Genomic DNA, 72,089 nt, shown 5'->3' on the forward strand with positions numbered 1-72,089 from the left:
CACAAGAGATACCCTCAGATGATGAGGAGAAGGACCAGGAGGCACCGTCTGCAGGCTAGAAGTGATCTTTCAGCAGCAGTATGCCAATCTCTATTTTTTATCTTTTCTTTAATTCTGCGGCAGTATGCCAAAACTTGTTTTTCCGGCCTGCGTGCCGAGTATATTTGTATTTACCGGCTAAGGAGCCGGGTTAATTAACAATTTCTCCTTTCTCCCGGACGGGGTCCGGTTAACATTCGATCCACTACAACCGTTTGGTTGGGTGGACTTTTAATGAATGCTGCGACTGAGTCGGTTTTGATCATTTTGCGTTTGCGTTTGAATTTCAATTTTTGCGAATTTCAATTTTGCATTTTTTCCTAACTTATCAAAAGCATGCGGCGATTTTTTGCCTAACTTATCAAAAGCCTGGCTGTCCTTGCCCCTGGACGGCTGTGTGATTGGTTTCAAGTTGAGTTGGTTGATTGACTTGGAAACGTATGATGCTGCAAAGAGCATGATACGTTTGTAAGTCAATCAATCACAGTAGTGATTGCCCGAAACCAAGTGCACAGCCGTACCTCAACAGGCGTTCCAGTCATTAACTAGACAGAGTTTGTCCGTCTTGGTAGAGATTTCATAGCCATTGCACAATTCTTTTGCCCCAATTGGGATAGAAGGTGAAACTTTGGAATAAATAACCTAAGTGAGAACTTCAGCCGGTGACCGACTAATGCCCCAGGGCATCCAGTATTTGGTAACTTGATCGTTCTTCACAGATCATTCTGGTCAGACGGCTATGAGTTGACCGATTCGGTCATTCAATTTTTGCCGTCTGCATGGGTACGTAGAACTGACAAATAGTCTGTTCTCTGCGACGATTGCACCCGGAGGGGTGTCGCCGGACGCCTTTGTCCATTTTGGGACAGGCGATTTTATAAAATGAGCAACCATCCGGCCGTTTTAGCCTTTGGTCTTGTTTGAGACCGGTTGTACAGCCACTAAGCGTTTTTGTGCTTAGTTTTTAATCGGAGCATTGGCCGAACGTTATTGAATTACACTAAGTATCGAACTTAGTTAGTTACACAAAAAGCCCGTCTGGGTCTTACCCCAGGCGAACTGATAATTATTAAGTCAAACTTAGTAAAATAAATAAAGGATCCATTTGACAATTATTAAGTCAAACTTACTAAGTGTCAAACTTAGTTAGTTAAATGAAGAATTCGTCTGAGTATTACCCAGGCGGAAAAACAAGGCAAATTTGCAAACAAAGTCTGAATTCTCATTAATTGACTCATAGTTTACAAAAAAATTACATTCTCAGAAGTAGTACTTTTTCAAATTGTCTACATTCCAAGTTCTAGGCAGGCGCCTGCCGTCGGGAGTTTCCAGGCGGTAGGTGCCGTCCCTTACTTCTTCATAGATCCGGTAGGGGCCTTCCCAATTTGGAGTTAGCTTCCCCAGATCATTGGCCCTACCGGTTGCCTCCATTTTTCGTAACACTAAGTCGTCAACTTTCAAGGGACGCTTGTGTACTTTCTTGTTGTAGGCTCTGGTCATTCTCAGACGGTAAATCTCATGACGCAAGGCGGCATTGCCCCTGCGTTCTGGGAGTGAATCCAATGCCAGACGCATTGCTTCCTAGTTTGCCTTTTCATCATATAGCATGACTTTGAGAGTCGGCTCGTAATGTTCGATGGGCAAGACGACTTCAGCACCGTAAACCATGAGAAATGGGGTTTCACTGGTTGCCCCCTTCGCTGTTGTCTGAATGGCCCATAGGACATGGATTAACTCTTCTGCCCATAAGCCACCGGCTCTTTCTATATTCTTCTTAATGCCGTCTGAGATGAGTTTGTTGAAGGCTTCAACTTGGCCGTTTTCTTGGGGCCGGCCGACAGATGCAAAATAGCTTGAGATCCCCTGATCTCCCAACCAAGTTTTTAGCTGAGGCATCTCAAACTGAGGACCATTATCAAACACCATAGACATAGGTACCCCATACCGGGTGATAATGTTTTTCCAGATGAAGGAAATCACGTCTGAGGTCTTGATGTTTTTAACCGCCTCAGCCTCCACCCACTTGGTGAAATAATCCACAACCACCAAGATGTAGCGCTTTCCGCCTGGAGTAGGCGTGTAAGGACCTAGAATGTCCATGCCCCATTTTGCAAACGGGATAGGGTTGTGGAGGCCGTCAGATTAGTAGCCGGACGGTGAATAAGTCTGCCAAATTTTTGGCACTTGTCACATTTCTTTACCAACTCCTTGGCGTCTACCTCAAGAGTAGGCTAAAAATAGTGTCGTCTGGCTCTGACGGCTAGGGACCTGCTGCCTATGTGGGAGGCGCAGAATCCCGAGTGCAGGTCTTCGAGAACCTCCTTCCCCTTTTCTGGGCTGACACACTTCAACAGGGGCTTAAGAAACCCCGCCTTGAAGAGTTCTCCATTTTTCAACTCGAAGCTTGCGGCTCGCTTTTGCAGCTCGCTTTTTCAGGACGGCTGCCTCCTGTGGCGAATCAGGAAGTGTACCGTCTGAAAGATAGGCCTGGATGCCATCCATCTAGGTAGAGCTTCGGTCCAGAATTCCAATGGGATCTTCATAGATGCTTCTCTTTTCAAGAACTTTCCAAAAGACTGACCGAGGCGTATCATGGCAGGCGGAAGACGCCAGTTTTGACAATGCATCCGCCTGGTTGTTTTCCGACCTAGGCACTTGATTCAGCCGGAATTCCTCAAGTGCCCCGGCCTCTTCTTTGACTGCCTGAAGATATTTGATCATATCCGGATGAGTAGCCTCATAGCTTCCCTCATACTGGCTAACAACCAATTGGGAATCAGAGTAGGCGTCAATTTTCATGGCCCCTGCCGCCTTACACATGCGAATGCCGGCTAGCAGGGCTTCATATTCCGCCTCATTGTTAGAGGCCTGAAACTTGAAGCGTAGTGCATACTCAAATCTTTCCCCTTCAGGAGACTCGTAGATTACGCCTGCACCACAGCCGTTCTTTGTAGAGCTCCCGTCTACATACACTTTCCAAACCTGATCAAGATTATCCGGAGCCACCAGACGGGTCATTTCAACAATGAAGTCGGCAAACGCCTGACCTTTCATTGCCTTTCTTGGTTCGTAAGTGATTTCAAGGCTTTGCATTTCAATAGCCCATTTCAACATTCTCCCGGATGACTCCAAGGTAGACATTAGCCGCTTGAGTGGCTGGTCGGTGTAAATCACCACCGGATGTGCCAAAAAGTAAGGCTTCAGTTTTTTGAATGCCATATAAAAAGCAAGGCCAAATTTTTCAACCATGGGGTACCGGAGTTCAGCATTTTTGAGGACATGGCTAATGAAGTAAACCGGGAGTTGCACGCCGTCTCGCTCAGCAAGGAGAACGACACTAAGAGCATGATCTGAGACGGCTAAATACATGTACAACATCTCCCTAGGCAAAGGACTGACCAACCTAGGTAGAGAATGCAAATGTTCTTTCAACTTCTGAAATGCCGCCTCAGCATCATCTCCCCATTCAAACCTGGTCTTCTTCCTGATTGCTTGGAAGAAATAAAGGCATTTGTCGCCTGACCGACTGAGGAACCTCCCCAAGGCGGCCAGGAAACCGGTGAGTCTCTGAACTTCCTTGACAGAACGGGGTGACTTCATGTCAATCATCGCTTGTATCTTTTTGGGGTTAGCCTCTATCCCCCTTTGATCAATCAGGAATCCGAGAAACTTCCCAGACTCAACACCAAAGACGCATTTCTTTGGATTTAACATGACCTTATGCTGCCTGAGGGTGGTGAATGTTTCTCGGAGATCGGCAAGGTGATCCGTCTGTAGCTTGGATTTGACTATCATATCATCAATGTACGCCTCCACATTACTCCCAATTTGATTAATGAAGACCGTATTAATCATTCGTTGAAAAGTGGCAGGCGCGTTTTTCAAGCGAAACGACATCACAGTATAACAGAACAACCCCTGATCAGTGACGAAGGATGTCTTCTCTTGATCCTTTTTTCCACAGGGGTATCTGATGGAAGCCGGAGTAGGAATCCATAAAGCTCATCAAGGCGTGGCCGGCTGTAGAGTCGACCAGACTGTCGATCTTTGGGAGCGGGTAACTGTCCTTTGGACACGCCTTGTTGAGGTCTGTGTAATCAACACACATGCGCCAGGTCCCATTCGACTTCTTAACAAGGACCACATTGGCCACCCAGTCGGGAAAATTACAAGGCCGAATGAACCTGGCGTCTAGCAGCTTTTTGACTTTGGCAGCTGCCGCCTGACTTCTTTCCTCGCCGTGGTTTCTTTTCTTTTGTCGGATGGGATTCTTTTTGGGGTCCACGGCGAGTTTGTGGACAGCGAGATCCGGGATGACGCCTGACATCTCTTCCACTTCAAAGGCAAAGATGTCTTTGAATTCCTTCAGCAGGAGGTGCAAGCTTGCACCCAAGGTAGCATGAGCAACCATCCCAACCTTTACAGTACGTTCTAGACGGCTGTCATCCAGAACGTGATCAATGTTTTCACCAGCCGGTTGGGGACGGAGCTCATCTGACCGTTCACCGGTCAGTGATTGCTATTTTTTCTCTTTCTTTACCTCCACCAGCAGAGGTGCCTTTCTTTTCTTCCCGGCTGCTCGTGGGACAGGTGTTGGGTCGGCATCCTTAACATTGTCAAGGTCTATTGGTTCCAGGCCGCCTGGGGCAACAGTGTCTCTGACGGCTAAAAGATAACACTCTCGGGCCGTCTTCTAATCCCCATTAAGGGAACCAACAGTGCCGTCATCCCTCTCATACTTGATGAGCATGAGAGACGGGATGATTACTGCCTTGGCTACGTTGAGGGTTATCCGGCAAAGGATAATGTTGTAGGCGGTCAACTCCTCAACGACCAAGAATCTGACGAAAATATGTCGTCCTTGGCCTTTCTCTCCCAGCCGGATGGGTAAGTCAATTCTTCCGGCTGGGTAGAACATCCCACCCCCAAAACTAACCAAGGGGTTGGTGATCGGATGCATGCTACTGACGTTGTATTTCAGCTTTTGCAGGCACCGGAGGCAGATGATGTCTGAGGAGCTGCCGGTGTCAATAAGGATCCATCCAACCAGCTGGTTGGCCACCTTACACTCAATGACAACCGGGTCATCATGCAGACGGCGGACGCTGCCCCTGTCCTTCTCAGTGATCAAGACGTCTGGGAAGGAGGAGCTCGCAGACGCCTGCTCATCATCATCTTTGTCCATCTTTCGAAGATGGCTCTTGGTGCCCCGGATGGTAGGACCACCACATGAGAACCCGCCTGCTATTGTGTAGACCGGCTCCTTGTCAGTATTCGAGCTACTAGCAGGCTGGGGGGTAGTCTTGGAGGACTGACCCTTGTTTTTCTTTTTTGCCCCGGCTGGGGACTTAGAAATGTAGGACTTCAACAGCCCTTTGTCAGCCAGACGGTCCAACGCCCGCTGAAAACTGAAGCAGTCGTTGGTATCATGGTCGACCTCCTCATGGAATTGACAGAATTTATTTTTGTTCCGTGACTGAACAGAACTCTTCATTGGATTCGGCTTTTCAATGGACAACCGGTCCTTTACCTCCATGAGGATGGAGTTGCAGTCTTTATTAAACTCGTACTTGGGGATGTACGGTTTAAACTCTTTATTTTTCTTCTGGGACGGCTAGTCAGAATCATTAACCGCCCAGATTTCTTTTCTTTTCTTGATCTCTTCTTTATTTTTGGTCGGCTGAGCAGGCCGGCTGTCTTTCTGTTTGTCGGACTTCTTAGAGTCTGACTGGCTACCAGGCGAGCAGAGGTCGGTAGCTTGAATGTAGCTTTCCGCCTCCCTCAAGGCCGCCTGTAGGGTGAAAACCCCTTTTCTGACTAGGTCGAACTAAAAGGTTGACCCGTCTCTCAGATCCTTGAAAAAGTCTGTAAAAGCTACCTCATCAGACAGTCCTTGAATCCGAATTCTGATCAGATTGAACCGCCTGACATATGAGCGCAACCCATCTCTCTCTCCCTGCTTAACAGTGCTCAAGTCAAGGCTTGTTTTCTTAGCAGGGATATTCATTGAGAAGTTGGAAGCAAATAGGAAGGCGAGCTTCCTAAAATTGTCAATGGACCCGGCTGACAAGTTGCCAAACCATTGTTGGGCAATGCCCTTCAATGTAGCCGGGAAGCATCGACACCAAGTGGCATCATCCAACCCCTGTAAATACATGAGGTTGGTGTATGCCATAAGGTGATCTTTCGGGTTGGTAGTACCATCATAGGTACCCACCAACACATTCTTAACCTTGGCCGGCTGTGCTGCCTCGGTTATCTCCCGGGTGAACGCAGAAGGTTGTTCACCCATACGTAGCAGACGGAGCTTCCAGTCCAGTGGCTGGACATTTTGATATGTCGTCTGACCTCCGAAGAGAGCCGGCTGCATGAAGTGAGGGGTATATTGACCGTAAACCTGAGTAGGCACATACGGTACAGCCCCAATCATATGAGGGCCAGAATGGACGGTATTACCGCCTATTTGGCTCTCATGCAGGGAGAGTGCATTCCCTGCAGAAGTTTTGTTGAAGCTGTTTGGAAACTTCAACGTTGAAGCCGACTTAGACAGCTGTTGGTTTCTCTTCCGGTTGATAATTTCCCGGGCATCAAGAGTTGATTTCTTACTTCCCACCGGCTGCTGAGTCCAGCGGGTGTTGTTGTTGTTCCTCTTAGGGAGAAGAATTTTTGACCAATCAATGGTCCCGGCTGCCTTCTCCTTTGGATGAGGAGTGGGCTGCCGTTCTCTGACTGACTTCCCCTTCTCCAGAGGAGTCTTCCTGGCCGACTGACCTTTACTTGGGCCAGCCCGGCTTTGGGTGATCAGCTCTTTAATTTCACCCTTGAAACTTGTCATGAATCTCATGAGTTCGTCTCGGGTGACAGGGGCTGATCCAGCGGCCGTATGGGTTTCCCCTTCCGGCTGCCTAAGGGGTCGGCTTGTACCCGCTTGGGAGGCACCCCGCTCCAGAGTGTCTCTGGGCCGGATGCGCTTGGTTTTGAGAGAGCCGTCATCGGCTGTAAAGGTTTCGACCTGAGGATCTTCATCCTCATGGTCTGTAAAGACTTCTGGGTCATCTCCCAGACGGTTAGGGGGTGGTACAGACTCTTGAACCATCTTCGAGGTACTCTCCCCACAGACGGCGCCAAATGTTTTGGGTGTTTTTGTCCCTCGGGAGAGTTACAATACGAAGACTGATCCGACGGGAGCTGTACCTGCAAGACAAACGGAGACACCGGTTGGTTGGTGCTCCGCCTTCGACGAACAAGTTAGTAACTTTAAGGGAGAGAAAAAGGTGCGGAAATTTAGGTGGGTATCTGCTCGGATTCCAAGCTCAGATGTCTCTATCACAGGGATTGTATGTAGTAAATGGTAAAACGTGCCCTCAAAAAGAGGGACTTCTCCCTATTTATAGGGTCTTTGGGATTCGTGCTCCTGATTAGGTCACTGAACCCTAATCATTGGTGGGATGCGCCGCATTGCGGCTTTCTCGGGATTTGGGCCTGAAGGCCGCCTTTTTTCCCTTAATTTCTGGAGTGACACGTGTCAGGCAGATATTGGTCCACTTTGGGCCAACCTGAAGCTGACACGTGTCGTCCTCTGGTTGGACCACGTGGCGGGGTAAAATTACCCTAAACAGTGGGTCTAAGGTTATTAGTGATGGGGTAGGTTTTTAAAGTGGTGTGGGTAAATTTGGGGAAATGGAGAAGAGCGGTTGTGGTGGGTTTTTGGTTAGTCGGCTTAGATCTGGAGAAGGGGTGGATTAAGGTGGTGGAGGTGGTTGCGTTTTCGACTTTTCGTGATTGGTGGAGGTGGCTGCGTTTCGTGGCTGGGTAGTTTCCGGTGAAAGGTGGAATTCACTGGGTTTTAGGGGGGTTGTGGCAGTTGTGACAGTGGTTGGGTTAGTGATGATGGTGCTGTGGTTTGGTGGGTGGTCAGTAATAGTTACGTGCAAGTCGCATGCCCCAAGTCAATGCCAAAGTTAATGGTCAATGTCGGAATGTTGAGCCAAGGTGTTTTTGACAACAAAAATTTGTATTTGGGTGGTTTATGGCAACATTTTTTTAAGTGGGTGGTTTTTGACAAAAACCAGTATTTAACTGGTGGTTTTAGACAAAATTTCCTAAAGAAAAAAATAGGTGGTAAAATTAATTTTTGGTGATTTAAGGGGTGGTTATTTACAATTTTTCCTTAAAATAATATATTTACAATACACTTATTGTAAAAATGTCAATATATGTACCAGTACATTTTTTTTTTAGGAAGATGAATGTGTGTACATAATTAGTGAGTTTTTGTAATATAAGGAAGTGTGACAGTTAAAGTATGCTGGACTTATAAAAAAAATGTGTGACCATTTATTGGGACAGGGGAATAGTTTTCTACTCGATATACTAGTGTATATACAAGTATAAAAACAATGACTAGAATTATGTTTGGCTACGTGGTTTTAGCATGATATCAGAGCAATCATCACAATACTTATCTTTAATCTGTTTTTTTTTTTTTTTTTTTTAAATTGAATTAAATTTACCAATATCAAGAAATACAATTATTTGCTAATCAAACATATTTACAATAAAAATTCTACACAAATCACATAGATCAATTATTCCAAAACTAAAGCACCTGGTATAGGTCACACAAACTGAATTGTGTCGAAAAATATTCGGTTAAAGTTTTAGAGGGCATAATAGCCTTTAAGGATTCGAATTGAGTTCGAAATTAGCAAAAACAATAACATAAGTGTCTCGTTTTTGTGTAACAATACAAAATTGTATCGATTTATGGGCAATTATGTTTTACTGTAAAAACGAGGCACTTACGTTAATTTTTACCAATTCTGAGCTCAATTTGGCCCTTAAGAGCTAATATGACCCCTAAAACCTTTACCTAATATTTTTTTTGACACACAAATCGATGAAAAAATTGAATTAGGTTGCAATTTACAATTTATAACAACTTTTAAGTTGCAATTTACAAATTTTCCCACATTTAAACAGAATTCTAATATATAATTCAATATCAGGGAACTCAAAAGCTTATATTAATTTGCTATATTATTTACATCATATATTGAGCGGAAACCTCCATGCTCAAATATTCTAATGGCATCATGTCCTTACATTCTAACATGCATCACATGAGAAAAAAAGCCAATAGTTAAAGTCTTAATTATAATATGTACTTTTGTAATCTAATTAGTCATCCATTGCATGTTATAAGGCCAAAATTCGATCATAATTGAGGAAATAATCTAAAAAAATTTGCATCAAGAACGATTTCCCTAATAGCAGCCGCGTATCCAACCACAACCGAGACGAAGAAAATACTCATTACGGCTAAGTTTGTCCAAAAGATGAAGGAACGCATTGAAGGCCTAAATGTGATGTTATAGAATATAACAGGCAAAGCAAAGTCGAGTGGAAGAAACCCGAAAGCTCCTATAATTCCCATTATATCTCCAAAAAATGGTAATACTGCTGCTAAAAAGGTTGCTGAGGCGACCAATATGGACCTTGATACAACCCTAGGGATCACATTCCGTTGAGAGAACGGGTGGCTTTTTGGATCACTCAATAGGTTCTCTAGCACTTCATTTGTGGGTTGCATGTATACCTACAACAACATATTTGTATCTTATTTATAATTTTAAGGTTAATTTTTAAATTACCACTAAAAAATGTAACCATTTTCGAACTAACCACACGTTTAATTTTTTATTTTAAATTATCACCCCTTAAATTAAATAAATGCTCAAATTACCACCCATTTCAAAAATCTGGTAGATTTTTCGCCTGTAGGCCCCACCTAACACTTATTTAAACCCTTTTGATTTATTTTTTTTCCCCGATTTTTCTCTTTAAAAACGCTCTCTATACGTTAATTCACATTTCTATCACCAAATTCAACCAAATTTCAAAGAGAAAAAATGTGAATTGAAGTTAGGAGAACTTTTTTAAAGAGAAAAATCGGGGAAAAAATCAGTCATAAGGGTCAAATAAGTGTTAGGTGGGGCCCACAAACGAAAAATCCACCGGATTTTGAAAATGGGTGATAATCTAAGCATTTATTTAATTTAAGGGGTGGTAATTTAAAATAAAAAATTTAATGGATGGTTAGTTCAAAATTGGTTACATTTGTGGGTAGTATTTTAAAAAATTTCCTAATTTTAATACTATTATTTTGGAAAAATTGCTCCCATTAATCTGAAGTTTGCCTCGTCCGCCGAAATTAATCCGAACTTTGGATTATTATCTATCACTCCCAACTTTAGGGGGTATTAATTTCTATTGCACCCAATTTACCTGAAACCGGTTAATCAGGTTAACATTTGTGAATTAAATTTTTTTGCACACGTGTCAATATGTAATTGGTTGGAAAAAAAAGAAAATAAAAAAAATAAAAAAAAATGAAAACAAAAAAAAAATTAATTTCCTAAAACTAATCCAGCACTTGCCCCACCTCCACCACCACACCACCACCACCAGCGCACACTCTCCCCTCACGCAACCCAGCAGCAAGCCACCACACGCACTCCCTTCGCCACCAGCCACCACAACCGAAAACCCATCACAGCCCCCTCACCAAATCGACCACCACAATGGCCGAAAATGGCCAACCACCACCGCACGATTGTTTCCCCACCATAAAACAACCCCCTTCCCCAAAATCGACCACCAAAATTGGCCACAAATGGCCGAAATCAGTCGATAATGGGCCTGAATGGTTGATTTCAACCCTTTATCGGCCGATTTCGACCGTTGGTGGCTGATTTCGTTGTCGTTTTTGTAGTGTTTCGAATGTTAGGGTTAATTAAGGGTTAGGATTTGGGGGATTTTGAGTGGTTTGCAAGGTGATCGAAGAATAAAGGGGAGGTGGTTTGCAAGGTTGTTGCTGGTGGTCGTGGTTACAACGGGAAGTTGGTGGAGTTGCAGGGAAAGGGAAGTAGGGAGGTTGGTGGAGTACGTGTGTGAAGTGCGCAAGGGGAAGGGGAAGCGGGGAGGTGGGCTGGGAGGCGGCGATACGGAGGTGGGGGAAGGGGAGGTAGTGCTGCCGCCGGCTGATTGCGGGTGGCCGTGAGGGAAGGGATGTGGGGAGGAAGCAGAGAGGGAAAGGGGAGAAGGGAGGAGAGAGAAGGTGTTTTTTTTTTTTTTAATTTTATTTTTTTTAACTTTATTTATTTATTTTAATTTTTATTTTAATTTTTATTTTTTAAGCGAATCATATGCTGACACGTGTCTAGGTAACCTGCTACATCAGGTTGGGTGACCTGTTGGGTGCAAATACCCCCTAAAGTTGGGAGTGATAGATAATAATCAAAAGTTCGGATTAATTTGGGCGGACGAGGCAAAGTTCAGATTAATGGGAGCAATTTTTCCTATTCAATTTGGTCATTCTAATTTACAACAGTTGTATTAGATATTTTGTATATATAAACTAATGGATTGGATTGGAGTTGAGAGGAGTTCTTACCACTCCAAAAGCGGCTAGTTGAAACGTTACAAAAGTAATTTTCATGATAACGAACCAAGGTAACAAAGGGTTACCATTCACGACAAAGTTGCTCAAAATTTGGCCGTGAGATTTGTTCCCAAATGCCCAATAACCGGACACGGCTACACTGAGTATGGTTGCTAATACTATGGTGTAACAAAGAATTAGTCCTTTGAACATCTTCTCCTTCACCAGTGGTGTTATTGTTGCCTAAAATGATTTAAAACAACAATCAATTAGTGAGTTTAAAAGACATATATATATATATATATATATATATATATATATATATATATATATATATATATCATCAATCAATATATACTAAAAGACACACCAGCAATGACACGTGTCATCTCCTGGTGTGTCCTTAGTTTTTTTTTTTAAAAAAAAAAACTATTTAAGAAAAAAAATCTTTTTAAATATATAAAGTATTATACTAATTTCCTACAAAGTGTAAGAAAAGATTTTGATGAATCTTTCCAAAATAAAACAGATTGAGAATCATAAACTTAAGCAAAAAAATTAAGTATAAATTCTTAAATCTTAACATAATTTGTTATGGACTATTTTTGGTAGGAAAGACATATTAGGTACTATGTACGTTTATTAAAACAATATTATATATTTTTCTTGATTTTGTTTTAAATTATGTAATAGAAGGAAGCTACAAGCTTAAATAACGAAATGCGAATATCAAATCATCAAATGATGCTTTATTTATTTATTTTTATTTCCTTGAATGATTTATGATTAGAATTTCAATCCATTAGTACTGTACAGATACTTCAATAATACGTGCCAAGAACAACACATATTGATTATTCTTAGTGTCATTTTTCCTTTCATTTTTTTTTTTTGTAGATTTTCAATATTCAATTGATATGAATATAACATATGGAAGTTAAAAAAAAATATAATACAGTGTTACTTTTAAAAATAGTTATTGAAAATTACCGTGCATGGCACGGGACCTAACCTACTATATATATATATAATCCACTATTTTCCTCTTTTATTGTAAAATATATACATCCAAAAATATTTCATTTGAGTATGTATGACAAAAATATAATCGCTAAAATGGAAAGTAAATATTATAGGCTATAAATATTTTTCATAAGGAAAGATAAAGAGTGGAGGGAAAATTTTTAACTAGTGAATGACATGTATCATCACTGATTTCGCTTTTAGTATTAAGTTATTGATTGATTGATTGATTGATTGATTATGTGTGATGAAATCTATATCTATACTTCTATATTAAAAAAAAACGTTCCTAAAACAGAATATGTTCCACGTGTCACATTTTTCAAGTTGACATGTTAGCAATATCCGCCACATGTCATTATTCTAAAAAATGTTTATAAGAAGACTTAAACTCAAGACCAACAAGTCTTCATTTAAGAGTCTTACCATCTTAACTATTTATTAGTCTGGCCACACCGTATGGCCACTTAACGTAACTCCTATAACTTTGATTAAATAACTCCTGTAATACCAACTGAGTAACCCCTATAACAACTCTATAACAATTACAAAGTACCCCTTTAATACTGACCAAGTAACCCCCATTACACTAGTGCTTAAAATGGCTGGTGATACGGTGTGGCCAGCCACATACAAGACTTTGTGTTTATCCTATTAACATTTAATCTATCCAGTTTTAGCTTTTTTAATTGCAGAGTAAAAGCTACACAAATCAATCTCCAATAAAACTATATAATGAATACTCATCAGGCATTACATCCTTTATTTCATATTGATTGTTGATAGTTTAAAGTTATAAGCAACATATAAAGATTAAGTCATAACATTGCTAAAAATAAGAAATATCATGTATTCATGTGTAGTGTATTTGTTATTATAAAAACGAACATTAATAATTGATTGATATATGTCATTGTCATGTACTGGGTATCATATATTCATAACACATACTCCATAATTCTTACGAAAGAAATAGAGTGAGTTTGCGTGCAAACAAGAGTTGAATAAATTTATAAATTAATAGGAATATGTAAAACCTGAATTTCAGGAATCATTCCATTTCCAAAGGTTGTTGCGATGATTGCAATAGCACTAAAAACACCATATATGCGATCCTTAGTGTTTCCAACTACCGAGTAATCTGTTTTTTTTATTCTTCGGATGTATTATTATTTATTCCGACATGAAATAACAAACATATAGCATTTAAATTCTGGAAACAAAACTTAGCTTTAAGAATTTCAATTATGGCTATAAAAATTCTGGAAACAAAACTTAGCTTTAAGAATTTCAATTATGGCTATAAATATGGATGATTGATTAAATTCCAATTTCTAAATATTGGTCACTTAATTTTACGGAAAATAAAAAAAAAAATTAAAAATTAAAAAAGATGATATGTGACTTTAGAAATTCATAAATTTTATATGTGTTTTGTCACATCGTGTAGCTTGGGTTACTTATTTAGAGGTTATTCGGTCAAGCAAGGGTTACTCAGTCAAGTAGGAATTACTCGGCCAAGGTTTTCTTATTCAGGGATTACTCGGTCGGTGCTAACCAATTAAGTACCCCGAAATAAGTTATCCTTGACCAATTATTGAGTAACCTCAAAATAAATAACTTTTGAATAAGTGAACCCCGACGAAAACGCACTAACCGACTGAGTAAGCGCAAAATAAGTAACCCTTGATCGAAACCCGGCTACATGTGTAGTCCGTCACACAGTTTAAACGTCGTTAAATATTTAATACTACTATTACTAATTACTCATTTTTTAATTGTCTTCACCAAAAAATAATAATAATAAATAAAATAAAAAAAAACTCGTGTATGACTTAGGGCCTGTTTTCATTGACTGAACTCAGCTGAAATGAACTGAACTGAATTGAACTGAGCTGAGCTGAGCTGAGCTGAACTGAACTGAATATTTTATAAGAGAAGGAAATTAGGAATTTAACTGAACTGAACTGAACTGAGAGGAGCTAAGCTGAGCTGAACTGAACTGAACTGAGTTAAACTGAACTGAATTAAACTTCAACGTAAGATAACAGACCCTTAAAGGGTCCAGGACTCTAAGTCCATTCCATGGACATTGGTGTCAATAAAGCCCAACATTAAGACCAAACAACCCAAATAAACATTAGAAAATAAACCGTAATCGATAGTCAACGAGGCCCAGTTATAAAATCGAACAGCCCACAGAAAGAAAGAAGTCTGCCCATGGGATTAAAAGCAACATTTTCAAATAACAGTCATTTTACACATAACAGTCATCCAATCAAGACTTCTGTAAAGCATAATGAAGTAAAAGAATTTGGGACATCCGATGAAACAAGTAATCAAACTTGCATATTACATTTTTTTTTTTTTTTTTTTTTTGACAAGACAGCATATTACATTTACTTTAGCTTTTCTTAGTTCTTAGAGCATCTTTATTGGTGAACCCAAATAGATGGTTCATGGGTCACTATCACCATTTCTCTCTCATCCACATCAACCCAACAAACCATTTACAATATTCACTCTTAACAATGAACACTAAACAATGGTTCATCATCAATACTCCCTACCCCACCTTATTTTATTTTTGTAAATATAATTTTTTTTGTTTCATAATTATAATTTATTAACCCGATGTCAATGTAATTAATTGACGTATTTAATATTTTAATCGTGATTACTAATTAAGAAATTATCGCATTTTTTATCAGCTTTTTAAAAAACTAATTCTTGTGATTAATATTTTTTAAACAACAACGCAGCTAATTTTAATTAACAGAAAAAAAAGAGGTACAAATCGTGATTACAGTTCTACAACTATAATCTAGTACATTTTATTTAAATAAAAAAAAAACAACTACACATCGTTTTGTAAGATGTCCTTAGGGATAACCATTTGTTGTAAACCTAGTTGCCTAAGTTTTCGTTGTTACCAAATTTATTCCATATATGTTCGACCAAGTCGTTTTTTAGCTGCAAATGAGTCTGTTGATCCTCAATCTCTGTTCTACGAGACAAGTATAAGCCGATATCCACAATACGATCAGTACGGTACTCGGTAGTGTCCTCATTAGCGTTGCCTCCAGCATTCATAAACTCATTGGTATTACCGTTATTTTGATACGTCTCTCGTTCATCTTCAACGATCATATTATGTATTATGATGCAGGCGAGCATGATATTGTGGAGTATGTCGGTATCCCACGCCAAAGACGGCTTTTTAATAATGGCAAAACGAGCTTGAAGGATCATATTTTGACCCAAATTTTTTTTCTTCTTTCTATTTGTTTTGGGGTTGGTATTAGCATCCATAATTATAATTTATATTTGGAAAAAATAAAAATTTAATAATAATAATAATAACGACAATAATAATAAAAATAATAATAATAACGATAATAATAATAAAGGAAATAATAATAATAACGATAATAATAATAAAAATGATAATAATAATTATAATAATAATAATAATAATAATAATAATAATAATAATAATAATAATAATAATAATAATAATAATAATATTGGTAATTATAGAGGGGACTTTTGAAGAGAAAAATATAGTAGAAAGAAATGGATTTTCAAAGTTGAAGAAAGTATAGCAATATGGGTGTCTATTTATAGAGGGGAAAAAAATAGAGCCGTTGGTAATTTTTTTTTTTTTTTTGATTTGTGTTTTGTAAAATATATCCGTTGCAAAATTATAACGGATTTATTTAAAAACAGTGACACGTGTCAAGCAGCGGCTGGGCCAAGTGGCGCGCTCCCAGCCGCTGCTTTCTATTTTTTTTCCTGAAATAAAAATAAAAATGGGTGGGGCCCACAATCCATAAATTCGTCCAAATGCTTGCAGCAGCAATCGATCCCACAACCATTCACTATGAACAATTATAGAGATCACCATTAAGCCACCCATTCACTTGTTCACTCATTGTGAACTATTTTTTTGTTCACCCTTAAGGCTGCCCTTACAGTAGAACATAGCATTGTAGTTGTAACAGCCTAGATTAGTGTGCGATGGCAATAATCATCAGGATGCTTTAATATCTCGGAGCAATTACTTTTTTTTTTTTTTTAATCATGGAGATAACTTTTCCTTCTTGAATCTAATCCAATAGTCCTTTGTTTCTCCAAAACTTCCTACTTGTAGTTGTGTTCTAATTTAAATGGATCAAATATCTCTGTCTTTTAGGGTCTGTTCATATTTACTGAACTTATTGGAACTAAACTGAACTGAACTGAAACAAATATTTTATGAGAGAAGGAAATTAGGAGCTGAACGGAACTGATTGGAGCTGAATTGAATTGAACTGAACTGAACTGAAATTAAGATGAAGTGAACATGCCCTTAATTTATATTGTTTTGATAGTCTTAAATTATTCATAGACTAGCAAGACCACTAATTCAAACATCATTAAATCTTTATTGGCATACACCTAAGGTACTCTTATCCTTCACAGGGTACGGTATTGTTGACGTGTTTGTATTTCTTATTCTTCTCTAACAAGTACAAATCAAATATTTTTAACACTGATCGACACACGAATTAGTCATAAATTTCTAAATTAATTAATACTAAAGTAAAACTGTATTTAGTACTTATGTACCACAAAGTATACTAACATAAGCCTTAAGAATTGCATATAGTGTTACCGTAAGTCATTTACCTACGTAAATGGAAGCAGCAGTAGTACAAGCACTATATGCAAGGCACAAAATGAGTGAAGTTAAGTTGATATGCCTTAGTGAGTGAAATGACGGCATTTGAGCTAAAATTAGCATTAGTCCGCCAAATACTATAACAAAATCTCTGAGCTTCATCTCTCCATCTGGATTTGTTAATAAGTAGATAGCCTACATTATCAAATATGTTAAGTAAGATTATTAATAGGTCTTTATTCATGTAAGAATTATATTATCCCTAATATAAATTTGAAGTAGAAATGTAACGGCTTAATGTACCTTTTATAAGTTGTTTTGAAGCTAAACTGGGCTAATCCTCTTATAACTACCAATTACTTTAGGGTCGAACGTCACTTGGGCCATATTAGTGGGCTTTTCTCTCCTCCTTTTATTCATCATTAGTATAAAGTGATCTATAGTTTTAACCAACAAGAGTTGACTCAAGTAGTAAGCAGCTTAATGTTGCTTAAGCCTTAGGGGAGAGTTCGAGCCTCACCAAATGCAGAAAACTCTTGTTAGGAGACTCACCCACCATAAGTCAGATTTGCAACCCGGGTCGGATCCAGATGTAGTATGAGCTAAGCTCCGGTGAACCGGATGGGGCAAACTCACAAAAAAAGAGAAAGATCCATAGTTTTAAATTTAGGTCATGTCTAATTCACTTGATATTCACTGAATTTAAATAATTTTACTGAAACAAATTATTATTTTCATTAGAATAGATTATTTGTGTTCAACCTAATATTTTTGCTAATTAAAACTTATTTTACTTATGTTCTTTCAGGTTAAGTATTCCAAAGTTACAACTAATACAAAACGGAGGTAGTAGGTTGTTTAATTTCTCATAATCTTATAATTCTTTACCTCTTCTGAAAGAAAAACTAACAAACCTTGATACATTGCCCACCTAGAAGACAAGCAGCAACAACTGAACCATAGCACACTGCGAGTTGAATTGGACCCACAAAATACTTTCCCCAACTTGGACCTACAAGATCGAGTTCAAATTATAAACTTGCACATGTCTTGCGTTAGAATTAAATATTCTTTTATATTGAAATTTAAATTAGGATTATAACAACTAAAATTAAACGAAGATAATAGTTTTATATAATGTTCCAGTGTTATAACTAGAATTTTGCTACATTATTGTTACTAGGATGTATTTATAAGTATTATTTGATTTGTGATTAGTTTTTGGAATAGAGTTGTAAACATACCTAGAATATCATGAGCCATAGCCCGAAAATGAAGCTGACGACGGCCTAATTGAGCATGGTGTTCGAGGACCAACGACAAGAGCGTGTAGGAGTAAAAGGTGACCAATGCTCCTACTGAAAGGCACAAGAGACCACCACCCCAGCCAAGAAAGGAAAATGCATATGGAATACTCAACAATGGAGGTGAAACTATTGATGTTGTTAGATGGTAGCTACAATGTAACCATGATCCTGTCACAATTATAATTTAAACACCTTTACTATCATCATATGGTAAAACTCACAATGAAAATAATCATTTAAATAATATATAAGGTTATATGTATGTTCGGCACATTTTTATTTGCTAGAAATTAACAATTTTGAAAGTAATGCATTAAAATTACCTCCGTATAATTGTTAACAACACGTTTTCTTATCACGTGTCAATTTACAAATTAAACAATTAATTATTACCTTCATTTCATATTCTTTATAAGTTTAGTGTATTATTTGTGAGATAAAAAATATTCCAAAAATTGCAAATAATATGAAATGAATGTGGTAATAATTAGTTGATCTTAGTAAATGAATTTTTTTTTAATTCATTTGTTCTTTAGGTTTAGTTGAAATTAACATTTTTTTTTGCGCTTGTGGAGATTAGACATATTTTTTGGGTTTAAATGATGGAAAATGTTATACATAGCCCTTATGGCTACATATAACTATTAAAATTTACACTTGAAAATCGTAAAAAGTTAAGAAATCATCAAAATATAAACACTAATATCACTGATTTACGCGTGTTTTTGTCATAAAATCCTAATTTTATACAATTTCCAAGAGTATATTTAATGCTTATATATAGCCATTAGGACTACATATAACATTATCCTTAAATGATATGTTCCTTGTATATTTTTGGATTCATACTCTTTCCATTTAGCTCTTATGTTCTTTTAGCTAGGGTCAATATTTTTTTTTTTGTTTAAAATCTTATTTTTGTGCCTTTTTATTCATTTTTTTTAATTAATCATTTATGTTTATTGGATGCACATTGAACACTTTTGCACTTAGGGCTTGTTTGGTTCACCTTATTTTTGATAATCTGATTTGATCTGATTTGGTCTAATCTAGTCTGGTCTATTCTGATGTGATTTGATATGGTCTGATCGGATCTGATTTGAATGACAGATTTTGACCAAAATTTGACCTTAAATATACGATAATCTATAAAGAAAAAATGTATCAAGTGGGGTCTTGTTAGATTCGTAATAATGTGTATTTTATTAATGTGTGATTTTCATAATTTTTTTCATTACGAAAACAAAGATATTTAGCGATAAAAATGCACATAAAACAATGATCTGAACTTATTTTTTTTTGAAATAAGTAAAAATAAGGTGAATTAAACAAGGCCTTAGGTGCACAAATCAATAATTGCTAAAAAAAAACAAGTTGAGAGAGGGAACGACTTTAGAGAAATTTAGTACTCCGTATTCGCTCGATCTTAATTGTATTTATGTTATTTAATTCGATTTTTATTATTACGCACTACTCCCTCCGTCCCCGAAAAAATGATCCGTTTGACCTAATTTTAGTCCAAAAAAGAATGACCCATTAGCATTAAAATACCCACCAATTTACAACAATATTTGTGCAAAATTAGCTTTCTCATATAAAATTTTGTTTTTCCTTATACTTTTATTAGTATCTTTCTTTACGTTTTTGTAAACCGCATGTAAATTTATATTTCCAATATACTTTTACTTCTTTTAATTAACTTTATTAAAAACCGCGAAATCAACCCAAAATGGTCGTTCTTTCGGGGACGAAGGGAGTACTATTTAATCTCGGCTGCACGATTTTAAAAGTATATGGTTAAATCTCACGTAATAATGTATATAAATGATAAATGTATGTATAATAGTATACTTACCCTTAGATTCAAGAACAATATTAGAATAAAGGACATCAAATTCTTTTTTAGGAGGAAGAGGAACTTCACGCCATTGTTTATGTTAAGATAATTATGTATATAATTAGTTTAGTCAAGTATATATCTTGTTTCCTTATACTTAGGATAGGATTATTGTTTCCTAGTATTTTGCCTTCATTATAGCCGTGAATTATGGTTGATGATATTGATGTAAATTGTGTATATTAATGAATGAGCAAAGGAGGAAACTTCACAGAAAACATTCTCGAAACAATAATAGGTATTAAGGGTATCGACAAGAAAGTGTTCCCCTCTCTGTTCTCACTATCTCTCGAAACCGTTTGCCAGCAATGGTTCTTTTCTCTCGATAATGAAAAAACCTCCACCTGGGAGTCCATAGCAAATGCTTTTGTTGATAGATACAAATGCAATATTCAAGTTGAGACCGACCATAGGGAACTTGAAATCCTCAAGTAGAAGGAGAATGAAGGCTTCACCTCCTTCTTTAACAAATGGAGAGAAACCTCAGCTAAGATGATTGAGGTGCCCCGTGAAAAGAGTCTGTAAGGTTATTCATCAAAAACCTTCAAGAAAAGTATTCCAAGCATCTCAAATATCAAAATAATCTTCATACCTTCAAGGCTGTCTACGACATTGGAATTAATATTGAAGACGACCTGGCTAAGTTGAAAGCTGCCAACAATAACTCCAACAGTGGCTGGAAAGGCAAGAAGAACGACAATCCTTCTTCTTCCAAAAACACTCACTCAAACAATGTTAGCACTTTTAACCTAGGTGAAGTCCTTGCTATGAATAATCAAGGACAAAAGAAACCATTGAGGAGGAACTTTACTCCTATTAGCATGAGTTATGACACCGCATTTGACCGATTAAATGCAAAAGGTCTTATAACTCCTATTAGACCATTTGGGGACCCACCAATCGAGAAGAGGATGGCTAACTGGAACCCCAATGCACATTGCAAGTATCACCAAGGTAGGGGCCATCTCACCGAGAACTGTTGGAAGTTTAAAGAAGCTATCCAAGACTTAATCGACAATAACAAGCTACCATTACCCCCTCCCGGTAAGAAGCCAAGTATTGATAATGCGCCTCTTGCTCACTCCTTGGCCATCTCTGATGAGGAAAACGAGGTTGATCCTTCATCTCTCATCAAACCTGTTAAAGAAATCCATGCCATCGAAGAAGAGGAGGAGATCTTTTTTGACGCCATGGATAACCTTCCAGAATTAACAAGTAAAGAAGACTTACAATTGCTTACACTGACTATGATGGAAGGTTCACACTTGCTACGAGAAGCCCTCAAAGTTATAAAAGAACTTCAGCAGAAATATGACGAGGTTCCACCCTTGAAAAGTAAACCCAAGAAAGAGTTTACACCCATGGGAACGACTTATGAGCCGAAACGTTTTCCTTTACAAGTCACCGAAAAACCCAAGAAGAGTAATAGACTCTACACTCCAATTGGGATCCCATACATACAAATGTTCAAAATGCTCTCCGAGAATGGCGAGATCAAACCTCTCGAACCGAGACCGTTTAAATCATTAAAAAGGACAGATAGATATTACTGTCAGTATCATCAATCCAGGGGGCATACTATCAAAAACTGTTTTAAATTCAAAGATTTAATTCTGAAAATGATTGATGATAAGAAGCTAGTCAAAGTTCCACAAGAAGAGGATGTAAATATTAATGGAGTGTGGGACAGCGACGAAGAAGACGTCTATTTAAAAGATATGGTAGGATCTCCACCTTCGGTTTCATATGCCATGGATGACTTTTGGGTTGAAGAAGATTCATCAATAGACGTCCTCACGAGATCCGGGAGAATGCAACCTCCTGTTTCAACATAACCCATGCCGACCACACAGCAAGTTCTCATACCTATCATAGAAGATAATGACATCGTCAAACAGTTCAAGAAAACAAAAGTCGAAATGAACGTATGGAAGCTTCTGACAACGTCTCGAGAACACATGTTGGTTGTAATGAATGCCTTGGACAAAATAGGGATAGATTCTGACACCACTCCTGAGGGGTTGGCTAATTTCCTCACGAGTGATCTCCCTAGTCCTATCAATTTGATCACTTTTTCCGACAAGGATTTGTCCCCAGAAGGTGACAAACACTATAAGCTAAGGCATTAAACCTCACAGTGGTTTGTAAGAGAATGAATGTCCCTATGACTCTTGTAGACAATGGATCAGCCATTAATGTCTGTCCACTTAGAACTGCGAGGATGTTAGGCATAAGGGATGAAGACTTAACCCCGTCAACGCAAGGAATAAGAGCCTATGACAACACTTGTCGTCAAGCTCTTAGTAAAATTACCATGAATGTAACGGCGGGAGCGATAGAACACGCTACTACTTCCCAAGTTGTAGATATTAAAGCCTCATTCAATCTATTGTTGGGACGCCCTTAGCTGCATGACCTAAAGGCCGTCCCCTCATCTCTCCACCAACAAGTGAAAGCTATAGTTGGAGGAAAACCTATTACCATTGATGCTTCGCCTATGAGAATCAAGTCTATAGAAAATTCAATAATTAACGTGGAGCACGATGAAGATGATGAAGATTTGTGGGGCTTTAACGAAGAGGTCTCCTTAATCAAGGAGGATGAAAGGACCCCTCTCTGCCACGACCCCCATTCCAACATGATCGTGAATGCTATTCTAAAGAAGCAAGGACATTTTCCTGGGATGAATCTAGGAAAGAAAAAAGGAATAGCAAAGCCGCTGGAATTATCTGGCCTCCCTAAATTGGACACTTTCGGACTTGGTTTCGACCGACTCAGAAAGATCTTAAGCGAGTCCAGGAAAAGTCGAAGGTACGTAGGGACGCTCGCATTCAAAAGAAAGCAATCCCAATGGATTAGTACCCTCTTACCCTTAATGGTCAATTCATAAGAGAAGGAGAGGACTATCGATGCTACGAATTTCCCGAACCATTTGTCGCAAATGGCATAAGGCAACCGGGATTTGAAATTTTCTTAGATTGCTATTTCACAGATGAAATCCCAACTCTTGTCCATAAGGAGAAAGCACCCCCATGCTTTGATTTTAATGTCATGGAATTATTATTAGGGCGGGAAAAGGATGAGCCGACATACAAAGGGGATAATTCCTCGCTCATTCAGACAGTCCTACAAAGTGAAAACTTCGATCCTTCGAAGCTAATCACTCCAGCGGAAGGATCACTACAATGGTGGCGCAAGACCGTCAAAGTGACTACTCCAAGTGGAAGAAAGATCTCCATCACGACATGGCAAGGACCGATGTTCGAAGAGTCGTCAGAGTCAGAGTTAGAGTCTCTCCTTATAAAGTCATCTAGGTCTTTAGTTGTAGCATCTCTTCCTTATATCTCTTCCCCTAGAATAGTTAGTGATCAAGTCCCTGAAGACATATCACTTTTTGATGTAATGATCTCAGAGTATAATAATATGACTTCTTCTCCTAACTCCTTGTGTTCTTCTTTAACCCAAGATGACGAGCATTGCTTAACTAAAAATGAAAAAGACAAAGAACTTATTGAAGAAATGGAAACACTTGAAAAGAAAACACCGATAATTGAAGAAAATGAGACGGTTGATATCTCAAATGATTCAACCAATGAAAGAGAAGTTAAAATCGGACATAATGAACAAGAAAGAACCGATTTAATCAACTTGCTTAAAGAATTCATCGATGTATTTGCTTGGTCATACGAAGATATGCCAGACATTAATAGAGAATAGCCCAACACACTATACCACTAATTCCGGGAATGAAACCTGTAAAACAAAAGTTACGTCGAATGAAACCCGACGTAGCTCTTAAAATAAAAGAAGAAGTTCAAAAATAAATAACTGCAGGTTTCATCAAGGTATCCAAATACCCCGAATGGGTCGCCAACTTTGTCCCAGTTCCGAAAAAAGATGGAAGGGTAAGAATGTGTGTCGACTATAAAGATCTAAATAAGGCAAGTCCAAAGGACGACTTCCCTTTACCACACATCGATATTCTGGTGGATAACACAGCAAATCACGTACTTCTCTCGTTCATGGATGGATACGCGGGCTATAATCAGATTCTCATGGCAGAAGAAGACATGGAGAAAACAACCTTCATAACACCATGGGGTACTTACTACTACACGGTAATGCCATTCGGTTTGAAAACGCCGGTGCCACTTACCAACGTGCATCGACTGCCTTAATCCATGACATGATGCATAAAGAAGTCGAAGTGTATGTGGACGACATGATTGTAAAGTCAAAAGATCGCCCAGGTCATCAAGTAGCCTTAAGAAAATTTTTTGAAAGTCTAAGAAAATACAATATGAGGTTGAACCCATCTAAGTGTGCTTTTGGAGTCACCTCAGGCAAGCTTTTGGGTTATGTCATAAGATTTAGAGGAATAGAGATAGACCCAATCAAGATCAAAGCAATCATGTCAATGCCACCGCCGAAAACCGAGAAGCAGATTCGAGGATTTATTGGCCGGTCGCAATATATAAGTAGGTTCATATCAAAATTGACGACGATATGTGAACCGATCTTTAAAAATCTTAAGAAAAATGTACCAGTAATATGGGATGACGAGTGTCAAAAAGCCTTTGAAAAGATCAAATCCTATCTCGCAAATCCTCCCGTATTAGCACCAGTACTTCCGGGAATACCTCTTAGATTGTACTTAACAGTTACCAAAGAGACAATGGGAGCTATGCTAGCACAAGAAGTAGAAGGCAAAGAAAATGCGATCTACTATCTAAGCAAGAAAATGCTCGAATATGAAGCACGTTATACACCACTTGTGAAATTGTGCCTCGCCTTGGTGTGGGCCACAACCAAGTTAAGACATTACATGCTAGTGCATACCGTCTTCGTAGTCTCCCGATTAGATCCACTCAAGTATCTATTTGAGAAATCTACACTCAATGGGCGCATATCGAGATGGATAGTCAATTTAGCCCAGTTAGATGTAAGGTTCATGCCGCAAAAAGCTATCAAAGGATCTGTGGTGTCAGATTTTCTAGTAGACTTTCCAATAGAAGACTCGACGCCTTGAAAAAGCTTTGACATTGGGAGTAAAAAAGTTACAGATATTCGGAGACTCTTCATTGATTATCAATCAAATCTCCAAAAGGTGGAAAGTAAGGAGTGAAAGTCTGGCCCCTTACCAAACCTATGTGGAAACCCTTACTAATAAGTTAGAGAAGGTAGAATATACATATCTTCCTAGAGAAGAAAATTAATTTGCTGATGCCTTGGCAAGACTAGCCTCGGCAAGACTAGCCTCAATGGTTAGGATTCTTACGGAAATCGAGCAAATGCCTCTAACTATAGAGAAAAGGCACAAACCAGCATATATTCAAGCTATAGAAGATGATGAAGTAATCCAAGACGAAGAAGAAGAAGAAGAGGAACTAACCGTGGTATACGGATATACTCAATTATGTCACCAAAGGAGAATACCCTCCCCATGATGACAAAAGAGCAAAACGAGCATTAAGACTCTTGGCTTCCCAATACGTACTTATAGAGAATGAGTGACATAAAAGGGTACCTAAGGGTCGAGCTCTCTTATGTGAGGAAAAAAGGATGCCCAAAGAGCAATGAGGATAGTCCTCGAAGGAATTTGTGGAACTCACATAAATGGCAAAATGTTAGTCCAAAAGATAATGCGAGAAGGATACTATTGGACTACAATGAAAAAGGATTTCCATCAATACGTAAAAAGATGCCCTAAGTGGCAAATCTATGCCAATTTACAACACGTTCCTCCATCCTTGCTCTACACCTACACGCCGCCATGGCCGTTCTCTACATGGGGAATTGACATCATCGACAAATCACTCCCCCAGGAACAGGAGGCCACGAATATATCCTAGTGGCAATTGATTACTTCACAAAGTGGGTCGAAGCACAATCATACGCTAAACTCACCGCAAAATATGTAGCACTCTTTATCGAAAGAAATATTATTTGTCGATACGGAGTCCCACATGAAATGATAAGTGACAATGGAACTCACTTTCAAGCCGAATGTGAAGAATTGCTACAAAAATATGGCACACAACATCATCATTCTTCCCCTTATAGAATCGAAGCAGCTAATAAGAACCTAAAGACTATCATCGAGAAAATGACGGAAAATTACAAGGATTGGCCTGACGAACTTCACTTTGCATTGTGAGGTTATTGCACGTCAATTCGCACATCAACATGAAAGAAATACGCCATTTTCCTTGGTTTATGGAATGGATGCCGTACAACCTATCGAACTAGAGATTCCATCTCTACCCATCGCATTAGAAAGCAAACTCGATGAAGTTGAATGGACTACTAGGGCAAGATATGAAGAGCTAATTCTACTTGATGAAAAACGACTAGAAGCTTTACATCACTGTAGACACCCATTTGTGTCTCCCCAAAACCAAACCCAGTGATGAGTACCTTTCGCGTCGAATCATAATCGAATGAAGTGAAAGTGTGGAAAGTCTAGTGTTGCGGATAGTTTTAATTTCTTTTCTCTTCTCTCTGTTTTTGAAAACTTATTTTAAGAAAAACAGCCAATCCAGTTTGGTTGGTCCATGATATGGGTCCAATAGTAGTGTAGTCGGATGGGGCTTGACAAGAGCTTTCCAACGATATATTATAAGCCCAATCTTGTTAGTATCATGCCTAGGATCTTGCTATTATTATTATGCTTTAACATGTTAATTATGATTAATTTTATTATTTTGATTATGATTATAATTGTTATTATTATTATGATAATTATTATTTTGATGATTATTATGATTTATTATGTTGCTTGATTATATTTATTGTTATTGCTTGATCACACATTTATGCATGTTTAAAGGGAATTTGTACTTGTAATCATGCTTATATAAAATAATTAATAATCTTGTTTAGGGTTAATTTGATTATAATTCAAGTGATCACCAATAATAGCTTTATTTGTGCATTAAGATCAACCAACATAGATAAACAGGTTTAGAGTTAATCCTATTAATTGCATGTCAATCAAAAAGCGCACATGAATACGATCTGAATAAAGTAGATGCCTATTATTAGAGCAGGTTCAATCTCTTTTAGGTTGGATTTGTACCTTCATCCCCGAACTACCAGTCATGGTTCCAGACCTATTGGAGTTTACGATCTCTTGGATCGTTAAGGGGTGTAACCTTCACCTCGTGAATGGTTTACAAGTTCCTAAAACTTGTTGGCGACTCTTTTGCTCTATCTTCTTCCCTTTTGGACGCCACCGTACTTTAATGTATGATCACAGTGGAGTTCAAGATAGGGGGTTAACGCTCGAAATTATTCCCTACAGTTTTTTGGCGACTCCACTGGGGAGGATTTCTATTTTAATTCCTGAATTTGTTTCGGCAATGATTTAGAATGAGTGGATGAGACTCGAAACATTCTAAGTATTTCATGTGCGTATTTTTGATTAACATTATTGTCATATGCATAAAAAAAGATCTCATTGGAAAGACCATCCGTAATGAGTTAAAACTTAGGATTTTACATGTAGGTAATTTGAGAAATATCTTTCACAACTAGGACCGAAATAACACTGCACGAAATTGGAAAATTTTATCGAGCACAGAAAGCTGCTGAGGCATGTAGGAATTAGCGTCAGCGACCAGAGCATTGGCGCCAGACATTTAACTGTAGCGCCTGGCGACAAGCCTGTCCTCTGGCGCTACAGCTAAAACCTGGCGCCAAGCACTGTTTTCTGGCGCCAAATTCTTCCAATACCGAGCCAGAAATATGCGTTCTAATTTCGACCAGTTTTTAGCATTGTTTGCTCGATCCTACTTCCTGATTGAGTTTTTCTCATTTTTCTGAAACCCATATGTGTTCTACATATGGACGTAACCCTCTGGGAATTCATGCTCCATCTACCTGATTGAACCATCTGAGCAACAAAGGGTACATCCGAGAATGTTGAATTCACCAAACCATGGAAGCAAGTTTTTCTAAACTCGCGGTGTCCTATCCACTCGCGCCAACCCTTCACGGTTAGGCTTCCGCGCGGTGCATCCGGACAATTAACCATGGCTCCTCTATTGACTAAACCATATCCCGAACTTTAGAGAACTAGAGCCATGGTTAGGTTGCAAACTCATTGCATCATATTGTGCCTACTTGACTAATTGTGCATTATTTTTTGTGCATATATATGTTTTCCTTAACCGTTTGTTTGACTTGTGTTGAGATTAAATAAATTAATGACCAAAATAACTTTGCCTAATTAATTAATTAATTAATTAATTAGAGTCAATAAAGTCTAATTTTTTAATCAGAATTGACCTAGTACGACTTTAGGCATACCCCTGTTGATTAATAACACCGAAAACAGTCTCAGGTTGAAGCTCCAGCATTGGCGCCAAATTCTGAACTGTAGCGCTACTCTATGGAGTGTGGCGCCTGGCGACAACTCTGTCGTCTGGCGCTACACTACAAAGAGAGGCGCCAGTCCTGTCGTTTTGCCAACAGTTCGGATTATTGGTCGAGTCATCACCTAGTGTCTAATTGACCAGTTTGCTAATTAAGTCGGTTAAATTTTGTTGTCAATAACACTTTGTTAAGTCATTAATTGAGTCTAGTCACATAGTCTAGCCACATAGTCATGACATGAGTCTTAATATGTCACCTACACTCACTAGTCTTAGCACACACTTCGAGTATATGTCACCATGACCATGTTTTAGGTTCATGCATGAGTCGGTTTTTTCCGTCATCTGAGTTGGGGGTACATTCTATTCCTAATTTTCCATATCCTTCCATCTACGTCATTTTTCTTCACATTTTATTCCAATCTTTCTTCACTTCCTCCATCCATTGCATGTTGAATAAAGTTTGAGTCGAATAAGTAACAATGAATATCCCCAAATTCCTTTTCCACGGTACTTAGTCGAGGAGAGAAGGGCGATTAATCAAGGACAACCTCTTTATTCAAGTTTTACTTTTTGATAAACCAATTCGTCAAAAGAGGAAGGATAAAAAGTTAATAGCAAGTCAAGAAGAGGTCAATGAACTTAGGAATCGATTGAATGATGTGACTGAGGTATTAAAGGCTTTAACCCTCAAAATTGACGACCCTTTGAAGCAACAACAAATGAACCTCATGCATGAAAGTTTGAGCAAGCTATCTAGTGACTATAAATTTCAGGACATTAGTTCACAAGAGGTCTCGCTAGACAAGGAACTTCTTCCGCATAAGTTCAACACCACTGACATCCCTAAATTCAAGGCGACAGATAACCCTTACTTTCATCTAAGAGCTTTTGAAACAATAATGAGCATTAAGGGTATCGATAAGAAGGTTTTCCCCTCTCTGTTCCCACTATCTCTCGAGACCGTTTTCCAGCAATGGTTGTTTTCTCTCGAGAAAGAAAAAACCTCTTCTTGGGAATCCATAGCAAACGCTTCATAGATAGATATAAGTGCAACATCCAAGACGAAACAGACCATAGACAACTTGAGATGTTAAAACAAAAAGAAAACGAAGGGTTCAAGTCTTTCTTCAATAAATGGAGGGAAACTTCCGCTAATATGGTCAAGGCTCCTACCGAAAAAGAATCTGTGAGGATGTTTATCAAGAACCTCAAAGGGAAGTATTCAAAGCACTTAAAGTACCAACACAACTTGAATACTTTCAAGGTTATTTATAATATAGGCATTGACATTGAAGATGACCTTCTGAAAGATAATAGTGCGAGAGGAAAGAAGAACAACCATCCCTCTTCTTCCTCTCCCATTAACGAGGTGCATGCCACGAACGCCTCTAAATCACGAATCCAAAGATCAAAAAGAGTGTTCACCCCACTTGGTATGAGTTATGAAACAGCTTTCGAGACGCTACATCACAAAGGACTAGTCATGCCCATAGGGCCTATCAAAGATCTAGTTCTAGAAGCCAGGCCACCTAAGTGGGATCCTAATAAGCACTGCAAATATCAGCAAGGAAAGGGTCACGACACTGAGGAGTGTTGGAAACTCAAAGAATCTATTCAAGATCTGATCGGTAAAATAAAACTTCCGAGATTCTAGCCATCCAAGATGATCAAACATCCTTCGATCCATCACTTCTTATCACACCTGTAGGTGAGCCCATGATCGAGACAACTTATATAACCTCTCTCGATGAAGTGGCCATGATTGGGGAGGATGAAAGTCCTTTCATAGATAATACCAGGGAGGACTCGTCAAGTCTAAAAGAGGACGTTCGACAACTGCAAGATGTCATTGCCATGCTCTTGAATATGGTAGAAGGATTAGAAAATTGGGTGATGGTCATCGAACAAAATTCTCGCCAAGGGTTTAATGAAGAACTCAATGCTCCTAAGCCACAGGCAAAACGGACCATTGAAGAATACACACCAATAGGAATGACTTACAATGAATCTTTTGACTGTCTTCACGATCAAGGTCTTATTCACTCCACTGGTCCCAGTCAAGATCCTCCATCTGAAAAACGTTTTCCCAATTGGGATCCAAATTCCTATTGTCGATACCATAGAGGTCGCAGTCACACTACTGAAAAGTGTCTCGCCCTCAAGGATCGTGTTCAAGACTTCATTGATTTAAGTCTCCTTCATGTTCCTCCGCGCGACAAGAAGGCCAAGATCAGTAACAATAACAATAGTGGGTGTAAAGGGAAGAAGAACGACTATCCTTCCTCTTCCAAAAACACCTACTCTAGCAACAGTGTTGGTACTTTCGACCTTAACGAGATCTTAGGATTTAGAAAGCAACAAAAAAGGGATTTTACCCCTATTGGAATTAGCTATGATGATGCTTTCGATCGACTCCATTCCAAGGGAATCATTACTCCTATTAGACCTCTTCAAGATCCCCCGCTTGAGAAGAGGTTGCCTAGTTGGAATCCAAATGTGCACTGCAAGTACCGTCAAGGTAGGGGTCATGCTACTGAGAACTGTTGGAAGCTAAAGGAAGCTATCCAACATTTGATTGATAATAACAAGCTTCCCATACCTTCAGTTAACAAGAAGAGCGAGTGATGATAAAGCAAACAATACAAAACAAGAGGCGAGCTTCAACGACGAGATTTCATGACATCTTTTTTCTTTTTCCTTGTTTACCCTTTCCCCAATAAGTCTAGCATAGGCACCTTTTCTTTTCCCTTAGATTAATTTTGTAGATTCATTCTTTTCCCTTTTTTTTATTAATAAAATGAGCATTTACTTATTACATATGATCATTGCATTGCAAAAAAAAAAAATAAATAAAAAAAAAAATCCATGTCGAATTAAGCACAAGGTATACCGATGATTTAAGGCACCCTTTGTAGCCACATCATATTGCCTTTCACCTTTCTAATTTACAATCCTTTCTTGTTAAACCCCTTTGAGCCTCGTCTAACGATTGACCTTTCTTTTTTCAACCCACATCTACCTAACCTTGGGATGGGATGGTATGTAACTTATGCAATCTCAAAAGCTTGAGTGATTTCAAAAGATTAAAATAAATAAATAAGCAAAAAATAAATAAAAGTGTACAAAAAGGGCAAGTGTTCCAATGTCTTTGACATGAACATGCCTTTGATATGAACACGTGTCAGATTGCGTCTCTTATCGAGTGCTCGGTACCGTGCCAGAGAGACATGAATGCCAAGTGAGTGATAGAATTCATGATCGGGATTGTCCACACTTATAAAAATAAGATAAAAGCTAAAGCAAAAGAAAGAGCTAAAAAAAAATATAGAACCTCAAGCATAAAAATACAAATATTCAAAGCAAGGTTGCATACCTTGGGGGCTTATCTAGGGTCTTGAGCCTTTATCCTCTTCTTCTATAACCTTAAGCCTAACCACTTTACAACCCTTAAAAAGACCTTTTTGAGGTATACACATACTTGTGCGAGGTTCGGCTAGAGCTACGTTCGGCCTGATTCCTAACGGATACGTAGGCAATCTCTCATCGAGGTGCGGCCGTAATGAAAATGCATTCATATTTACATTCATAATTGATCATATCAAGGGATCTCCTATGCTCATCCCTATTCATGTAGAGCTAGACTTGGTGGCTTGATCCCTACATCATTAGATTTCCTAGCCTAAGAGTCACCACCATTCGACTCTTTTAAAAAAATAATATCTTTCCACACACTTAGCCTTTGCGGCCTAACTTTAGTATCACTTTCCCACACCGCACAGATACATGACCAAATATAATTTCCTTTAGGAACCCTTTGTCATGAAATCTTAACATAACGCTGAAGTATGCCTTGTCATATCAAAATCGCTTATCAATCATCATTGCATCACAAAGTATGAAGTGCTTAGCCTCCGTGCCTAAGTTGCCCAAATACTTTCATCATTGAGTCAACCATTGAGATAGCCTAGGATGGATTAATCCTTGCACCTTGAGAGATAATATCAAACAACATTTGATTAAGCTTATTCAACATGCACCTTTAAAAACTTCACTTCTATTCTTTTTTGCGTCTTTCTTTTTCGGGAGAAAGTCGGTACCCTCCACAAAAATGACGGAAATTTTTTGCGTTTTTGCATTTTTGAGTTGCACAATCATAATACAATGCACACACGGGTCACGAGTCACACGTGTTATTTCACTTCAAGTCGAGTCAACCTCGAGTCAATCACAGCGATTCAAGTTTATACTTGAGTCGTGTCAAGTCAATGAGTCAAGCAACATTAAACCTTAGGTCAACCCAAAGATAATCAAAGACCTTAGGTCAACCCTAAGATAATTAAAGAGAATAGCAAAGTTCTGTAGTCAAAAATAAATACAGGTGCAGCAGAATAGGGAAGACCCTACTCCAGCACCAGATGACAACATCTAGCGTATGGAAATAGATTTCAGCGCTTGGCGCTAGCGTCTGGCGACTGGCGACAGAGTCAATTCTTGGCGCCAAAGATATTTCAGCAGCGACAAAGTTCGAAGCCTCTCAGAAAGGTGATTTCGACCTCATACAGTGATTTCGGGTTCCTTGGTACGCCAGTTAGCCCCTATAAGCAATTTGACATGATTAAGTAGTCAGTTTGATTACAATCACAATAAGTGATCAACCTGATGAAATATCGTCTCACTTAGCTTAAAGCACCTAAGAATTGGCTCATCACGGAGACACCGACATACAGGCATAGCGGAAGCAAAGTTCAAGCGAGCTTTAGAGATCGACAAGCGTTGGTCTTCGAAAATTTTTCTTCGGAATATTGTCGCAACAAACATTCAAGCATTGAAGCTCTTTTGTTTAGAGACGCGTGGACATTTCTTTCAAAGATCTTTCTTCAGAGACGCGTGGACGTATCATCAAAGCTCTTTTGTTCAGAGACGCGTGGACATATCTTTCAAGCTCCATTGTTCAGAGATGCGTGAACATTTCTATCAAAGCTCTCTTGTTCAGAGACGCGTGAACATTTCCTTCAAGCTCTTTTGCTCTAGAGACGCGTGGGCATTTCATCAAAGCTCTTTTGTTCAGAGACGCGTGGACATTTCTTTCAAAGCTCTATTGTTCAGAGACGTGTGGACATTCCTTTCAAGCTCTTTTGTTCAAAGACGCGTGGACATTTCTTTCAAGCTCTTTTGCTCAAGAGACACGCGGGCATCCTATTATCAAGCTCTTTTGTTCAGAGACGCGTGGACCCATCATTCAGAAGTTCATATTAAAAAAGAATATAATGAAGTAGCTCTATTATTCAGAGACGCGTGGACATATTCAAAAAAAAAAGAAGAAGCTCTATTGTTCAGAGGCGCGTGAACATATCAAAAGAATATAAAAAAGAAGTTCTTTGTTCAGAGACGAGTGAACATCGAAACAGCAAGATGGTGTTCCCTAGATTGTGGAGAATTGTCAAAAAGCAACTGAAGGTGATTTCAAGTGAAGTTGTCTTCGATCATGTTCCCTTAGACGTGGAAGATGGTCACAAAGCGGAAGAGGATTGTTTCAAGTGAAGTAATCTTCGATAGTATTCCCTTGGACGTGGAATATCATCAAAGTGGAAGAAGATTGTTTTAAGTAATCTTCGATCATGTTCCCTTAGATGTGGAATATTATCAAAGCGGAAGAGGGGCGTTTCAAGCGAAGCAATCTTCTAAATTGGAAACAGTTACAAGCGTAGCGGTTTTCAAGCGGGATGGCATTCTCTTAGCAGGAGGTCATCAAAACAACGACAAGCGGCAACAAATTGGTTACTTTCAGAGATGTGTGCTCGACAGTGCAAGATACGCGTTTCTTAACTCTTTTATCTGTTTTAACTAACACTAGTTTGCAGGTATCGGCGTTACAAGAATGATTTATGATTGTAGAACGTTCTGAATCATTCTCCGTCCCTATCGATACTTTGACTTTCGTTTTCGAAACTTGCGTTTCTCCAAACTCAGTCAAAGTGGGGGCTTCTGTAGACACCCATTTGTGTCTCCCCAAAACCAAACCTAGTGATGAGTACCTTTCGCGTCGAATCATAATCGAATGAAGTGAAAGTGTGGAAAGTCTAGTGTTGCGGATAGTTGTAATTTATTTTCTCTTCTCTCTGTTTTTGAAAACTTATTTTAAGAAAAACAGCCAATCCAGTTTGGTTGGTCCATGATATGGGTCCAATAGTAGTGTAGTTGGATGAGGCTTGACAAGAGCTTTCCAACGATATATTATAAGCCCAATTCCGATGAATATTGAGGAAGTTATGGCTAAATTACTAAACTGGGCCCGGTTTGAGCCTTATATGCGGCCCAATGATCTAGGGGAGGGTCTAATATAGATTTATCATTTCTAATGCAATTAGGAATGGTTTTAGTCTTCTAGATTCTTCTAGAAGGTTCTTTTCATTTCTAATTCAATAAGCATTGATAAACTAACTTTTGTTGACTTTTCAGAGTTTTAATTAAAATCAAATAGCATTTTTGAAGGAAATACGATTTTATCCTCCTGTACGGCAATTTTTATCTGATTTTAAGAAAACGCATAAATTTCCAGGTCAGCGCCAAACGCTAGATGTAGCGCCTGGCGCTAGGGTTAGCGTCTAGCGCCAATAGCCAGCGTTGGCGCCAACCTTGTTTCATGTGCGCCAGACTCTGTTTTGATAATTTTATCTTTTTAGCTGATTTTCTCTATAAATAATGTATTAAAAACTCCGTTTTCATTCACCAATATTCACCTACAACCAGTTTTCATTCTCATTCTCTTCTAATCATTCACCATCTCTCTCTCTCTTTTTCTAAACTAGCTTTTTACAAACAAAATTCCCCATTCATTAGATCTAGAAACACCTAGCCATATTCGAAGTCTCCTTCTCCCTAGACATGAAAGGTTTAATTTATGAGGGTTTGGTCCCAAATCTCTATTTCAATTATTTAATTTAATTGTTTTAATTATTATTTTCCATGATGTTACTAGCTAACGTGTGTATTTTGTTATTAGATAGAGGTACGAGGCATCAAAGTAAGTGCTTTAATGGTTTTTATTAATGTTATGATGTAGAAATCATGTTTAGATCGTTATTATGATTCCTAGTATCATGTCTAGGGTAACTTTAATACTAAATGTGATTATTACGATGCCTTCTATGTTCTTCCTAATATTTATGATTGTTAGTATCATGTTAGGGTTAAAGATTTGATTTTTATTGCTAGTGACATGCTAGGGTTTGTTATTAATCTTGTTAGTATCATGCCTAGGATCTTGCTATTATTATGCTGTAACATGATTTATGATTATTTTTATGATTATAATTTTATAATTATGATTATTTTGATGATGATTATTTATAATTATTGTTATTATGATGATTATTATTATGATTATACTTTATGATTTATGATTATTTTTATGATTATAATTGTTATAATTTTACTATTTTAATTATTATTATGTTTCTTGATTATTTATTTGTTATTGCTTGATCACGCCTTTTATGCATGCTTAAAGGGAATTTGTATTTGTAATTACGCTTAATAAGATGATTAATAATCTTGTTAGGGTTAATTTGATTATAATTTCAAGTTATCGCCAATAATAGTTTTATTTGTGCATTAAATTCAACCAACATAGATAAACAGGTTTAGGGTTAAACCTATTGATTGCATGTTAGCCAAAAAGCGCACATGAATAAGATTAGAATAAATTAGAGGCCTATTATTAGGGCAGGTTCAATCTCTTTTAGGTTGGATTTGTACCTTCATCCCCGAACCCTTATTTGGTTCAAGACCTTATGGAGTTGACAATTTCTTGGATCGTTAAGGGGTGTAACCTTCACCTCGTGAACGGTTTACAAGTTCCTAAAACTTGTTGGTGACTCTTTTGCTCTATCTTCTTCCCTTTTGGACGCAACCGTACTTTAATGTATGATCATAGTGGAGTTCAAGATAGGGGGTTACGCTCAAAGTTATTCCCTACAGTTTTTTGGCGACTCCACTGGGGAGGATTTCTATTTTAATTCCTGAATTTGTTTCGGCAATGATTTAGAATGAGTGGATGAGACTCGAAACATTCTAAGTATTTCATGTGCGTATTTTTTATTAACATTATTGTCATATGCATAAAAAAGATCTCATTGGAAAGACCATCCGTAATGAGTTAAAAACATAGGATTTTACACGTAGGAAATTTGAGAAATATCTTTCACAACTAGGACCGAAATAACACCGCACGAAACTGGAAAATTTTATCGAGCACAGAAAGTTGCTGAGGCATGTAGGAATTAGCGCCAGGGGCCAGAGCATTGGCGCCAGATTTTTAACTGTAGCGCTAGACGCCAGCATTAGCGCCAGGCGCTACAGCTAAAACCTGGCGCCAGTCTCTGTTTACTGGCGCCAAATTCTTCCAATACTGAGCCAGAAATATGAGTTATAATTTCGACCAGTTTTTCATATTGTTTGCTCGATCCTACTTCCTGATTGAATTTTTTCTCACATTTCTAAAACCCATATGTGTTCTACATATGGACATAGCCCTCTAGGAATTCATGCTCCATCTACCTGATTGAACGCTCTGAGCAACAAAGGGTACATCCGAGATTGTTGAATTCACCAAACCATGGAAGCGAGTTTTTTTCTAAAACTCGCGGTGTCCCATCCACTAGCGCCAACCCTTCACGTTTAGGCTTCCCAACGGTGCATCCGACCAATTAACCATGGACCTTCTTTGACTAAACCATATCCCGAACTTTAGAGAACTAGAGCTATGGTTAGGTTGCAAACTCATTGCATCATATCGTGCCTACTTGACTAATTGTGCATTATTTGTTGTGCATATACTCTATGTTTTCTTAACCGTTTGTTTGACTTGTGTTGAGATTAAATAAATTAATTACTTGAAGAAATTTTCCTAATTAATTAATTAATCAATTAATTTGAGTCAATAAAGTCTAATATTTTAATCAAAATTGACTTAGTACGACTTTAGGCATACCCCTGTTGATTAATAACACCGAAAACAGTCCCAGATTGAAGCTCCAGCATTAGCGCCAAAGTCTGGACTGTAGAGCCACTCAATGGAGTGTGGCGCCTGGCGACAACCTTGTCGTCTGGCGCTATGCTACACAGTGCGACGCCAGTCCTGTCGTTTCGCCGACAGTTTGGATTATTGGTCGAGTCATCACCTAGTGTCTAATTAACCAGTTTTCTAATTAATTCGGTTAATTTTCGCTATCAATAGTACTTGGTTAAGTCATTAATTGAGTCTAGTCACATAGTCTAGCCACATGGTCATGACACGAGTCTTAACATATCACCTACACTTACTAGTCTTGCACGCACTTTGAGCACATATCACCATGACCATGTCTTAGGTTCATGCATGAGTCGGTCTTTTCCGTCATTTGAGTTGGGGGTACATCCTATTCCTAATTCTTCATATCCCTCCATCTACATCATTTTCTTCACATTCTATTCCAATCTTTCTTGCACGTTGAATAAAGTTTGAGTCAAATAATTAACAATGAACATCCCCAAATTCCTTTTCCAAAGTACTTGGTCGAAGAGAAAGGGGCAATTAATCAAGGACAACCTCTTTATTCAAGTCTCACTTTTTAATAACCCAATTCGTCAAAAGAGGAAGGCTAAAAAGATAATGGCAACTCAAGAAGAAGTCAATGAGCTTAGGAACCAACTGGTTACCATGACTGAAACACTAAAGCTCCTCACACTTAAGGTTGATGATCCTGTGAAGCAACAACAAATGAACCTCATGCAAGAATGCTTGAGAAAGCTATCTAGTGACTATAAATTTCAGGGCATGAGTTCACAAGGGGTCTCGCTGGAAAAGGAACTTCTTCCGCATAAATTCAACGCCACTGACATCCCAAAATTCAAGGCAACAGATAACCCTTACTTCCATCTAATAGCTTTCGAAACTATAATGAACATTAAGGGTATCGATAAGAAGGTTTTCCCCTCTCTGTTCTCTCTATCTCTCGAAACCGTTTTCCAACAATGGTACTTCTCCCTTGACAAAGAGAAAACCTCTACCTGGGAATCGATAGTAAACGCTTTCACTGATAGGTACAAGTGCAATATTCAAGTCGAAACCGATCATAGACAACTTGAGATGCTAAGACAAAAAGAGAATGAAGGCTTTACTTCTTTCTTTAATAAATGGAGAGAAACTTCCGCTAATATGATTGAGGTTCCCACTGAAAAAGAATCTGTGAGGATGTTTATCAAGAATCTCCAAGAGAAGTATTCGAAGCATCTAAAGTATCAACACAATCTGAATACTTTCAAGGCCGTCTATGACATCGGAATTGAAATCGAAGATGACCTCGCAAAGCAAAAAGCCACTAACAATAGTAACCACGGTGGCTGGAAGGGAAAGAAGAACGACAATCCTTCTTCTTCCAAAAACGCCCACTCTAGTAACAATGTTAGTACCTTTGATCTCAGTGAAGTTTTAGCCATGGATAACCAAGGATCTAAGAAGCAACTAAGGAAAGACTTCACCCCCATTGGGATGAGCTACGATACTGCCTTCGATCGACTCCATGCCAAAGGACTCATTACTCCCATTGGACCTATTCAAGATCCCGCACCTGAAAAGAGATTGCCTAGTTGGAATCCAGACGAACACTGCAAGTACCATCAAGGTAGGGGTCATGCTACTAAGAGCTGTTGGAATCTAAAGGATGCTATCCAACATTTGATTGATAATAACGAGCTTCCCATGCCTCCCGTTAACAAGAAGAGCGAGTGATGATAAAGGAAACAACACAAGACAAGAGGCGAGCTTCAACGACAAGATTTCGTGACCTCTTTTTTCTATTTCTTTTTTATTTACCCTTTCCCCAATAAGTCTAGCATAGGCACCTTCTTATTCTCCTTAGATTTATTTTGTAGAATCATTATATATTTTCTTTCAATAAAATGAGCATTTATTTTCTTACATATGATCATTTCATTATATTGCATTAAAAAAAATCCATGTCGAATTAAGCACAAGGTATACCAATGATTTGAGGCACCCCTTGTAGCCACATCATATTACCTTTCACCCTTCAATTATACATCTTTTTTTTCATAAGCCACTTTGAGCCTCGTCTAACGATAGACCTTTCTTTTTTCAACCTACATCTACCTAACCTTGGGATGGGATGGTATGTAATTTATGTAATTCTAAAAAAAATCTTGAGTGATTTCAAAATATCAAAATAAAAATAAAAAGCAAAACATAAATAAGTGTACAAAAGGGCAAGTGTTCTAATGTCTTGGATATGAAAATGTCTTCGATATGAACACGTCTTAGATTGCGTCTCTTATCGAGTGCTTGGTACCGTGCCTGAGAAACACGAATTCCAAGTGAGTGATAGACCGCATGATCGGAATTGCTTATACTTATGAAAATAAAATAAATAAAGCAAAAAAGAAAGAGCTAAAAAAGAGTAGAAACTCAAGCATAAAAATATACAGATTCAAAAGTGAGGTTGCACACCTTTGGGGCTTATCTAGGGTCTTAAGCCTTTATCCCCTTCTTCTATAAACTTTAGCCTAACCACGTTAAAACCCTTAAAAGACCTTTTTGAGGTATACACACGCTTGTGCGAGGTTCGGCTAGAGCTACGTTCGGCCTGATTCCTAACGGATACGTAGGCAACCTCACATCGAGGTGCGGCCGTAATAAACATGCATTCATATTCACATTCACACACTCACACCATGATCATATCAAGGGATATACTATGCTCATCCCTATTCACTTAGAGCTAGACTTAGGGGCTTGATCCCTATATCATTAGCTTACCTAGCCTAAGAGTCACCATCATTTGACTCTTCTTGAAATAATATTTTCCCACACACTTAGCTCTTGCGGCCTAACTTTAGTGTCACTTTCACACACTGCACAGATACATGACCAAATAGTCCTTCCTTTAGGAACCCTTTATCATGGACCAACGCTGAAGCATGCCTTGTCATATCAACATCACTCATCAATCATAATTGTCATTGCATTACGAAGTATGAAGTACTTAGCCTCCGTGCCTAAGTTACCCAAATACTTTCATCATGGAGTCAGTAGTTGAGATAGCCTAGGATGGGTTAATCCTTGCATTTGACTAAGCTCATTCAACATGCATTTGAAAACTTTGATTCCTTTTCGCGTCTTTCTTTTTCGGGAGAAAGTCGGTACCCTCCACAAAAATGACGGAAATTTTTTACATTTTTGAGTCACACGATCACATTACAATGCACACACAAGTCATGTACACATTGAGTCATGTCGTGTCATATAACCTTGATTTGAGTCTAACACATGTATCAAACACTTCGAGTCGAGTCAATCACAGCGAGTCAAGTTTATGCCTTGAGTCATGTCGAGTCGATGAGTCAAGCAACACTAAGTCTTAGGTCAACCCTAAAGAAAGATTAGCAAAGTTCTATAGTTAAAAATAAATACAGGTGCAGTAGAATAATGAAGATCCTACTCCAGCGCCGGACGAAAACATCTAGCGTCTGGAAATAGATTTCAGCGCTTGGTGCTAGATTGCAGTGTCTGGCGACAGAGTCGATTCCTGGCGCCAGAGATATTTCAACAGCGACAGAACAAAAATTTTGGGTTCCTTGGTACGCCAATTAGCCCCTATAAGCAATTTGACATGATTGAGTAGTCGATTTGATTACAACCGCAAATAAGTGATCGGCCTGATGAAAGATCGTCTCACTTAGCTTAAAGCGCCTAAGAATTGGCTCATCACAGATACACCGATATATTGGTTTTAGCGGAAGCAAAGTTCAAGCGAGCTTTAGAGATCGACAAGCGTTGGTCTTCGGAAATTTTTCTTCGGAATATTATCGCAATAACTGAGGATGACTTCAAGTAAAGTTATCTTCAACGACATTCGCTAAGATTGTGGAAGTTGTCACCAAGATTTGAGAAGATAGCACGAGATGGGCGGTGTTCGACGGCATTCGCTAAGATTGTGGAGGTTGTCACCAAGTTATAAGAAGAGCGGTTCATGATGAGGCGATCTTCGACGACTTTTGCTATGATTGGAAAGGTTGTCACTATGATTCAAGAAAAGGCTTGAGATGTAGCAACATTCATCGACGACGTTCCCTAGATTGCGGAAGATCGTCAAAATAAGCAGCGAGATGGCGTTCCATAGATTGTGGAAAGTTGTCAAAAAGCAAATAAAGGTGATTTCAGGCGAAGTTGTCTTCAATCGTGTTCCCTTAGACGCGGAAGATGGTCACAAAGCAGGAGAGGATTGTTTCAAGCGAAGAAGTCTTCTATTTTGGAAGCAGTTACAAGCGTAGCAGTTTTCAAGAGGGATGGCATTCTCTAGCTTGTAGGAGGTCATCAAAACAATCGGTTACTTTCAGAGACGTGTGCTCGACGGTGCAAGATACGCGTTTCTTAAATCTTTTATCTGTTTAACTAACGCTAGTTTGCAGGTATCAGCGTTACAAGAATAATTTAGGATCGCAGAACGTTCTGAATCATTCTCCGTCCCTATCGATACTTTGACTTTTGTTTTCGAAACTCGCGTTTCTCCAAACTCATTCAAAGTGGGGGCTTCTGTAGACACCCATTAGTGTCTCCCCAAAACCAAACCCAGTAATGAGTACCTTTCATGTCGAATCGTAATCGAATGAAGTGAAAGTGTGGAAAGTCTAGTGTAGCGGATAGTTTTAATTTCTTTTCTCTTCTCTCTGTTTTTTAAAACTTATTTTAAGAAAACAGTCAATCCATTTTGGTTGGTCCATGATATGGGTCCAATAGTAGTGTAGTTGGATGGGGGTTGACAAGAGCTTTCCAACGATATATTATAAGCTCAATTCCGATGAATATTGAGGAAGTTATGGCCAAATTACTAAACTGTGCCCGGTTTGAGCCTTATATGCGGCCCAATGATATAGGGGAGGGCCAAATATAGAATTATCATTCCTAATGCAATTAGGAATGGTTTTAGTCTTCTAGATTCTTCTAGAAGGTTCTTTTCATTTCTAATTCAATAAGCATTGATAAACTAACTTTTGTTGACTTTTCAGAGTTTTAATTAAAATCAAATAGCATTTTTGAAGGAAATACGATTTTATCCTCCTGTACGGCAATTTTTATCTGATTTTAAGAAAACGCATAAATTTCCAGGTCAGCGCCAAACGCTAGATGTAGCGCCTGGCGCTAGGGTTAGCGTCTAGCGCCAATAGCCAGCGTTGGCGCCAACCTTGTTTCATGTGCGCCAGACTCTGTTTTGATAATTTTATCTTTTTAGCTGATTTTCTCTATAAATAATGTATTAAAAACTCCGTTTTCATTCACCAATATTCACCTACAACCAGTTTTCATTCTCATTCTCTTCTAATCATTCACCATCTCTCTCTCTCTTTTTCTAAACTAGCTTTTTACAAACAAAATTCCCCATTCATTAGATCTAGAAACACCTAGCCATATTCGAAGTCTCCTTCTCCCTAGACATGAAAGGTTTAATTTATGAGGGTTTGGTCCCAAATCTCTATTTCAATTATTTAATTTAATTGTTTTAATTATTATTTTCCATGATGTTATTAGCTAACGTGTGTATTTTGTTATTAGATAGAGGTACGAGGCATCAAAGTAAGTGCTTTAATGGTTTTTATTAATGTTATGATGTAGAAATCATGTTTAGATCGTTATTATGATTCCTAGTATCATGTCTAGGGTAACTTTAATACTAAATATGATTATTACGATGCCTTCTATGTTCTTCCTAATATTTATGATTGTTAGTATCATGTTAGGGTTAAAGATTTGATTTTTATTGCTAGTGACATGCTAGGGTTTGTTATTAATCTTGTTAGTATCATGCCTAGGATCTTGCTATTATTATGCTGTAACATGATTTATGATTATTTTTATGATTATAATTTTATAATTATGATTATTTTGATGATGATTATTTATAATTATTGTTATTATGATGATTATTATTATGATTATACTTTATGATTTATGATTATTTTTATGATTATAATTGTTATAATTTTACTATTTTAATTATTATTATGTTTCTTGATTATTTATTTGTTATTGCTTGATCACGCCTTTTATGCATGCTTAAGGGGAATTTGTATTTGTAATTACGCTTAATAAGATGATTAATAATCTTGTTAGGGTTAATTTGATTATAATTTCAAGTTATCGTCAATAATAGTTTTATTTGTGCATTAAATTCAACCAACATAGATAAACAGGTTTAGGGTTAAACCTATTGATTGCATGTTAGCCAAAAAGCGCACATGAATAAGATTAGAATAAATTAGAGGCCTATTATTAGGGCAGGTTCAATCTCTTTTAGGTTGGATTTGTACCTTCATCCCCGAACCCTTATTTGGTTCAAGACCTTATGGAGTTGACAATTTCTTGGATCGTTAAGGGGTGTAACCTTCACCTCGTGAACGGTTTACAAGTTCCTAAAACTTGTTGGCGACTCTTTTGCTCTATCTTCTTCCCTTTTGGACGCCATCGTACTTTAATGTATGATCACAGTGGGGTTCAAGCTAGGGGGTTAACGCTTGAAATTATTCCCTACAACGTGAAAGGTTTAATTTCTGAGGGTTTGGTCCCAAATCTCTCTTTCAATTATTATTTAATTTAATTGTTTTGTTTTATTATTTTCCTTGAAGTTACTAACGCGTGTATTTTGTTATTAGAAAGAGGTACTAGGCGTCGAAGTAAGTACTTTAATGGTTTTTTTATTGATGTTATTATGTAGAAATCATGCTTAGATTGTTATTATGATTCCTAGTATCATGTTTAGGTTGTTATTATAAATTCCTAGTATCATGTCTAGGGTAACTTTAATATAAAGTATGATTAAAAGTATGATGCCTTTTATGTTCTTCCTAATATTTATGATTGTTAGTATTATGTTAGGGCTATAGCTTTGATCTTTGATGCCTAGTGACATGCTAGGGTTTGTTATTAATCTTGTTAGTATAATGCTTAGGATCTTGATATTATTATTATGCTTTAACATGTTAATTATGATTAATTTTATTATTTTAATTATGATTATAATTGTTATTATTATTATGATAATTATTATTTTGATGATTATTATGATTTATTATGTTGCTTGATTATATTTATTGTTATTGCTTGATCACACATTTATGCATGTTTAAAGGGAATTTGTACTTGTAATCATGCTTATATAAGATAATTAATAATCTTGTTTAGGTTTAATTTGATTATAATTCAAGTGATTGCCAATAATAGATTTATTTGTGCATTAAATTCAACCAACATAGATAAACAGGTTTAGGGTTAATCCTATTGATTGCATGTTAATCAAAAAGCGCACATGAATACGATCTGAATAAAGTAGAGGCCTATTATTAGGGCAGGTTCAATCTCTTTTAGGTTGGATTTGTACCTTCATCCCCGAACCCTATTTGGTTCAAGACCTTATGGAGTTGACGATCTCTTGGATCGTTAAGGGGTGTAACCTTCACCTCGTGAACAGTTTACAAGTTCCTAAAAAACTTGGTTGCGACTCTTTTGCTCTATCTTCTTCCCGATTGGACGCCACCGTACTTTAGTGTATGATCACAGTGGGGTTCAAGCTAGGGGATTAACGCTTGAAATATTCCCTACAATCACACTCAATGTTACCAAACTCGCATGGCTAGGCATTTAAAAAGAAGGTCAAGACACGAAACATCAAAGTAGGAGACTTGGTGTTAAAAGCATTAAGGAAAAATGTTTTAGATCCAAGGGTAAAATTCAGACCTAATTGGTCTGGACCCTACATTGTCAAAATAATCCTGTCAAGAGGTGCAGCAAAATTAACTGATATGGATGGTAATGAGTTCTCGAACATGACGAATCTTGACCAACTTAAGAAATACTACCCATAATTACTTGAGTAGGATACTCAAGACAGCTACGTTTGGCCCGATTCCTTAAGAAAGGATACGTAGGCAACAACTTTCGTCGCCTGACGCCAGACTGCCGCAGCTGGCGCCAATCGCAGAATTGTGGCGCCAATTTACTGTAAAATGTCTGGGAATATTTCGGTGTTTTCGGAAAATTTTCGACTTCCGTACTCGAAAAAATTTCTGGAAAATTAATTCTTTGGTTTTCATTGCTTTAATAAAACAAATTTAAAGTAAATAATTTAATTAAAAAGATGGAATTTTATTAATAAAATAAATTACATTATTGATGGAATTTAAATAAAAGCTTAAATAAATTAACTTTAAATTTAAAAAACTAAGTCTAATAATTGGAAATTAAGAAATGCTCTTAATCTTTTTTCTCTTTCTTAGCCCTTTTCCAATTCTTGTCTGCATCTTCTTCCTCATTCATAACCTTAGCTAGTAGACATCCTTTAGAGAACCTACATTCAATCTTGGAGAAAATAGTTTCCCCCGTAGCTAGGACCCCATGCTTCTTTTCTACCCAAGCTTTCTTTTCTGTGGTGTCAGCTTTCCTTTTTCCTTTATCTTTCCTGACATTAGGTGTTTTGAACTCAATTCTTTCACCCAAGCGTTCCTTAACAGTAATCAATTTGTCACCTAGACGACTCTTCACATCAGTTTTACTCTGATTTTTCTTCGCGTCCTTTGAGGGTTTCTTTAGAAGTTCATTGGGCAAAGATGGAGGAACCTTTTGGGTAATTACTTCCCATAAAGTTCTAGCGCTCCAATAAGCATCAAATTTGTCTACTTCCTGGGAGACAGGGAACTCGTAGGGACGACGAAGATCACCAGAAAGAATAGTCTAAAGTAGGCCGTATTGTCTTTTTACCCTGCAGGGATAATAAAAAGTCATACGGGACAAGCTTGGAAGACGGCAGAAAGGCTGCTTGTTGACACCAACCATCTTTTCTATTTTCCACCAAGGGATGACCCACTTGATGGCAAAATTACAAGACTCGAAGACCTTCTTCCATTCATGGCGCCCCATCTTAGAGAAGCGTTTCTTCCTTGTCACGAAGCAATTTGGAGTATAGTTCTCAATATTGTCCGGAGGGCTAATTAATTCCAGTCTTTCCATTAGCCACATCTGTAAAAAGTGCAATGCAAATAAATTATTATTACTATACAAAAATATATTTTTGATTTCTGTAATTAAAAATATTATTTTTCTACCTGTAATAAAATTAGAGAGCCCCGATAAGGTGCTTTTGGATTTTTCTTTAATTCATCAAAGCTAAGCATAGTCTCTCCAACTATTAAGGGCATTGGATTTCTCCCAGATTCAATCTTTTCTAAAACAGTGGATATAATTGATTGACCCTCATTACTTTTACCACTAGTAAGAAAAAATTGATTAAGCATGCAAAAGAGGAAAGCCCTTCTTCTATAAACATGGAAAGATTTAGAATAAGGTCTATCAAAATAATGGCGAGCAAATTCTTTCAAATTAAATATGCTACCATCTACTATTTTTGATAGATCTTTGTCTTTTAAATTGAAGAAGCGTTCAAAATTCTTATAATAATATTGATTTATTCTAGGGATTACTACAAGATCTAGCGCATGGAAGCCTAAAATAGCACCGAATTCTTCTGGCAAATGGCTAATTTCATCATACCCTATTAAAAAACAATGAGTATCTACATCCCAATATTCTTGAGAAGTATGAATAAAATCTGAATCAAGATCTACCCCTTTAACACTATAAATACCCCCCAAGTGAAACACATCTAATTCTTTTCTCTCTTTGGCATTAAGAGACCGACACCATTCATGAGTGTAGTTGGTAAAACTTTTGGAGACTAGAGACATGATGTTATTTTTTCTAAAAGCTAAGTAAAATTTTATTTGCTGAAATTATGAAGAAAATCGGCTGGGCAGGGGGCTATTTATACAGAAAATCGGCGCAGTTTTAATCCAGGAAGGATTCGGAGTCAGCGCTCATTAGCGCCAGACGCCAAATATTGGCGCTTGACGCCAGGGCATGCCGCCAAACGCTAAGTGTAGCGCCTGGAGCTACACCAAAACGCGTGGCGCCAACTGGCACTAATGTATCTCATCGTACGAGCTTTCTAAAAAACCTCGTTTTTTTACCTGATTTGAGTCTGCTAATGACTTTACGGTTTCCTTATTCCTCTTTTATATCTTTTTCTAAAAATTCATTTATTCCTTCCTCTTAATTAATATAACTATTATATTAATTATATTATTTTTCGGATTTTATTTAGACTAACTTCCAAGTTTTTATAAATCCAATATTTTTATGTGACTCTTATTTTTCATTTTTCTTTTTTGGGGGAGAAAGTCGGATACCCTCCATCAATAATAAAAATGACGGAATTTTTGCGCAAAATTATTTTTCACAATTCTTTGCACACACAAACATGTACATAATAATAAAAAAAATGAAAAAAATGATAAATAAAGAATAAACTCATAATAGTATGTATATACAAAACACGTCTAAATAATGAGTCTAAATTTAAAGGCAAAGTTCAATACAAAGTCAAAATAAATAATAAAAAGCACAGGGACAAACTACGGCGTCGGGGGACGTACACCCATCATCTCATAAAACTGCGCCGTACGAGGTGTAACCTCTCCACCAGCTCCAGTGCCAGCTCCGATAATAGTATGTATATACAAAACACGTCAAAATAATGAGTCTAAATTTAAAGGAAAATTTCAATACAAAGTCAAAATAAATAATAAAAAGCACAGGGACAAACTACGGCGCCGGGGGGCGTACACCCATCATCTCATAAAACTGCGCCGTACGAGGTGTAACCTCTCCACCAGCTCCAGTGCCAGCTTCGATCTCCTCGGGAGGAGGAAAACTCAACACAGGACCTGTCCACCCATGATCAACCTGAGGCTGAGGCTGCGGAGGCTGCAGCGATGATGAGCCGACCTCGTACATCCCACCACCTCTAAGAGCCGAGGTAGTCTCTCCCTGGCCTACCGCCTCTGTACGAGCAGCCTCAGAACGGTCGCCCCGACCATCCGAACCAGTGCGGCGACATCTCGAGCTAGACCTCGCCGGATCCCTCCGCACCTCAGGTCTCGTTTGGGTACGAGAAGGAATGGGCTGACCCTGCAAAAGAAACTAAGATCAGAAGCATGCAAAGTAGAAGCGGTAATGCAAAAACATAAGAAAGGAAGCTACCTCCTGAACGGCGTCGTCTCGACGACATGTAGCCACGTTCCTCATCCGGACGAGCTGGCTACGAAAGGCATCTATGCAACGTACCATCGCCGAAACCACCTCAAGTGAGAACTGTCAAAGAAATAAGTCAGTAGACATGCATAACATATATGGACAAAAAGTTGCAAATAAACAAGCTTACCCGAGTCTGGTGACGAGGAATCGACCGCTCCACAAAGCGCTCGCCCTCAGGAGCCAGAGGAATCATCTCCTCAATCGGCCCATATGTCCGCTGATAGTGGATGGACATACGAGGTGGCACGAACTTAGCAGGATCACCCTGACCAAGCAAATCAAAATCAGTAAAGCATTACTTTGGGGCTATTTAATAAAAGTAAAAGCTAAAAATCGTACCGCCACATCCTCAGCAGGTACAGGAACTGGAGCTAACAACGGCAATAGCTCCTCCTCAAAACACCGCCCAGGGATCGTGTAAGATCGCCAAGTGGTACTAGCTCCCTCTAACATGCTCACCAACCTCGCGGCATTAAACATGTGACACGGTGGAGGAGCAGGAACGACAAAGGTATCTGAGGAATGCTGAATAGCAACCCTCTCCCCAAGATACGCGACCGTTTCATAAGTCCTAAGAAATAGTGACGCTCAGCAGAATACTGCGTTGCTAGCCCAGGGACTGCCAAGTAAACCCACGGTCGGTACATCACATCAAACTCCTGCAAAGAACGCCTATCAGACAAGAATCTATCGAAGGCATCGCAAAATGTTCAAATAAGAAACCATACTGAGATGATCCAATCTTGGACGTAGGCAGTGGACATCCCCACACGGCGGCTACCCCAGGAAGCACTAACTAGAAACCTGCGCGGCGACGGCCTCGCCGGCGCAGCTGAGGGGAAGTACTCGTAGAACCAGATCTACAAGAAGCAAAAGTTATCAGCAAGTGCTAACTAAAATGTAGAGCTAAACTTTACAGGAAATAAAGTATACCTCTACGACCCTCCAAAAGCCGGAAAGAGCAATGTTCCCCGTGAAGGACCGATGTCGATACGAGTCTCGCAACGCTCGGATGAAATCAGCATACGCTAAGCTAACCCAGTCGTAAGTCCCAATCCGGTGTAGATCACGGACAGCAGGAAGGTAGTAAAGCAACGCCCTACTACCCTTGTCAAGGGATAACGTCCCTGACATCAAGATAAGTGCAAAGATGTGCACCCACTACTCTCGGGTAGTCGCACCATCATCAAAAGCCGCTGCTAGAGTCAAGCGGCGAATCCCCCTAGCACTGAACTGATTCGACTCCACCTCACCTCGAGCCCGAATAGCAATCGGACCCAACAGCTCCACGACCTCAGGAGAAAAGACATCGATCCCGCTATTGAATGGCAGCGCCATAGAGCTAAACTTTAGTCCCGTAATGAGACTGAAGTCGGTCGGAGTGACCATCATCTCACCCCAAGGGAAGTGGAAAGTGTTGGTGGTGTCCCAAAAGAACTCCACAAGAGCACGGACTACATGGTGACCCCCGCTGGAGGCAATCATGGCCCCTGAGGTCTCAAACAGTGCAGTCAGCCCACAAGACTCCCATAGAAGTCTCGTCTCGTCGTCTTTGGCGATGTACATCTTGTACAGGTCGCCCAAACCATCACAACCGGAACCGTGACAACGTGTCCTCCTAACTGTGACGCCCCGTCTCACCCTCTCAGAGATATGGTAGACGGGAGAGAAGTACAAGGTCCGCTCATCCCACTCAGGGAGTCGGCCGAGCGAAGTAGACGGATCAACGTCGTCCTCTATAGGCTCATGCTCCCGTCGAACGTCTCGGGACCGTGAACAAGAGCCTCGCTGTCTAGCCATGCTACATTGTGCAGAATTATTATAAATTAAGGTTCTATGGTGTCTAAGGTTTGCCTAGCCGCATGATACTATGTTTGCAAAAAAAAACAGAGTACGTAGTACTAAAACAGAGCACAAATTCAAATTGAGCATACATGACATTTTTCAAGCAATCAAACAATTTCTTGCAATACTATAGTAATTATTGTGACAAATTGGACAAGAATTGCTAGCAAAAACATCAAGAACAAGCCACATTGTCTTCCCGACCTTAAGAGGTTCAACAATGGTGATTTGTTAGTTTCTTCACCAAATTGAGTCAAACAAGTCTCAAATTACTCCCAAAGAAATATATAAGCATAATCAAGCAATTTCATGGAATAAAATTTGATAAACAAAGAGAATTTAGCAATTCTAATTTCGAATTTCAAGAAATTCGTGAACAAATGCATGCAAAATTCATTAAACTAGAGTGAGTTCGAAGGAAACTTACATAGATCGGGAAAATGCATGGAATAAGCTTTGATTTGCAACAAATTTGAGTGAATTCGGTTGAGAAACGAGCAAGAACGAATCAAATGAAGTTCTGAGAATTCTCAAAGCTAAAACGCGAGCAACAACAGCAGAAATGAAGAAGAGAAGGGTATTTAAGGAAAAACCGACTCTAGCTCCAAGCATCAGACCTTGGCGTTCGCCGATAAGGCTTAGCGCCCAGAACTAGCTCCAGTGTTTGGCGCTACAGCCAGATAAGCGGCGCTGACGTTATTTCAGCAACGCCAGACGTTCAGCCACTAAGTACGGTTGTTCCAACCTTATGAAATATATTTTAGATTCATTGGTACGCCAGTTAGCCCTTCTAAGCAATTTAACACGATTTTTAGTAATCGGCTTAATTACATAAAGTGATCGACCTGATGAAAGATCATCTCACTTAGCTTAAAGCGCCTAAGCATTGGCTCATCGCAAAAGGCACCGACACACAAGTTCATTCAGAAAGGCAACGACATACTGGTTAATTCAGCGAAAGGCACCGACATACGGGTTCACAAGCGGCAGAAGCGCCGACATACAGGCATAACAGAAACAAAGTTCAAGCGATCTTTTAAAGATCAACAAGCGTGGGTCTTTGGTAATTTCCTTTGGAATATTATCGCAACAAATGAGGGTAGCTTCAAGCAAGGATATCTTCGGCAGCGTTCCCTAGCTTGCGGAGAGTTGTCACAAACAACGAAGGTGATTTCAAGCGAAGTTGTCTTCGATTGTGTTCCCTAAGATGTGAAAGATGGTCACAAAGCGGAAGAGGATCGTTTCAAGCGAAGCAATCTTCGATGGGGTTTTCTAGCTTGCAGAAGTCTATCATAACGGAATTGGAGGCAGTTACAAGCGTAGCAGTCTTCAGGCGGTATTCTCTAGCTTGTAGGAGGTCGTCAAAAATACAGAAATACAGGGATGCAGCAACAAATCGGTTACCTCTAGAGACGTGTGCTCAACGGTTCAAGATACACGTTTCTTAACTCTTTTATCTGTTTAACTAACGCTAGTTTACAGGTATCGGCGTTACAAGAATGATTTAGGATCGCAGAACGCTATGAATCATTCTCCGTCCCTATCGATACTTTGAGTTTTGTTTTCACAACATGCGTTTCTCCAAACTCAGTCAAAGTGGGGGCTTCTGTAGACACCCATTTGTGTCTGCCCAAAACCAAACCTAGTGATGAGTATCTTTCACGTCGAATCGTAATCGAATGAAGTGAAAGTGTGGAAAGTCTAGTGTTGCGGATAGTTTTAATTTCTTTTCTCTTCTCTCTGTTTTTGAAAACCTATTTTAAGAAAACAGCCAATCCAGTTTGGTTGGTCCATGATATGGGTCCAATAGTAGTGTAGTTGGATAGGGCTTGAAAAGAGCTTTCCAATGATATATTATAAGCCTAATTACGATGAATATTGAGGAAGTCATGGCCAAATGACTAAACTGAGCTTGGTTTGAGCCTTATATACGGCCCAATGATCTAGGGGAGGGCCTAATATGGATTTATCATTCCTAATGCAATTAGGAATGGTTTTAGTCTTCTAGATTCTTTTAGAAGGTTCTTTTCATTCCTAATTCAATTAGCGTTGATAAATTGACTTGTTGACTTTTTAAAGAATGTTTTTGAGGAAAATACGATTCTATCCTTCTGTACGTGTAATTTTAATCTGATTTTAGAAAACGCGTCAATAATTTAGTCAGCGCCAAACGCCAGCATTAGCGCCTGACGCTAAGCCTGGCACCTGGCGCTAATGGCAGCGTCTGGCGCTAACCTCGTTTTTACGCGTCAGAACTCTGTTTCGATTTTTTATCTTTTTGGCTGATTTTCTCTATAAATAGCCTTCTAAAAACTCCGTTTTCATTGACCAACTCTCATCAAGAAATTCTTGATTATTCTCTCTCTCTTTTCTAAACTAACCTTTTCTCAAATAAAAAATTCCGCACTCACAAGACTTAGATACACTTAGCCATATTCAAAGTTGTCTTCGCCCTAGACGTGAAAGGTTTTAATTTCTGAGGGTTTGGTCCCAAATCTTTCTTTCAATTATTTAATTTAATTGTTGTTTATTATTTTCCTTGAAGTTACTAACGTGTGTATTTTGATATTAGAAAGAGGTACGAGGCATTCAAGTAAGTGCTTTAATTGTTTTATTGATATTATGATATAGAAATCATGTTTAGGTTCCTATTTTGACTCTAGTATCATTTTAGGATGCTTTTTTTTAATTTGATGTTTAGAATGACAACAATAAATTCCGAGTATCATGTTTACGGTAAAGAATATAATGTCAATTATGATTTCTATGATGCCTTTTATTTTCTTTCCTAATAGTATCATGTTAGGGTTAAAGCTTTAACCTTTATTACTTAGTGACATGCTAGGGTTTGTTATTAATCTTGTTAGTATCATGCCTAGGATCTTGCTATCATTATGCTTTAACGTGATTATTTTAATTATTATGATTGTTATTATGATGATGATGATTATTATTATTATTATTATTATTATTATTATTATTATTATTATTATTATTATTATTATGTTGCTTGATATTATTTATCGGTATTGCTTGATCACGCCTTTTATGCATGTTTAAAGGGAATTTGTACTTGTAATCATGCTTATATAAGATAATTAATAATCTTGTTTAGGTTTAATTTGATTATAATTCAAGTGATTGCCAATAATAGATTTATTTGTGCATTAAATTCAACCAACATAGATAAACAGGTTTAGGGTTAATCCTATTGATTGCATGTTAATCAAAAAGCGCACATGAATACGATCTGAATAAAGCAGAGGCCTATTATTAGGGCAGGTTCAATCTCTTTTAGGTTGGATTTGTACCTTCATCCCCGAACCCTATTTGGTTCAAGACCTTATGGAGTTGACGATCTCTTGGATCGTTAAGGGGTGTAACCTTCACCCTATGAACGGTTTACAAGTTCCTAAAACTTGTTGGCGACTCTTTTGCTCTATCTTCTTTCCCTTTGGACGCCACCGTACTTTAGTGTATGATCACAGTGGGGTTCAAGCTAGGGGTAATGCTTGAAATATTCCCTACACTTGTGTTTCTCATCTCCACCCCAAATAAATCGACTAACTCTTTTATCTATGTCATCAAAGATGGTCCGAGGGATCTTTTCCGTTTGCATGGCATTAGAGCTCATGGTGGTAAGGGTAGTGGTAGCTAGAGTTATTCGTCCAGCCAGGGAGATGTATTTAGAATTCCACCCCGCAAGGTGTCTATCAATTTTTTCACAAAGATAAGAAAAAGTATCTCGAGTCACCCTGCTAGTTAGAGTCGGCATACCTAAATAGGTACCCAAATGCTCTGTTTCAGCAATGCCGAGTGTATGACATATTGGTATAATATCCTCCATTTTCATATTTTGTGAGAAATATACTCGAGACTTTGGATAGCTAACCTTTGAGCCAGATGCACTACAAAATAAGGCTAAGCATTCCTGGATTATCACAGCTTGCTCCACCGTAGCTTCAGCAAAAAGTATGATATCATCCGCGAAACACAAATTTGACAATTTGGCCCATTCCTACTAGCATATATCGGCTTCCACATATTACCAATGATAGACTCCTCAATAAGTTGATTAAGCCTTTCCATGCACAAAACAAAGATGTAAGGTGATAAGGGATCACCTTGGCGTATTCCTCTTCCCGGTTTGAAAGCTGGAGTCGGTTCATCATTCCAAAGAACCCTCATTGAAGAAGTTGTGATGCATTCCTTTATTAAATCTGTTATTAGAGGTGGAAATTTAATTTCATAAAGGGTGTCCTTGATGAAATCCCATCGTAGCATATCATAGGATTTTTCAAAATCAATCTTGATTGCCATAAGACCCTTTCCACTTCTCTTATTTTTCATAGTGTGGATCACTTCTTGAACAATGACAATATTATCCGTAATCTGTCTCCTCGGAACAAAACTAGTTTGAGTGCATGATGTTAAATGGGGCATCATCGGTTAACAATGGATTTTGTAATTATTTTGTATGCCACATTACAAAGGCTAATGGGACAAAACTGAGTTGCTAGTTCAGGATTGTCCACCTTGGGAATTAAGACTATAAAAGTCTCATTTAGATTTTCCGGTAACCCCTTTCCATTTAAAGAATCCATAGCCACCTTGTACACATTCTCCGCTACTAAATCCCAACGTTTCTGAAAAAATAGAGCTTGGAAACCATCTGGCCCTAGGGCTTTTAGAGCACCCATTTCAAATACTATTTTCTCGATCTCACATTTAGCAACGGGTCTCGAGAGAGTATCCCAATCACGGGTAGTAAATTCTGGGAATATGCCTGTGGGCATTGTACCAATCAGGGGGGTCTCCTCGGTAGCAAATAGAGTTGTGAAATATGAAACAATATTGTTCTGAACTTGATCCTTCTCATACAGCCAATTTCCATTTGTCGTTTCTTTTATTGCAGTGACTTTATTTCTCCATTGACGTGCTATCGTGCTGAGGTGAAAGAACGGGGTATTCCTATCCCCATCCCTAATCCATTCAACCCTCGATTTTTGATACCATAGAAGCTCTTCTTGCTCTAACACTTCATCAAGATCCTTCCAAATTTTCGACTCAAGTTTGATTAAATCTCTTGACCTTTGTTCCGCAAGACATTTTTGCACCCCACCAAGTCGAGCCAATAAGTTGCGTTTCTTTTTAAAAATGTTATGGTAAACATTTTTATTCCATTCTTGTAATTCATGCGCTACCTGGCTAAGAAGGGGAACGAGAGGAATAATTTTTCCCATTTATCCTCAATAAAACCACGAAATTGATCATGCGTTAACCATGCAGCCTGGAACTTAAAAGGCTTGTTAACCAAGGAGATAGGTGCAAAGCCGTTTGGTGATATAAGAATAGGGCAATGATCTGATTGCACAGCTGGTAGTACTTTAGCTCCTGCATTTTCAAATCTTAGGCTCCATTCACCATTGCACAATACTCTGTCAAGCCTAGCACTTGTATAAGTTTCAACAGAATTTCCACGAGACCAAGTATGATTCGGCCCGCTAAACTCCACCTCCAATAAATCCATCTCCTCCACCAATTCATTTAATGTTGTTGTTTTCCTACTAGTTTCAGGGCAACTAGAGCTACGTTCATGAGAGAAATGGGTGTCATTGAAATCCCCTGATAACATCCATGGGATGTTATGAGATGAGGCAAAATCATAAAGCTCGCGCCATAATTCTGCTCGTTTAGTCGGATCCGGACTAGCATAAACTGCAGAGAAATACCACGGAGTATCTCCTACACGTTTTATCTCCATTGTAATATGTTGGCCATGCTTAATTATTGGTTCAACAGTAACCAGATCAGGTTTCCAGTAAATCCATATTCCACCACTAAACCCCTCCGCATCCACTCTAGTATGACCTTGATAGCCAATTATGTTAGAAATTTTTTCAGCTTGTTGGCCACCCATATGTGTTTCCACCAAAGCAATCACAATAGGTTTATTTGTTCTGATTATTTCTTTAAAAGAACTAATAAAAGCGCGACTACCCTCCCCTTGAACATTCCATACCACGCATGAAATAGGCAATGAATTCGGAGCCAAATTTGGTATTGTATCTTCCATTAAAACGGGAACTGAAGGTAAAGAAATAACATAAGCTTCTTGAATAAATCGCATTAAACGACTTACATCAATGGGGATTCTGAGAGTGAACACCAATTCCATGGGCTCCGGAATCGGTTCCATCCATGACTCGACCCTCACTTCCTTAGCATTCGTCAGGGAGTTTGCTATGCCCAAATACGGCTGCTCCATCTGTTGACCCACACAGAGGATTTTGTCTGTCGGGATCAATAGTTTGATGACATTCGAAGGTGGGGGAAATATGTGTGAAGTCAATTGATTGCTCATCATTCAAAGCTGCTTCTTTGTCCTCTGAAAACTCGACATGCCCGAGTTTACCACATTTATAGCATAACATTTTAATTCCCTCATATTGTATCCTCCAGATTTTACCTTTTAGCCAGAATATAGCTAGGAGGGGTTTCGATAAATCAATTTCTACACTTAATCTAGTGAATTGTCCCCTAACCACTTTACCAATCTTAGCTCCAATTTTCTTAAGGAACTCCTTATCAAAATATTCGACTGGGAGATTTGGAATTCTTACCCAACCAATCAATACATTAATTGAAGCTCCTCAGGGATAAAATTTGGAGATCATTTTCGTATAGTTAGATATTTATCATCAATTAGCCAATGACCTTGCGTGAGCACATAATTGCAATCATCAACATTATTGAATATTGCAATAAAATACTCACACCTTATGTCCGTGAGAATCAGGTCACCCTTGAGACTCCATTTCCTTTTGAGTCTTTTCATCAGTCCCATATAACCTAGACTCCCATCAAACATCCTGATGATGAGAGTGTGCTTCCATGCTTAGCGCACGGCACGTTTCTCCTCCTTAGTAAGCAAGATAATAGGGCAACTCTCGCTATCCTCCATTCCTTCCGGGGCTTCATCATCATCAGAGACATCATCCTCTTCAATCTCAAGGGGGTTTTCCATGTCACCATGGATAGCAAGTTGAGTATCCCTTATCAGATCCCGAAAGGACTTAGGCGCAGCATTATTGGCCTGAGGGATAGGGTTTTGCCCATTGGCCATGTGTTCTGCCTCCGAGTTCGTTGTGTGACCTAAATGGCCTCTCAAAACATTCCCATCTTCAACATCCATATCTGTGTTATCTTGGTTCCTTCTAGGCTCGGTTTCTCTATTAAAGAATAGATGCGTAACCTTTATTTTTGGTTTCTTATTTGAACGATTCAATTGATCAACCATGTCAGGGGGGTTTGGAAGCAGATGGTTATGGCTCATTCTTAGAGAAAAAAAAAAATTTGTAAAAGTTTTTGATTTATTTTTCCTCTTTCTCTTTCTCTCTATTATGTGAGGAATAAATGCTTAATTTGAAGAATTTGTGGTTCAATTAAAGTTTTGATTTGGTTTGATTTCATGGATTACCTGGTGATGGGCACTAGACATTTGGGTGAAATTGGACAAGAAGAAGAGGGAGGAGAGAGAAATGTTGAAGAATCATTGATAGTAGATGCTTAAGATTTGGGCTGGGTTGACCATATATTGATTGTATGTATCATTGTTTTTTTTGTTACTACTCCATACAATATTATTAATTTATCTAATATTTAATTTAAGAGTTTTTTTTTTCAACTTTCACTCACAATAGTACCCGTGCTACTGCACGGGATATATGTATGTTTTGATAAAAAAATAGTATAAGTGGAAGTTATAGGTTTTTTTTTCCTTGGTAAAGGAAGTTATAGATAAGTGTTTTTTTTTTTTTTGACAAGTGTTAATTTGGAGTTGTAGCATGTAATTATTTGGAAGTTATTTTATTAAACACACATAAAAAAAAAAAAAGGGAGTGCATGAGAATTGAGAGTTGGAGGTTTGGAGTGATATAGTTAAGTGCTACAAAAATTACTCCACAATTATATAATAGATTGCAATAACTTCCACTTCTCCATTTTTTCAAACCATTCAAAAAAAAAATCTACAACTACCACTTAATTCTTTTTCTTTCTTTTTTTTTTTGAAAGAATATAACTTTGAAAAAGTAAACCCCATAATAGTATTGCATGGCCACCGACATAAAAGAGTAAGACCCCTGTTTTTTGAGCTTCTAAGCAAAGCATAGAATATATATCATATTTCAGCATAGCACAACAGGTGTCAGCACACTACTAATACGATTATTAATACTCAATACAACAGAGCTAATTAGGGTTCAACATAATCGACCAGTCCAAAATCGACCATTACAACTCAAGTCTAAAGTACAACATCAAAATCAACTTTTCATATTTTAACTATATTTTTTCTTATATATCCCGTGCATTTTGCACGGGTACACTCTAATTAGTGTAAATATGATAGTGGAAGTTATTGAATTTGTTTAGTAGAAGTTATGAAATAGGAAGTTATGGTGGAAATTAGTAGGTTTTTTTTTAATTTTTTCATATATATTTTTAAAAAAAAAAAAAAAAGAAAGTGAAGTTAACAAAAATTGAGAATTTAGAGTTTAGAGTGTTGTGGTTCAAAGTTGAAAATTGACTCTGTAATTATATACTAGTTGTTCCAGGTATGGATCCAAGGGTTCTGCTGGGCGAGCTGGGTCCTGTCAACAACCTACACACTGCAGCACACGTAAACTGCCCTCGACGGTGGCTCAAGGAACCCCCTTCCAAAGCTTAAGTTAGAGAGTGTTTAGAGAGAGAAAGTGTACTTAGAGAGATATAGAAAGTGTAATAACTTGAGTGTCTAACCTCTTTTCTGTTGTACTCTACTCTCTATTTATAGGCGTACTATCTCCTTCGTGGAGAGTTTAGCCTGGTCAGCCCTGCGGGCTGACTCTGCCGGGCTGATGAGCCCTCCTTTAGTTGCTTATTCGGCGGTGAGTGTGCACCCTAGGGGCTGGGCAATAGTTCAGCGGGAGCTATCCTATACAACTAGCCCCTCAAGAGGTGGTATGAGGTCACTCATGCCGACTCTTTGCCTGTAAGAACGTTCTTCTCAACTGAGCCCAGCTGGAAGGAATAGCTCAGCAGGAGCTATCCCCTACAACTAGCCCCTCAAGAGATGGCGTGAGGTTCTTTCATGCCAGCTGTTCTGAGCGTGTAGCCTTATCGGCCTTGACTCAACGGGTCGTCTGACTAAAATAACCTGCACACTCCTATCCCCTCAAGTCTCTAAGGTGTTGAGGCTCCCTGGAGACTTGGGAGGTCAGGCATTTCTATTGTTGAGTCTGTTGCCCTATTGCTTGTATGGTGACATTGGTTCCAGACTTAAGAAGTGACAAGCTCGCAAAGAGGAATTTCGATCACTCTCGCTGAAGTCTGAGAAATGACGAGCTTGTAGAGAGGATTTTCGATCACTCCCGCTGAATTCTGAGAAATGACGAGCTTGCAGAGAGGATTTTCGATCACTCCCGCTGAAGTCTGAGAAATGACGAGCTTGCAGAGAGGATTTTCGATCACTCCCGCTGAAGTCTGAGAAATGACGAGCTTGCAGAGAGGATTTTCGATCACTCCCGCTAAAGTCTGAGAAATGACAAGCTTGTAGAGAGGATTTTCGATCACTCCCGCTGAAGTGCTCTCTTCTCTCTTTTTTTTTTTTTTTTTTGAGGCGGGAATCGCATATGCATGAGTGGGACACATGTTGGCAATTCGGGCTGTTAGTTTGATTTTACTAAAGTGACATGGCGGTTTGGCTTTGCCTTGTGTCTAACTGCCCATTTACTCCATATTAATTTCACTGTCTCCCTCTTTCACTTATTTCTTTTACGCCTCCAATTTATTCATCTTCCCTCTTCGTTACTTTGGCATTTTGAAATTTTTGCTCTTTGCTCTTCCTTTGTCAAGCGTCTCTGATCCTCCATTGTTATGGTAAGTTCTTGCTTCTTCGTCTTTATTTTTGTCCTGACTTTTGCTTTACTTCCTTTTTCTCCTTAAATTCTTCCTCTTTTGTTAACTTTTTCCTTCTTTGAGCTTCTTAATTGCATATTCGGACTTTTGTCTTGCTTGGGCTTTTATCTCCGCCATTGTTGTTGTACTCTATTGCTTCTGCAACTTTTTTCCTTAAAGGTACTTACTTTGTACCTTTTGTTGTTTGTATTTTCCCAATTTTGCTTCTTTTTACTTTTTCTTCGCAAGATTGTGCCTTTTGATTCTTCCCAATTATCGTTATTCCCATTTCTTCTCTTTTGTTGTTGTATTTGCATTCTTGGCTTTTTTCTACTTATTCCTTCATTGTTTCTAAGCAAATTCTTTGATTTTCTCGTGCCCCATTGCTTTTTCCTTCTTTTGCGGGCCTGTATTCCTTTGTAGATTTCATAATCTCTGACACCTCTGATATTCAGAATATGAGTGAGCCTCAAACAGCCACAGGATCGGATTCCTCCTCTTCTCGATCTTCTTTTTCAGGTGAGCGTCCTGCGCACACTTCTTCTATTTCCCCTACTCCTTTACAAACTGTTATGCCTCCTGACCTTCCCCCCGCTGCGAGCGGGATGGGTACTGTTGCGACTCCAGTTGCTGCGTCTGGGTCAGGCAGTAGTCGTCCCGCTGAGGGTAGTGCGTTTCGCCCTTTCCAGCGTAGACCCCGTCCTGATTTCTTTGATCCTTACTGTGAGCGAGTGCTTACGCTGGATGGGATTCCCTTATCCCATCTTACTCGCCTGAGGTTGCGCGCAATGCGCCATAAAATGTTGGTTGATGCTGTTAAGGACAATCCCCCTGATGTGTCTCTTGTTAGCCCCATTCCCCATGTTCAGCCTTTAAACAGTTTTTCTTGGCTTGATGACATGGCTGACATGCATCGGTTTGATCATTATGTAGTGCGCGGTGGGAATACTAGGACTCCATCACCTTCTCCTTCCCCAGCAGTTCAATCAAGTAGAATGGCTGAGTCTCCTGGTGACCGCTTATACTTCGACTGTCAGCCCACTTATGTTGTTGAGCCCGTAGAGGAGGGCAAGACTGAATTCTTCCTTGATGACAAGTGTTATGGGCCTAAGAACTGTGTGCTAGATTCCAGTTGGCGTAAGGACGCTGAGAGACTAGGCCTGGCTGCTGTTGGGCAGAAGTTTTACGGTTTTGGGGAGGGCTACGAGCTGGTTCTGCCTGCTAATGGTGTGAATCTATCAGCCCCTCCTGCAGGTCATATTGCTGTGTTTGCCTCGCAGCTAGACTTGGGCTTGAGGTTCCCCTTGGACCCTACCTTAGAGAAGCTGCTACGTGCTTTTAACATATGCATATCTCTGGTGCACCCTGCCTCCTTTCATACCCTGATTTGTCTATTGTGGTTTTTGAGGTTTCGAAGGTACCCTAAGTCTCTGCATTTGTTCAAGTCTCTCATGAGCCTGAAAGATCAGCCTCTGGGACTGAGTCAGTGTGGTACTATGTCGCTCCCAAAGAGAGTAGAGTCTAGTCCTACCCAAAACTTGGGCGTTTCAGGGACTGGACTGGCAAGTTCTTCTGGGTGAGGGTGCCTTCTAACTTTGCTGCTCCGCGCAACTTCAGAGAGATTCGCACCAACATGGCTGGGGTCACAGTTTCTCCCTCTGAACCTGCTCGTGAGCCAGAAGCTTTTGAGGCTCTGTATGGAGCGGGGACAGGTGACTCCAAGTTTTCCAAGGTCTGGCTGCCCAACTCTATTTACATCGTGGGTAATGAGCAGCTTTCTGCCATACCTTTCTGCCTTCTGCCTTTTGCCTTCTGTCTTTTTCTGTTTTCTGTCTTTTCTTCTTTTTTTTTTCTTGCCTCCCTGCCTTATTTGACTTTTTGTCATTTTGTGTTTTTAGGCTATGACAAGTTGGACAAACGCCTGCTCGGGCTGGTCGATAATTGGAAGGACCCTTTGACTGCCACTCCTGGAACCCTCCTCAGCTCTTTGATACACTGGAGGTGTTTGCGGGCTCCCTGAAGGGCGAGGTGCGTTTGGTTCCTGCTGAGCTACGAGCTGTTGTTGGCACCGTGGCTACTGGCGAGTGTGCTGGGTCCAGCCGCGCTGAGCTTGAGCCTTCGTCTTCTAGTGTTTGGAGTAGGCGTGATACTCGCCCTGCTCCTCGAGAGGTGGCTTCAGATTCTGAGGCATTAGTGGCGCCTACTGTTTCCCCTGGGAAGCAGTCTGTCGCGGCTTCCGGCCGGGTGGCACCTCAGACTTCTGCTGCCAAAAGGCAACATGAACAAGCTTCTGAAGAACCAAAGGTTACTGCCGATGATTTTGCTGACAGTGTTCTCTAGTTTCCCTCTGAGGGGATTGAGACCACTGCTGGGGGTGAAAAACCCGTTTCCTCTGCTGAGCATGTTCAGCTCTTTCCTACTTCTACTGATGATACTGCTGCTGCGAAGGGCACTGCAGTTCCTTCTATTGCAGCTACTGATTTTCAGCTCCCTAATGAATCTGTCCTGGAGCTTCCAAGGGTTCCGCCGCGTCCCTACGGGCTGAGGGGGCGGCTCCGAAGCGCTACCCGGGGTGGGCTCTCCCGAGCTGCGGGCTCTCTCCAGTAGGATCGTCTAGTGATTGACCTGGAGGACGATCCTATGTCTTCTGCCCCTGCTAGGGAAGAGCCAGAGGCGAAAAAGGCTCGCACTTCTCCTGGCCCAGACCCTCTTGCTTCCACGTCTGCCAACACTGGACTTCTAGGTAGGAACGTTGCTGGGGGGGACACTCAGAACTCCAGTAAGCTTAACCGCTGCGTTCATCAATTCTTGGGTGACGCCTTTGAGAATCCTCTTTCTGCTTCCTCACTCTCTGTTGGAGGGACTTTTCGCCCTACTGGGGCCATTGAGTTTGCTGAGGTACCTATTGACATTCATCTTCGCCCAATACTCTGTCCTTCTAGAGCTGAGAACGCTCCCTTTCGACCTTTGATGAATGTGAGGGCTGATGAGTCTTTATTTGTAGACAACCCTCAGAAGGGTGGTACTCTAGGATACCGCCTGACTCAGGGGGTTCGTCTCCCTACGGATTCTACGCGCGGCTCAGTCAGCCTTCCAGCAGCTACTGCTTGCCATGATTTGCAGAAGGTTAGTCTCTGCTTTTGGCTTTTATTTTTCTCGTTTCAGCTTTTCTCTGCTTGTTTTGTTGATGCTGTCTTGTTTTACTTATTATTATACTTTATTTTTTTATTGTTAACTTCTTTTGTTAACTCCCACTTTGGCTGACTTTTCTTTTCTGCTTTTCTTGCAGCTTGTTATGTCAGTGGGGGATTTGTCCAATGCCTTGCTGTCAGTGGAGAAGGAATATCAGAACCAGGGTATAACTCTTTCCCAGAAGACTCTGGAGGTTCAGCAGGCTCAAGCTGAGAGGGATGCTATGGTCAATGAGGTGACTCCGCTGAGGGAGAAGGCGGATGCCTTGCAGCTCCAATTGGGAGAATTTCAGCTCACTCAGACCAAGCATAAAGACTGCGAGGAGTCGTTGGGGACTTTTCAGGCCAGGGTGAAGACGTTAGAGGCGGAGGTGGCAGATTTACAGGCTACGCATGCTGTTGCGCTAGAGGCTGCTAGGAGAGAGGCTCTCAAGTCTTTTGCGCTCTCTCCTGTTTTTGCTAAGCTCCTGGCTGATCGCCATGATGGAGGATTGGAAGCTGCGGCTCGATGCGTTAGCAGCTTGTATGGTGAAGGTAAAGAGCAGCAGGCTCGGTTTAATGCCTTCTGGGCTAAGGTTGAAGCTGTAGGTGAGGCTGGTTTGTTCGATCTTCCCGCTAACCACCCTCGCGCTGCGGGCTGCAAGATCCCCAACCAGGTCGTGCTGAACTTGGAGGTGCCTATCTACCCTAACATTGCTGCAGCTATTGGAGTGGAGTCTCTAACTGATGATCAATAAAGGTTATGGCGGCTGTCACCCTCATACTCCAATGGTTCCTCTGAGTTTCCCTCACCCAGATCTGTTGTAACTAGGTAGTTTTTGTTACTATCTTTGGGGTGTATAGCTGCCAAAGATTATGTTTCTCTGTGTATTTTCAGAATACTTTTTATTTCGTTGCTGGGTCTGTCCAGCTTAACTTGAATTTGTGATCTTCTAGCTTTACCCGCTGAGTGTTTCCTTGTCCTGGTGGATGAGGGCTCAGCTTTATTTGTTCTGTGACTGACCTGCTGAATGTTTACTCTGCCTTGGTGGGCAGGGGTTCAGCCTTATAATGTATGTTCCTTATGATCTTCTCTTGCTGCTTTTCTTGTTGTTTACTTCATTGTTTGCATGCTTGCTCTTTATTACGTTTGGTGGGGCCTCGTAGGTTAGGCATTCCTGTCTTTTTAATTTAGCTGCCTAGCGCTTTTTTGTTTCTTTTGCGCTCTGCTGTGCTTCAGCAGGGACTTTGTTACATTTTGTCCTTCCTACTTTATCTGCTTCAAGTGTTTGCGCGTTATGTACTTCACTTGGCTTTGACCAAAGGCTTCGTCTGCGTGCTGGTTGACATATTTGATTCAGCGTTATTTGACTTATCCTTGCTGAGACTTGTTTGTGTCGATCAACCTTTTGCTTATTTTGTCTGCGTCATCAGCTTTCTTTGTTGTGACTTATTTGTGTCGTTCAGCTTATCTATGTTGCGACTAGTTTATGTCGTTCAGCTTGTTTATGTTGCGACTTATTTATGTCATTCAGCTTGTTTATGCTGCGACTTATTTATGTCATTCAGCTTGTTTATGCTGCGACTTATATATGTTATTCAGCTTGTTTATGCTGCGACTTATTTATGTCACTCAGTTGTTTATGCTGCGACTTATATATGTCATTCAGCTTGTTTATGCTGCGACTTGTTTATGTCATTCAGCTTGTTTACTGCCTGCTTACTTCTTTTTGTAAGGGCTTACTGCTTGACTGTCTTCTCCTTTCCTCTCCCCCTCGAAGAGATGGGCTGAATGGGACTAAGAGAACCTTAGTGTTGCCCATGTATCTCATCTTCTTCTTTTCCTCTCTTCTCCCCTGCTCAAGCTGAACGTGTTAGGCTCCCCCTCAGGCGTCCCCGAGGTGGTGCCCTGTTTTGCTTTTTGCAGGTGAAGTGAGGTTTTAAGGAGGGATGCTTTCACTTTGTCATTTTGCGCTAGAGTGCTTCTTGCCTCTAACACTTTATTATTATTCTTGTTTGATTTCTACATGTTAGAATATGATGCTTGGGCATACTATATTAAACAAATTTATGCAACATACTCCTCACGCAGAGGCTTGTATTTCATTGAATAAAAATGGCTCAAATGCCTTAGTTAACATAATATGGACTGAATAAAGGTTTATCGACTTGAAACAGCTATGTTTCAGGCTATTTAAATAAAATATTTCTTTAACACATCAGCATTGAAACTGTTTCTTAAGACCTGACCTTCTTGATCTGCAAGGAGGAACGCGCCTGGTCCAACCTGCTCGTGGATGATGAAAGGGCCTTCCCAGTTTGCTGACAGCTTTCCATGATGATTTCCTCTTCCAACTGCTGCTGTCCTCCTGAGGACTAAGTCTCCTGGCAGGAGCTCCCTGTGCTTGACCCTTTTGTTGAAAGCTTTTGAGATCCTGCTCTTTTGGGCTGCCAGCTTAAGGGCTGCTTTTAGCCTTACTTCTGGCAGGAAGTCTAGCTCTTCCAGCATGCGCTTTTCATTTCCTTGCTGCTCATAGTGTTGTATCCTCAGGCTGGGGATTTGCACTTCCACAGAGACAACTGCATCAACCCCGTAGGACAGGGTGAAAGGGCTTTTACCGGTTGACTCCTTCTCATTGATCCTATTTGCCCACAAGACCTCTTGGATTAAGTCTGCCCACAGGCCCTTGTACTCCTCCAGCTTCTTCTGTAGGGCTGTCAGGATCAGCTTGTTTGCTGCTTCTGCTTGGCCATTGCTCTACGGGTGGCAGACTGAGGCACTTGCATACTTGGTGCCCATATCCCCCAGGTAGTCCTTTATGGTGTCACAGTCAAATTGGCACCCATGATCAAAGACTATGCACTGTGGCACCCCGAATCTAATGATGATGCTCTTCCTTATAAATGTTCTGACCTGGGTTGCCTTTATGTACTTGGTGGGCTCAGCTTCTATCCACTTTGTAAAGTAATCTATTGCCACAATAAGATACTTCCTGCCCGCTGACCCAGTGGTGAAAGGTCCCAATATGTTCATTCCCCACTGAGCGAACAGGATCAGGCTGAGGATTGGAGTCAGATCGTTTGCTGGCTGATTTATGACTGGTGAATATTTTTGACACTTGTCGCATTTTTTAACATATGCTAGTGCGTCTTGCGTCAGAGTTGGCCAATATGCCCCTCTTCTAAGGACCTCTACTCCCAATGCTTTCCCGCCGATATGGTTGGCACATATTCCGGAGTGGGCTTCTTCCATAATGCCCTCCTGCTTCCATTATGGAATACACCTCAACAGTGGCTTTGAGAAGCCTTTCTTGTTGAGCTCTCCATTCATCACTACATACTAATTTGCGTCTTTCTTCACCTTTTTAGCCTGTACTTCATCATCGGGCAGCGAGCCATGAAGTTTGTACGCCAAGATGTCTGAGAACCAGACTCTCTGACTCCCAACGCAGTTTACCTGCTCCTTTTCAGCGATGCTGCTTTCCTCTAACACTTCGACCATCACTGTTCTTGTGAGGCTTTGTAAGGTGGAGCTGGCTAACTTAGATAAGGCGCCAGCCTAAGAGTTTCCTGCTCTGGGGACCAAGTCTATCTGGAAATGGACTAGCTGGGCTGCCAGTTCTTTTACTTTGGTTACATATTTCATCATAGTGGCTTCCCTTATCTCATACGCCCCCTGTAGTTGGCTGGCAACGAGCTGAGAATCAGTATGCAGGTGTACTTTGCGGGCTCCGGCTGCGAGGCTCATACGCAGGCCTGCCAGCGTCGCCTCGTACTCTGCTTCATTATTAGACGCTTTGAACTTGAACTTGATGGAATACTCAAATACGTTTCCTTCTGGAGACGTCATTATGACTCCTGCCCCACTCCCCGTTTGGGCTGAGGATCCATCCACTTCCACCTTCCAGACCCCAATGTCATCTTCTTTCTCCTCATAGGAGGCTTCCACTATGAAGTCTGCTAAAGCTTGTGCCTTGATGGCTGCTCTAGGCTTGACCTCGAATTCATACTCAGAAAGCTCGATTGCCCACTTTAAGAGTCTACCCGATGCATCCATCTTTTGTAATGCTTTCTCTAGAGGGTGGTTTGTGAGGACCTCAATTATATGCGCGTCAAAATATGGTTTTAGCTTTTTTGCTGCTGTGACCACTGCGAAGGCTAGCTTCTCTACCAGGGGGTATCTTTGCTCTGCCTCGGTCAACACGTGGCTCACGAAATATATCGGCCTTTGTTGCTTCTGTCTTTCTACCAGCAGAACGGCTGCGATTGTCTGTATTGACGCTGAGATGTACAACTGCAGTTTTTCCCTCAGCTCCGGGCTGATCATTGTTGGGAGCTTAGTCAGATGCTCCTTAATACCCTCAAAGGCTTCTTTCTCCTTAGTTTCCCACTTGAATTCTCTATTTCCTTTCAATAGCTGATAGAATGGCAAGGCTTTGTCTGCTGACTTGCTGATGAATCTGGTCAGTGCGGCCATTCTGCCTGTCAACCGCACGATATCTTTGATGCTCTTAGGCTCGGGCAGACTGAGGACAGCTTCGACCTTTTCTGGGTTGGCATCTATTCCACTCTCGCTGATCAGAAAACCCAAGATCTTTCCGAGCTCACTCCAAAGACATATTTCTTCGGGTTGAGCTTGATTTTATACTTGTTCATGGTGGCAAATGTTTCCTCCAGATCCATGATATGTCCAGCCTGCGTAACGTTCTTAAGAATTGAGTCGTCAACGTATACTTCCACATTTCTTCCCTTCTGGTGAAGGAACACTCTATCCATTGCCTTCTGAAAAGTTGCTCCAGCGTTCTTCAGCTCGAAAGGCATAGCTATGTAATTATACACTCCCCCTTCGGTAATGAATGCAGATTTCTGCCTGTCTGGCTCGTGCAGACTGATCTGATGGTACCCTGAGAAGGCGTCCATGAAGCTTAGCAGGGCGTGCCCGCTGGTTGAGTCTACCGGTTGATCTATCCGTGGCAGTGGGTAATAGTCCTTCGGGCAGGCCTTATTAAGATCAGTGAAATCAACACACATTCTCCATTGGCCATTTGCCTTCTTCACCATGACCATGTTGGCTAACCATTCTGGATAGTCACAGGACTCAATAAATCCTGCTTCCAAGAGTTTTTCCACCTCTTCCTGGATTGCCTGGTTTTTCTCCGTGGAGAAGCTTCGCTTTTTCTGCCTCACTGGCCTAATATCCTCCTTCACATTCAGCCTATGCACCATGACTGTGGGGTCAATTCCGGGCATCTCATCTGCGGAAAATGCAAAAATGTCTTTATTCTTTCTCAGCGGCTCTATGAGGTGCACCCCTATTCCTGGATCAATGTCTTTCCCAATTTTCACCGTCCTCGATGGATCACCTTCTGTGAGGTTGACTGTGACATGCTCCCCGCTGGGAAGTGGTCTGGCCATTTCTTCTTTTGTAGGCTCGAAGTTTTCCATTGCCAACTTCTGTTTATCTTTTTCCCTGTGATACTCTTCACGGTTCCTTTTCCTCGACTTCCTCTCAGGTTGCTCGGGGAGCCTTCTCTCGGAACCGGACTGCTGTCTGGTTTTGGCAGGCTGCTTTAAGGCAGTTATGTAACATTTTTGGGTTGTCTTCTGGCTTCCCCTGAGCTTTGCTGACCGACCCTCATTAGTTGTGTAAGCCATGGTAAGGTGGTAAGTGGATACCACCCCGCCTATCTTGTGGATGAGCGGTCTTCCCATGATTACGTTGTAGGGTGAAGGGGAGTTTATCACGAGAAATTCTGCTCGGACATCACGCCTTCTTGACCTCTCTCCTACCCGAACTGAGAGTTCGATTATGCCTTCTAGGGTAAGCCCCGAGCCATTAAACCCGGTGACCTCGTAGTTGACTCTCTTCAGGTCTTTTCTGTCCAACTTCAGCTTATTGAACGCACTGATGTATATGATGTTGGCTGAGCTGCCTCCGTCTATCAGTATTCTATCCACCTCCTAGTTTGCAATTCTCATTGTCACTACCAGCGGGTCATCATGAGGGTAAATTATGCCCTTCTGGTCATACTCGTAGAACGTGGCTCGTGGCTATGGGGGAAGAGGTGGCCATTTACGCTTATCATTGTCGTTTATTTGATGTATCATTGCCCGCAGGTCAGCCCGCGCTCTATTAACTGTCCCCCCATGTACTGGACCCCCGCTGATCACGTATACCCTGCCCTCTGGCTTGCCATCTCTATCCATGTCTCCAGCTCGGACCCTATGACCTCCTTTGCGGTCAGCTCGGCCCGCTCTATCATCCTCCCTTCTTCTGGGAGGTATCACGCTGTTTAAATTGACTCAAGTATCCTCTCTTGACTAAGTCCTCTATGTTGTCCTTCAAGTGCGTGCATTCTTCAGTGGTGTGGCCATAGTCCCTGTGAAAGTCACACCACTTACTGGTATCACAACTCCTGTTTACCATCCTTGGAGGCCTCTGCCACTTATCATCAGCCTTATTTACGCTGAATATGTGAAATCTGGAATGGGTTAGTGGGGTATACAAATCAAACTTCCCAGGCCTTGGCCCTCTCCTTGGATCGGACCTTCTCAATCCCACTGCCCTGTCCGTTTCTCTGCGGTTTTGCTCATCCCTGCTTGGCTGGTCCACACTGGGTGTGTTCTCTGCCCGAGTGACCTCTGCCCGCTTAACTGAGTCACCTGTTGCTTTCCTACCCAGCATTGCTCAGTCAGTCTCGTCTGCTTTGATGAACTCATGCGCTTTACCCAGCGCTTCAGCGAGCGTTTTGAGGCTCTTACGCCCCATATATGCTCTAAATGGTGACCCTGGCAGTAAGCCACTCTGCATTGCTAACAGCGCTACCTCCTGGCTCATATTTGGAATGGTTGTTGCCTCCTTGTTGAATCTGGTGATGAACTCCCTTAGGGGCTCATCCTTTCCCTGAACCAGGGACATCAGCTTGATTGATATCTTGGTTCTGTCCACGAAGGTTATGAAATGCTCCATGAACATTCTCTTTAGCTGGTTGTACGAGTATACAGAACATTGGGGATGGCGCCGTACCATTCCGCTGCCATCCCCTCCAGAGTTGGTGGGAAAGCCTTACACCAGACTGAGTCTGTCATGGTGTAGAGTACCATATGATTCTCGAAAGTTGATATGTGGCTTTTGGGTGTTGTGGTTCCATTGTACTTGCAGCTCGACATCTTCACCTTCTCCATGGGTTCTTCCAGAATCTCCCGGCAAAATGGGGAATCATCTGGAACAACCTGGATTCGCGCTCGTTTGTCTCTCTCCAGGCTGGGTCCTCGCTCTACGGCCGGTGACCTACTGCAAGGGACCCGCTTCTCCGGGCTGATTCGAGCGGGGGTTTTTTTCCTCCACGCTCCATTCTCGATTCAGGTTGCGAGCTTCCAGCTCCAATACCTTTTTCCTCAGCAGAATGAGCTCTTTTTGGTCGGGGGTGAGAGTTGAGACTTCTGGCTTTTTCGCTGCGGGCTCTGCAGCTTCCGTTGTCGGTGATGGGCTTTCCCCCTTACCCATATTGGTAAGGACCGCTGTCATTGCAGCCAGCTGCTCCTTGCTGCACTTAGAGAGGTTCTGCAGAATGGCTGGCATATTTACGGGCTGCGGTTTCTGGGTTACAGGTGCTGAAACAATAAGCTCATTGTTCGTGTCTGTTAACGGCATTCCGTACTTGAAAATAGAGCTGGATCCTACTGGATCTACTGGTTTCGCCGCTGCTTTAACAGTGGCTGATGTCGATCCGATGGGGTTGGATTTCTGTGAGATGGTCGATTTGGGGTTTCCAATGGATCCTTTTGGATCGCTGGTTACTGGGGGTGTTTTTTGTGGTGTTTGGCTGGTCTCATTAGTTTTGGACGAGGGTGTTTGTACCGTTTCTTCTCCGGCCATGGTGGTTAGTTAACTAGTCCCTAGCTCAGTTGGTGAACCTCAGGTTAGATGATCCTGTCCCCTCCTTCTAGCGCCAATTGTTCCAGGTATGGATCCAAGGGTTCTGCTGGGCGAGCTGAGTCCTATCAACAACCTACACACGGCAGCACACGTAAACTGCCCTCGGGGGTGGCTCGAGGAACCCCCTCCGAAGCTTAAGTTAGAGAGTGTTTAGAGAGAGAAAGTGTACTTAGAGAGATATAGAAAGTGTAATAACTTGAGTGTCTAACCTCTTTTCCGTTGTACTCTACCCTCTATTTATAGGCGTAC

At 40.0% G+C, this 72,089-nt stretch overlaps 1 pseudogene; it reads right to left on the reverse strand.

Annotated features, from left to right (window-relative positions):
• Positions 1-9,256: 9,256 nt before the first annotated feature.
• On the reverse strand, positions 9,257-50,285 carry LOC110738162 (annotated as a pseudogene).
• Positions 50,286-72,089: the final 21,804 nt, after the last annotated feature.

The sequence above is a fragment of the Chenopodium quinoa genome, unplaced genomic scaffold (genome assembly GCF_001683475.1).
Source record: "Chenopodium quinoa cultivar QQ74 unplaced genomic scaffold, ASM168347v1, whole genome shotgun sequence".
In the NCBI taxonomy this organism is placed as follows: Eukaryota; Viridiplantae; Streptophyta; class Magnoliopsida; order Caryophyllales; family Amaranthaceae; genus Chenopodium; species Chenopodium quinoa.